This window comes from Plectropomus leopardus, chromosome 6 (genome assembly GCF_008729295.1).
Source record: "Plectropomus leopardus isolate mb chromosome 6, YSFRI_Pleo_2.0, whole genome shotgun sequence".
NCBI classification, from domain to species: Eukaryota; Metazoa; Chordata; class Actinopteri; order Perciformes; family Serranidae; genus Plectropomus; species Plectropomus leopardus.
In genome coordinates, this window is record NC_056468.1 from 7,245,506 (window position 1) to 7,317,594 (window position 72,089).

The 72,089-nt window shown below is 42.1% G+C and overlaps 3 protein-coding genes across 12 annotated transcripts in view; all 3 read right to left on the reverse strand.

Moving 5' to 3' along the window:
- Positions 1-2,445: 2,445 nt before the first annotated feature.
- ap3m2 (adaptor related protein complex 3 subunit mu 2) lies at positions 2,446-12,582 on the reverse strand. Its single transcript, XM_042488747.1, has 9 exons — positions 12,483-12,582; positions 10,135-10,427; positions 9,857-10,028; positions 8,373-8,510; positions 8,184-8,269; positions 7,467-7,600; positions 6,541-6,748; positions 6,238-6,382; positions 2,446-4,285 (listed from the first exon to the last, which is right to left on the reverse strand). Exons 2-9 carry the CDS (start codon positions 10,405-10,407, stop codon positions 4,185-4,187), a joined length of 1,257 nt encoding a protein of 418 aa, XP_042344681.1. The 5' UTR covers positions 10,408-10,427; positions 12,483-12,582; the 3' UTR covers positions 2,446-4,184.
- Positions 12,583-15,652: 3,070 nt separating this feature from the next.
- On the reverse strand, positions 15,653-55,091 carry kat6a (K(lysine) acetyltransferase 6A). Of its 2 annotated transcripts, none has more exons than XM_042488952.1 (17): positions 54,940-55,091; positions 52,027-53,488; positions 39,627-39,735; positions 37,140-37,255; positions 35,380-35,461; positions 34,995-35,109; positions 34,452-34,762; positions 32,404-32,516; positions 30,685-30,800; positions 29,523-29,664; positions 27,657-27,818; positions 26,356-26,449; positions 25,957-26,188; positions 24,010-24,211; positions 23,206-23,907; positions 21,970-22,228; positions 15,653-21,356 (listed from the first exon to the last, which is right to left on the reverse strand). In XM_042488952.1, exons 2-17 carry the CDS (start codon positions 52,702-52,704, stop codon positions 17,995-17,997), a joined length of 6,795 nt encoding a protein of 2,264 aa, XP_042344886.1. In that variant the 5' UTR covers positions 52,705-53,488; positions 54,940-55,091; the 3' UTR covers positions 15,653-17,994. The 2 variants fall into 2 exon arrangements, with proteins under 2 accessions (XP_042344886.1, XP_042344885.1); XM_042488951.1 differs by having other exon boundaries at positions 21,970-22,231; positions 54,940-55,090.
- Positions 55,092-71,489: 16,398 nt separating this feature from the next.
- Positions 71,490-72,089, reverse strand: part of cdca2 (cell division cycle associated 2) — a 19,746-nt gene continuing 19,146 nt past the window's right edge. For 6 of the 9 annotated variants that reach the window (XM_042488753.1, XM_042488756.1, XM_042488754.1 and 3 more), the window contains exon 15: positions 71,493-72,089. This exon is cut by the window's right edge and continues 3,351 nt beyond it. The gene's annotated coding sequence lies outside the window, so the exon portion shown is untranslated. The other 3 variants (XM_042488757.1, XM_042488755.1, XM_042488759.1) reach the window with 2 other exon arrangements.

Sequence of the window (72,089 nt, forward strand, 5' to 3'; positions counted from 1 at the left end):
ATGATTGTCTTTAAAAGCGTCGATATTCCCCTTGACTTCAGCCTTTAAAACGCGTTTGCAAAAATGAAAAGAAATCAGACAAAATTCTGAAGTGGTTAAAAGGTGTGATTTAAAAAAGAGAGCTAAAACTGAGACTTCAAAAACTTTCCCACTTGTGAAAATACTCGTGCACAAAGGAGGAGAGGGTTAAAAGTTGTAGCCTTATGACATAACACTGACTTTAAGGCGATCAGCCTGGTCGATGGTGCAAGAGGTGAAAACAGAGAGAGAGAGAGAGAGAGAGAGAGAGAGAGCGAGAGAGAGGTTGTATCTTTTGGAAAGGGTTAAAGTCATCAGCAAATTATGGAGTGGAGTCCCGCCAGCTGGAGCAAAGGGGGGACAGTGACGTCATGCTACGGGGATAAGTGGGTTAAAACTTGCCCTGTGTAATACTGAGTTGAAGTGGTATTTCTTGAGGTCATAAGATGATGTGAAACCACCCTTATGACGCTGTAACGGCATTTAAATTGTGTCCTTGAATGTCAAGAAGTGGGTTATAACCAGATTGTGGTGATGTCATGCGTGGGTTTAAACCAGATGTTATGACATCATGAGGGGAGCAGGATCAGGACCTTTTTGGTCTGAAGCCCTGTCTTGAGTGCTGCACTAATGCAGCAGTGACCCCGACTGACACAGTTTAGGTATCTCAGCTGCCTTACATCTCAAGTAAGTCTTGTGATCGGCATCATCCTCAGCTGCAGAAAAATGGATGGAAGTTTAAATAAAGACATGATTAAAATCCCCTTATGGAAACAAAGCAAAACAGTTCCTGAGCATTACACAGTGAAGCTCAAGAGATAGAAAACAGACAGCAAAATTGTCATATCAATTTGTGACCAACCTTTGGTCAAAAAATAGTTAAGAATTAATAAACAATATTTAAAGATTATCTAACAAAAGACTGTATTTGGTTGTGATTGGGTGCTCCATTATACATCTGCTTGAATACAATTTTTTTTAATTCATATTATTCAAGTGAGGATCTGGGAAAAACTGACGTGGATTACACGATCTCAAAATGATGGCATCACAGAGTATTCAATAGGAGTCTTTCCCTCAAGTTGGCACAAACATGACTGGTGCTTATTAAATTTAAATTCCTCTGAGCAAAAAGTATCATCAGCCAGTGCTCCACAAATCACTGCATATAAGCATCTTTGGAAGTTATGGAAGCAAATCTTATCAAATGCAGGAACTCCCAGGAGTTCACACATAATAACATTTGCTGCTGGTTCAGTTGAGAACAGCACCTACTGCAATTTAGAGTAAATAAGGTTAAGAATAAGATAGAGGCTACTTTTGTTGTTTTAATCGTCCCATAATTATGGTTGCACATACAGTTACATGCTGCTGTATTAAATCAATGTTGTCAGATGCAGGTCCATAAACCATGAGGTTATCTATCTGAGGTTTGGAACCTGCTACGCATCTATCTGCAGTTCTTTACATGAAAACGTTTTTAGTATTTATCTTACCACATACTTATACATAAAGTACTAATAAAATACACAACACGCCTAAAAAACATACACTTAAAAAACTACACTATAAAAGGAAATAATTTATTTTAACTTAAAAAAAAAAAGTTTGTGTCTTGGCTGCTATAATCTTTTAAGTTGACCGAATTTGAGAAGACAAGTTAAATCATTATAAAATTACCTCAACTTGTCCTCTTAAATTTAGTCAAATTAAAAGTTTACGGCAGCTCACACACTAACCTTTTTAAAGTTAAGACTTTCTTTTTTTTTTTTTTACAGTGTATTACAAATATTCATAAAAATGTTTAAAATCTGTTTAAAGGAGTACTTCACCTAGTAAATGAGCATTTGTATAATCAACAGTCATGCTGTTACTTTGAATTTGTGAAAAAAACTTCACTCCATGGAAAATGGCAAATATGCTATTTTTTTTATTAATTGGGCACCACAGCAGCAAAACTATATCAAAACATCTGTTTACAAACTCTACTCTAAAATCTTACTCCTGAAATCTGGACTAAAAGTGAAATCTATGCTCTCTTCAAAGCCAGACTCCAATATGAAGGTTTTTAGTAAAAATGCGTGTGTTTGGGAAGTACCGAGCATAAGACTGGGTAAATGAGAGTTTGAGTATACTGCACGAGTTGTGTGACAGTTTTGATATAGTTTTGCTATTGTTGAGTGGACCCGAATCAGTCAAAGAATCAATATGTTTACCGTTTTCCATGAATGCTTACGAGAAACAAAGTTTTCTCCACAAATTCAAGATAACAGGGTGAATAATCAATATACAAATAGTCATTCTGTGGGTGAAGTATTCCTTTAACACTGAACAATGAAGTGAATTGAGGCAGGAATTTCCAAAGTACCATAATATCCAAATTCACGGTACCATACACATTCAATAACGAGTGTTATCACTCAGTTATAACACATCAACTCTTTATTTCTTTACACCATTGTAACACTCCATTGGAGGCTGTTTAACAAACACACAAACAAAATGCTGTAAACACAAAATGCAAACCTTCAACATTTCTTCTGAGGTACCTGACCATTATTCCATAACATATAGTTTAATATATTGATGAATTTTAAGTTATTTAGTGGATAACAAAATGCACATTCTGATGCACCAAGAGTTTGGTTTTTGATCATGTGGACCACAGTTTTGAGCACCAAATTGACGGAATCAAAAACATTGGCCGCGCTTCTGTGTGTTGAGAACAAAACCTGATACTGTTTGGTCTAAATATGGTGAAATTATATGCTCCTGTAGATTAAAAAGTCTAATCGGAATTTAATAACAGTATTGCAGAAATGGGAGACGCTGTACATTAGACACTGCTTTAGCAAATGGATCCTTTGTTTCTTTTAATAAATAATAGTTAAAAAAAAAAGCAGGTGAACATGTACCTGAAATTCTCCCAGAAATCTTCTCGGTAATAAATAACTCAAAACAGCTTTAGTCACTCTACATCCATGTCACCTGCATTAAAAGGAAATGTTAGTACCAGCAGCCGGGAAAGTGCATGACTGAGGACGGCTCCATGTGTTACGTTCTCATGTGTCAGTTTTCTGACTCCAGTGCTACAGACAAAATCACCAAATAATTGCAACCAGGAGAAGCCAGAACAGAACAAACAGGAAAGCAAACAGAGAACAGATGAACGCTGGAAAAAGAGTCAGAAAAAATAGACAGGAGAGGACGGATGATAAGAAATACAGAGATATCAACTTTCATTGGTAGGCTGCAACCAGGGCTCCTCAATAAGGATCAGAGAGAAGAAACGCAAGACCAGGGGACCATGTAAGAGCAATTTTTGTTGTTTTTTTTTTAAAAAAAGGTTTTACTTTTTTCTCTAAAGAAAAAGCTGAACTGTCTTACTGATTTATAGAAAAAACTTACAGTACAGGCTGTTACGGCATATTCACCTGATCAACTGCTACCAGTTTCTTGACTCAGTTTGATGAGCTAATGTTCTGTCAAACAACGCTTTTGTTTTATCTCACATAGATCCTTTGGCAGGGGAACATTTCTGCCACATTATACAGCTCCATGCTATGTCGACTTATTAATGGGGACGCTCTGTTTTAAACTGGTCTAATATCCAACAAATCTGGTTTGTAGAGTGGAAAAAAACACAGACAAACATGCCAGAGACAATGAAATACTAAGTTCAAATGTGGACGGCAGACTCCTTTCAGTCCTGATACCTACAGCTGAAACAGTGCGGTATCAGATTTTAGCCTGTTGTTTGTTTGAAGTGTTTGAACTTGATGGAGCATTTCTATAAGCAAACTGAGACAAAAGTCTGATGTAACTGCTTGAGTTTGGACTTGTGGTTAAATTAATCATTGAAAAATGACCTTAAAAGCAAATATAAAGCAGAATGAGTTGGGTTTGGCCTGGGTTTGGCTTAGACAGAGATGGAGGTGTTTTATCTGTCCGGACTCAGAGCTCTAACCAGGTTACAGGACATTTTTAACTTTTGCTTCGACAGAGGTTTCTATGTGCAATGGTCCATTCTTAACTGCTACATGGAGCCTCCAATTGGTTAAATCCAGAAATGCATATACATAGGGAATGTACCAACTCCCCATCCCACGTCACGTCACCCCTCAGTCTCGTGGTGGTTTGGTCCAGTAGTCATAAAGCAGTAGTCTTTATGTCCGCACCTGGAACTTGCCAGCCTTCGTCATGTACTTGATGCCTTTGAAAGGTTTATATTTCTCCCCATACATGTCCAGTCGATTCACCTTCAGCCCTGTTGGAGGACAAAAATACCTTTTTTTCCCCATTCACATTTCTCAGTACAGTCTGATCTGCACGTAAAGTCCCCATGAAATGAAAAATACATTTTTCCACTTTTAATCCTCTGTCTTCTGTTGACTGGTCAGCTATGTGCCAAATATGTAAAAAAAAAAAAAAAAACAAAAAAAAAAAACAGTATCAGAGTATTTTTACATCAACATCTCTGCCTTTTCTCTTTTTGTTAAACCAGGTAAAACAATATCAAAAGTTTGAAGACTCATCCTGCACTCAGAGCTGCTTACAAAAGTGCATCTAATCACAATGCACGCTGGTCACTGTTTGTGCGCTGATGTGGCTAACAGAGCAAAATGGACAGAGATAGGAAGAGATGCGAGTTTGGATATCAGAGGGCAAAACCTTTGTTTTAGTTTCCAAACTTATGGAGTCCGCTGCTGCTGCTCCACGTGCAGCAGCAGCGGACTCCGCTGTAGCTCCATATCACATTAAACTCTAAGCCTGCCTACTTTTTAGCAGTCATTTAAATCCCTCTTGTACAAGTACACCACTAAAATATTCAGTTTCACGGGGAAATATGTCAAAGTACCGAAGCGAAAGACACTCTAACTTTCGTTTCAACACCAACACAAATGCAGCTTGAATGTTTAGTGGCTCATTAATGAAGCTTCCAGACAGATTCGATTACCCTACAACAATGACAGAGACGTCTGCATGAGGTTTCTACACCACCTCACTCTTTATCCACTCTCAGCTCAGCGTTAACATCACAGTGCAAAGCATGTGATTTTCCTAAAAAGATATACCATTTGAAGACCCAGATGGATGTTTAACACTTTTGACTGTTCCAGAATCCTTAAAGACTCTTGATACCATCTGGATGAAAAAAATATTTTGTCCACCGCACCATAAAAAAGAACCTGTTTTTCAGATCCTGCTTGTTTTTCCTAATGTACAGAAGAATAATGTCAATAAACCATAAATATTTTGCTTGTGCGGGAACATGCAAGTTATTTAATGCCACCTGGATTATGAAATACATTTCAACTTAAGAAACAGGTCAAAAAGTGATGTGTTATGCAACTGATGGAATATTTTTTCATCCAGATGAAGAGTGATGAAGAGTCTTTGAGGATTCTGAGAATATCATCAAAACAGTGACTATTGTTTTTAAAATTTTACAAAACTTAGATGCTTAGCACTGTTTACATTTAATGGTAATACATGAAAGGCGCAAACTGAGAATCACACCTGTGCTTCCCTAAATTGTAGCTTAAAAAAAAAAAAGTAATACCCTTAATGCATTACACCAAAGTTGGTAATATTCCTGCCCGTCCATATTGGGAAATAAAGGTTTTCAGCAAAGAATGTCTGGCAATATTGCTCTACATATTACCTAAAATCCTGTATAGAATGAATCATGTCAAATGAACATATATCTATATCTATATCTATAGATATATATATATATTTAACGGTGCAAACTAAGCCACATCACTATATTGCTGGAGATTAATATTAAAGCAAATCCTATAATATCTGATGTAAATACTTTAAAAAAAAGTTAAAAACAATGAATAAAACGTGCACATGCGTGTATTAAACCACTTATTGAGCACTGTGAGGATGTGTATTTATTGCATTTGGCACCATCTAGTGGTCACTGTGTCACTGTGTGTCACAGCACGCGGCAGTCAGGTGGTGATCAGCTGAGCAGGCTGTGTGATGAAAGCCTCTCTTATGAGTGGGGGTTTAAGTCCAAACATTCCCAAAGCAAAATACAAACTGGGAATGATATTCATTTAAAAATGATAAAATATGTGTCTAACTTGCTGAATCAGCCTGAGTGTGAGAGTTGAGCAGAATTGTAAACTAGTTGTAATGTCACAGAGAATATCAGTAATGAAAGTAGGAACGTGTGTGTGTGTGTGTGTGTGTGTGTGTGTGTACCTGAGATGGCCATCTGTTGGATCTTGAACTGGATGTTGATGGTGGGGTTCTCATCAGGTTTGGAGGCCCCGGCCTGCAGGCTCATGGTGCCTTTCAGGCTGGGAAGCTTCTGTGGGTTGATCTTGCCGACATCCCATGTCAACATCTAGACAAAACATCAAAATGGCAATATGAGATCACTGCCACCACTTTGGAAAAAAAAAAGTTTTAACCTGGAAAGTATTTGTGTAAACGAGCATAATTTAAGGCTTTCTAAGTCTTCTTTTAGGCATTTAAACACGCTCAGACACAGTGTCTAAGTACCTTTGTGACTGGGTCAAAGGTGTATGTTCCCTGTGAGGGGTTGAGGTTGGCGTTCAGGACGCCCCGGGGCAGCTGGCTGCTGACTAGGACTGACTCCACGGCCTTGCCCATAGTCTGCTTGGGTCCCAGAGTCAAGTCAAAGCGTCCTTGGGAGCTTCCCTCTCTGAAGGTGATGTTGTGCTTGACATATACCGGGATCGCCACCAGACTGGAGAAGAAAAACAAACAACAAACAGCAGGAATAAGCGCCATACGAGGCAACGGAATAACAGTTAAGCAGGAAAGCAAAAGTGTTGTTGTATTGATTATTCTATATATTTAAATTATTTAGATTAGTTTTTGATTGTGATTTTTTTTTGTTAGTTATTTGTTTAGTTTAATTATCATTGTTTTGTTAGCATATTTAGTTTCTGCATAACTAGTTTCTGTTTTTGGGGGTTTTTTTGTAGTGAATTGGGAAATATAGGGCACCCGTGCTTATAAAGATAGGTACGCAGGTAGGACCAGCCTAAAATGTTTTTTTACCAGAGCAAGAGAGGCAGCGAGAGCCATGGTGTCTTTGTTCCTTTGTTTGCTTGCTTGTTTGTTTTCTTTGGATAAATAAATCAAGAAGAACCTCAATAACTATGAATGGACACTGGACTGCTTCTGCCTGCGTACATGAATGCCCATGGTGTATCAGTGGCCCTTCGACTGATTTAAGTTTGATTTTGATTTTTTTTGACAAACGACAAATGACAAAACACTAATATTTTGTGATTGTGATTTTGAACTCTATTATTAGGAGTAAATGCTTGGGAGAAAATCCCTCTGAAACTACCGGAGCAAAAACCCACGGATAACATGCTGAGGGGTGTTTCAGTGTTATATGTCTTTGCCATAAAGTGACCCCAACAGATCCTGACTGAAAAAAACAAAACACTGACTTCTGGGAGCTGACGTGGTAGGACAGCAACCGGAAGTTTCCATCAGGTGGGATGAAGGAGAGGATCCGCTCGGCTTCCCAGCGCTTGAACCGAACACACGGGTGGAAACTGACATCATCCAGCAGCCGGGGATTCTGGGATGGAGAGGCAGAGTTAGTTTCAGGGCAAGTAAAATAAAAATGTGCATACTTAAACAGTAAAGATCATTAAATTGCTTTTGCTGATGCAGGGTTCCTACATCTTAAGGGAATATAGATTTAAGGCTTTTTTAACGCCACTCAGAGTGCAATTTAAGACAAATATTACAAAACCAAAAATTGAAGAAAAAAAAAAACCATTAACTGGCATCAATCACTTTAGGTTGGGGGCAATTTTGCCCAAATGTTTACTTAAACATAAAACATGACTTTTTGGTCAAGATGATTTACCTCAAATGCTGAAAAGTTTTTAAACTTGACACACAGAAAACAATGAACATATTTGATCCTATAAGTAACCAGTCCTTGATAAAAGCTTGTTCATTTATTGTACGTTGTAAATGTGTATGAGTGTTGTTAGTTCCTCTATCCTGTTCTTCTATCTCTCAAAAAAAAAGGAAGAAGATATTACCAATTATTTTTGAGATTCTACAATGAAATGTCAGGGGGGAAAAGCAATTCTAGTGATCCTACTTTCAATGTCTAAGCATTTTTAAGACCTCTGACAGACTGAACTCACCATAAATGAGAGAGTGAGGTCGGGCATGCCTGTCAGTTTTACACAGGCGTCAATAACTCCCTGGATTTCTGCTGTGATTGTAGAGCCTGAAGAGGAGGAGAGTTGCAGGTTACTGTGAGAAATTAAAACACAAAAATTGACTGGAAAATAAAGTCAAGAGTTTGACCAGCAGGCTGTTCGGAGAATTACCTGATTTATCGATGATAGCATCAATCTCTTCTACAACGTCAAAATAGGCCTCATTGTTGGTGTATTTGACTCCGGTGCGTCGCCATGGCACCACTGACAGCTGGCCTGTAGGGAGCTGCTCACCAACGTTGGTGCTGCCTGAAATACAGACATGAACATGGAAGATAATGAGCACATTTACACAGCAGACAGGAATCGGTTACTGCTACAGTTCCTGCTGTAATACAGACTGATGGCTGATTTTGTGCGTTTGTGACTTTGACCACACATTATCCTTTTATCTGAAAGGGGTCTCAGCTTGCTGTCAATGGACGAAACATTTGAGTACTTGGTTTGAATGGATTTGTTGTGCGATTTAGTAGTGATGGGTGAAAATGAACAAATAAACCTTTTTGAACGCCTCTTTTTAGTGTCAGGTATGTACCTGGAAAATCCAACTGCAGTAATGTGCCGTAATGTGGTGCAGCAACAGCACTGAATCAACGAGTGAGGACCGATTAAATCGGGCTTAAGTCTAGCGCTCTGCCAGCCCAGGCCAGTGTTGCATTCAGGTGCTCCTTGGATGATCATTCTTTCGACTTGAGTGTGTTCATGAGCTTTAAGATGTAATGTGAAAACAACATACACGCTACAAAGTCTATGCGTTTTATTTTATCGCTCTGAGCATTTTTAAAAAACAGGCTGGTAGCAAAAAGTAAAGGAAACAGATCAGGTGAGCCATGAAATTTGATCAGAAACTTATTTTTCAGATTACTACGACACCACGTGAATGCAGCTCAAGGCTGCAGAGATGACTGGGACGTCTGTCACTTCCCCCTTAAAGAATGACAGTTGGTCAGCGACATTTCTGTTGCATCATACTGAGCTAACATAGTCTACCTCCATAAAGCAGGATGCTGAATCAATGGATTTAAATGATGTTTTTATATTTATGAATGTAAACGCATACATGATGACTGGTGATGCATTGAAAAGATGTTGTGTGGAGTGGGCAGCACTAGCTGTCAAACATGCATGTACTGTAACGCAGAAGAAACTGACGCTGTATTTTGCAAAAAGTATCAAAACTTGAGGGGTTTGTTAAAATAACTTGCATCAACTCGAAGAAAGATACTGTGAAGGGAATCAGTCAAGCCATCACTAAGATTTACCTCCGAAGTATAAACAGCACATCACAGTAACGGCAGTCCATGTAAAACTTAAAGACTGAAAACACTTTTTTTAAGCCGAGTGACAGCTGCATGAACTTACTGCATACAAGAAGCTAATGGGAAATTAACGCGTAGCTCTTTAACACCACCACAACAAAATAAACATGAACCGTATAAATGGGACCTCTAATGTTTTAAACAGCAGCTACCTGGACTAAAACATCAAAGATCTGACATCATGTTCTAAATATGAAGTTGTCCTTTAAGCAGTAAAATATTCCAATTTAATTTTGGTTTTTACAGACACTGTGGTTAACATGTACATGACTGTACCTGTGATGGTGTTGACCATTGTGCGGAGGATGGTGGGAGGCTTAATGAGCTCTTTGAGGATGTTGGACTCTGTGGCCAGCGGGAAGCCGTTGTCCAGCATTTCCTCCAGCAGTTCATACACCACTACAACATTGTCTTTAATAGCAGCCTCTGTACACACGCCAAAATAGTCCTGAGAACAAAGAGCACATACAGTGGATATGAGTATTTGAAGTCAGATTCTTATCATTATTTCAGCTAAATTAAAAGTGGACCGAAAAACGCAAGGGAGCCAGAACCTGGAACGTGTCAACGACTCTGTGCAGAAACTCGATGACAAACAGCGGCGGGACCTCGCTTTGGATGACGGCAACAAAGTAGATGCGGTGGCGGAGCACACTTATAAGGTAGTGATGCGGCGTGGGGATCACTGGTGGGACATTCTCCGGCTCAGTGGCACGCTCCTGCGCCTCGAAGAAGTAGTCACACACGGAGCGGCTGACCACGCTCTTCCAGTGCTTCTCCAGGAAAATGTCTCCTGAGGAGTTAACTAGGAACAGGCTGTGGATCATGTTGGCTGGAGGCTGAGAGGCTGACGGCAACAAGAGAAAACCAGAGGCGCTCCAATGAGAATTTGTGGAAGAAACATACATGGATAATTTAAATCAAACTGAGCTGTTCACACACAAACATGTGACATAATAAATATATACCTGCAGTATATTTCAGAGACAAAAACTAAAAAAATAGCCATTTCTGTATTCTTTGCTCCTGTGAGCTGTAAGTAAACATCTACCCAGAAGTATGAGCTCGCTAGTTTACACATGGTATGTGTATCTGAAGAGTAATGCAATACAGTAAAATGCTTTTTATACAAAATACTGAGTGTGTAGTTACTAATTAAGAGCAGGAAAAGCTATTTAAACAAACAACATACTGGAAATTCTGTCAGTAAATTCTTGACTAAAATAAAACTGAAAAACACTCACAAAGAATCACAGTTAATTTTTGATGTATAAGCCTTAATCACAGCAGACATTTTTACTTATCATTATGGAAAAAGCGTAGGTGTTAGCGTTGTCAAAAACGTTGATTATCAATACATGTAGATCCTGAATATTTGAAACTGTTTCAGTACTTTTCAGCAGTATCCATACACTGGTAACAGCTGCACTTTCTCGTTTTCTGGTATTGTTAATGTTTACTATCGTCATTCTGCTGTTCTCTGCTACTAAACATAAGTACACTTTTAATTGTATGCCCTCAATTTTCCAATTTTCCATGAAGTGGTATCAAATATCAATATTTTTCAAGGTATTTCATTGAAGTTAGAAATTTCAGTATTGTCACAACACGAAAACATTAAGCCATAAAAGTATGACAACGAGCCAACATGCACAATACCAAGGCCCTGAAACTGGAGCAGCTAAACAATATTCAGCCATCACAGATTTTATTATGAACATCTGTGCTTTTCCTACTGAAAGATGTCTGTGTTTTACACAATAAGTTATGAGTAATAACCCAATCATTTAACAGTATATGTAGGTATTTTGTAAATCCTTTGCATGCAGTTATTTGGTCATTTCAGAAAGAAATCTGTGACATTTACGGACGTTTATTAATAAGTCTCTAAGCAACAGCGTATGAATGAAGTCTGAGCGTCTAATAATGAAAGCAGTAAGTCCATGCCCACCACTTTAAAAAAAACAGCCCTTCCTCCTCTCACATGACACAGTTCTTGGTGGAAAAAAAATAGGTTTTACTCTCTGGAGAGCCCACAAACACTGGTCATACAAAGTGCTTCATTTAGTAGCAAAGTATGTGTCTCTGTTTGCTGCATATATAAATATTTATTATACAGATACAATGTAATTTCATATATTGTTTTTTAAATGTGTGTAAGAGCAAGATTTTTTTAAAATTTTTAAATTTTTAAATTAAACAAATTTTTTTTTTTTTTAATTTTTGGAATATGGACCCTTTTTTAATCCGCAAGGATTTGCGGATTAAAAAAGGGTCCATATTCCACTTTACACAGCCACAGAAATAACAAAAATTATAATTTAAACCAAAAACCCACGGGCTGTGCAAACTTTATTAAAGCAAAACGTGAATAAATAGCTCAACTATTAAATATTACTGTAAATTAAATGAATTAAATGTGATTTTTAAACAGGGGCTATGCGCACTGTTCTCTCCATACAGAGCAGTTAGCTACATATCAGAATTTCTCTCAATACAGAAACATTTAATAAAGTCTTCTTTGGTTAGTGTTCGCAAAGGTGGCTGGGAAACATGACACCGGAATATTCATTAAATATGCCACAACGCTATCGAGTTCACGCCGGATACAACCCGACGCCACGATAACCTGAATACATTGCAGCACCACATAAATCTACTTTATCAGAGATGAAACGTTAAACGGAGCAGCTAGCTAGCTTTCTTTCCCACACAGCAGCGCGGGCCTGTGTGTGTCTGCAGGATGCTACAGTCCCTCCTCCTGCCCCTCACGGTCTCATGACTGAGGAAAAGCCCCGTCACCCGGTGCCCGGGATTAAAACACTTCAAAATAACGATGCTGCTCTGACTGAAAAAAATACCACTGTACGCTGGGGCCATTCTTGATTTTTAAGTGACTTACCGAAGACAAATTTTTCCGTTTTCGTCTCGCCTTTCACCCTTTTTCCCAATGAAAGATTAAGCTGCCGTCGTTGCTTCCCGTAAGGTGGAGCAGCTCTTGATGCGAGGCAGGATGGACAGTGCTGCGAGCCAATCAGACTCTAGGTAGACTGTTAAGTCCCGCCTACTCAAAAGAGTCATAGGTCAATAATACGGAAGCTGGTGGCTCGTGACTTGGCTGTGATTGGAAGATGGCGGGAGGCTCCACAGTAAACAGCAGTGAAACAGCCCGCTGATTGGCCCTGAGATGGAGCTGGTCTGACATTTTGTTTCCAGTATCAGATTTCATCTTGTGGAGTTTCTCTCCATTCAATCAAACACACACAGAGACATTTAAAACAGCACTCAGAATAAAACTGAAATGCTTAGAGTAAAAAAAAAAAAAAAACACATCCCCAGCACGTCTGCACGACTTCTTATTTTCTTATGTGAATAGCAAATCAAATATGATAGCTTTTCCCAAAAAGGCTGTGGTGAAATTAAGTAGATGACATCTACAATAAAATTGCATAATTTATTTAATATACTTCAAATGTGTAATAGGGTTTTTAAGATGCAACTGGGCAATATTTCAGTAACAGCAATCCTCTGTGCAATTTAAATGTGCAATATTCCTCCAGATCTTGAATACAGGCTATATTTAACATGTGACACTATATTGTTTTTATTCTTACTGTATTCTCACTTATGTGTATCTCTGTTGCTCATTGTAGCATTGCACATACAATTATATTTTTTATACTTTGAACTTACACACTAGTTTTTATACATTGTATTGTAGTATAAGGCACAGTTTTATATTTTACACACTTTTAGATTTTGAAAACTTAACTCAAACATTTAGCACATTATCCATACTGTAATTTAAATAGTCACATATTAGTGCTAATGGTCTATTATTGTTTTTCTTTACATTTATATTTTTACACACTTACATACTCTGCATAGTATACATAAAATTTTTTTAATATTCAAATATTTGCATATTGTACTATTACTGTAATTTTGTTTTTCCATTTATATTTTTACATACTTGTGCTCGTATATATTTCTACTTGCTATAATTCTCTTTGCTGGCATCAGAGCGACTGTAATGAACAACAATCCCCCCAGGAATCAATGAAGTATTTCAGATTCTGATATTTGAAAACAAATAGCAAATAATGATAACAACTTCACTATAGTTTGAATGTACTTTATACCGTGTTTAAGGGGCTATACTTCATATACTTTATTTATTAGACTTGGGGGGTGGCTGCAGTGTGACTTCATTTTTTATTTTTATTTTCTGAAGTCCTGACTCTCCCTGCAGCTACAGATGTTTTTCCTTGAGCCTCCCTGAGTGACTGGAGGAAAATGCATGACCCTTTCTTTATCAGAAATAACTGTATTTTACAGTTTCTGGCTGTGATAAATGATTTTGAAGATTTTTGCCCACTTGTGGGTTTTGGGGTTCTGAGGGTATTTAAAATAAATAAAAAAATACAACAATTTAAAGTTGAATTTCCCTCCCTTAAGCCAAACTGAAAAGCAGAATTCCCTTCCCAGAGCCTAAAAATGATTTGCAGTGGTTCACCTGTTTCACACTGCCTCTTCCCCTCTCATAAATAATGAACAGTCCCTGAGAGTTCAGTCTGCACTTCCACCGTCATTTCAGGTGCAGCTCACGCCCTTAAGACAAATTTAACCACGCTTGCAAACAATAAGGCCGTGAGATCCTGCCCTCAGTGTCAACAAGGGACATTTTTACAGTAAACATTAGTGGAACAGAAGAGTTACAGACATCAGAGAAAACTACAGAGCAAAGATAGCTGAGATCATACACGAAAAAGCAAAATTCAAGTTCAAGTTCAAGGTTAAAAGTCTGTGTTTGTATTTTGTTTGAGAGTGAAGTGGGCTAGGAGTCATTAGTGCGTTTGGACATGACATGCGGACACTCTACGGGGACATCTAGTGGACACAAGTGGCCAAAGCGACTGAGCTGATGCCTGTAAATCCATCCGAAATGCTCAACAAATATGGGGTTCAAATTGATCAATTAATTACTGGAAGCGTGAAGCTTGTAAAACTTAATATCTTAAAATTAAATGGACCCTTATCTATAATCAGAATGAATAACACCCTGGGCCCTTTATAACAAGCTCTGGTGGGACTAGTGGACACTCTAATCCTCAATTTGAGAGGGTACCTATTAGGGTTTGTGTAACTCGGTGATTTCAACCATGATTTTATTTTATTTTTTATTGTGTTTATATGTATAAATGTATATATTTCTATATATTGTTATGTTTTAATTTTTTAGCAACCTTGCATGTAAAGCACTTTATGTATTATGGGTGATATACTAACAAAGATTATTATTGTAGTATTATCTACACACAAATTTACTTAACTTAGAAAAAAAATGTGGAAAACACTGGTATTTAAAGGAACACTACCCTGTAGGAGAAAACATGTTATATACTTATGTGCACCAATCACATTTTTATTTATTTATATTTATTATTTATTATATTTTAAAAATCAATTAAAAAGAAAAGTGGTGTCTGTACTAGTAATGTAAATGCACTAATTATATTATTCATTTTTATATTTATCAATATTTCTATGTTTGTGTATATACTAAAACTGTGTGTAAATTGACCCCTCTTAATAAAAATGCTTTAAATGTGCACCGATCAGTTAAGCAGCACGTGGATCATAATGTCTGACGAAACAAATGAACAGACCTTTCCAGTTTTAACTCTTAATAAATATTACATAAGTAATATAATAAGTACGTTGATTTTTCCAGATTTTGTTGCTTATTTAGTCACCAGTATCAATATTAATACAATATAAATGCACATTATTTGGAATGATAATTTAGAATAATTGACATTATTAACTTCTCTCGTCCTCTGTATGTATGGTTGTCAAAATTTGTCCTTCATCTGGTGTACAAAACCCCTTACTTGTGCTTAAAATTTAAAGTTCCAAATACAAAATATTCTGTTTATATAAGAGAGTTCATTATTTTTGGTAAATGTGTATGGAATTAAGCATAATTTAAAGCATTTTTGTCCCTCTGGGATAAATCTCAGACAGGACTGAAGTGTGTCAGATGAAACTTTAAAAAGCTCAAGGAAAACATGAATGGCTCAACATAATTTATTTTCATTTTATGTTAAAATGTACAGAGTTCTTTGAAAGTACTTGCTAAGAAAGAAAGAAAAAAAAACAGAATAAATGGAAATACATACAGGGACAGAGTCGAGAGTTGAGGCCGCTGAGCGTAAATCAACCTTCACTGTGTGCCCAGCCGTCCCTCCTCTCTCTTTATTTTGCGCTCTCTCTTAGCATACAACGCAACATGTACAATTACAAAGGATACAAAAAGGGAAGCGATATAAACAGACAGAAATATACTGAGCTCCTTTTTACATGCCTCTTAAATGTAAGGAAGTCATCCTATACACACACAAGTAAAAAAACAAACAAAAAGAAAAGAATGCCAAGTGACCTTTAGATATTTGTAGTCCTTTTGTTTAAAATAGCATTAATATACTACACAAAGATAGAAAAACTCTAGAGATGAGATGGAATGGAGAGGTTAAAGGCATCTTAAAGTCACTAAAAGTGAGTGGTAATTTTTTTAAATTTTGAATTTCTTAGTAATTATTACCCAAGAGGCGAGCTAAAAAATATGTATTGTTTTTTTTTTCCTGAAACAGAAGTGAAAAAAATGACAGTACCAATATCAATGTCAGAGTTTCCTTTTATATTATAGAAAAAACATTTTCTCTACAATAGGTTTTCTAAAGTCAAAAAGAGTCAGCTTGTGTCATAAAAGAAAGCTGCCCAGTCTGATAAAATTCAGAAACGAAACGAAACACAAAAGAAGTACAGAACAGAACGATACACACAAAGAAAGTATGCAATGTCAGGTCTGTAAGAAAATTAAAACTCCTCTTTTGACTTTGAATACTGGTACATGGAGCGACAAAGTCGACCGGTTCAACCCTGCCGGTTGAACGCCGACAGAACATCCAACGCTTGACTCACCTCTGACCCTGCTTTTATAATAGTGTGCCTCTAAGTGAGGGCCAAACCATGCACTAGATCAGGCATTTAGGCACACCTTTCCTAAAAGGCTAACTGTCTACTGCCTTATGTCCAGCCAATGGGAGTGCAGAATTTTGCAGAAAAATCAAGGACAAAAAAAATACAGTTTGAACAGAATACACTATTCAAAAGCGACTCCTGGACCTCTTTGGGTCACTAACACTTAAGGAGGAGAGATCAGCAATAGGTAACTGACTTTCCTTAAAGCAGTTACATGGAAATCCCACCCTTTGTTCTGCATTCCCTAAACTGCTAAAAAAAAAGGCTGACATAGTACACTGTCTGTCAGTGGAGTGTGGACAAGAACATCTCAATGTTTCCTGAGCTAGCCACCAATTGGTGACAGCTAGCCATCATGTGTGTGTGTGTGTGTGTGTGTTTGTGTGTGTGCTGGATATTGGGAAGTACCAGAATATTTACATCTAAACGTTTCAGAGTGGCGGCAAACTGGAAAATAATGCTACTTGTTTATGGACATTTAGTCGACAGTAACGCGCTCAAATCTTCTGTGTCTTTGCTGTTTTTTGTCTTTTTTTTTTTTTTGGTAAAACAAGGTCCATCCAGGGAAGACAGAGACTCTGGAAAACAGCTCGACACCTCAAACACCGGAGGCCCCGCTCCTAATGCGTTTTTTTTTCTGGAACTGGGGTGAAAAGCCGTCTGACAGAGTGGCCACAGAGATGTTCCGGTTATATTATCTGAGAGAGCGAGAGGGGTGGATCATCGTTTCAGAATGCCACACATATAAAGACCAAAGCATATAAGAGGTCGGACCGCACACGAGTATTTCAAAAAACAGTCAACGAAAACAACAACAACGAAAATAAGATTCAACATTATGTTTAACAAAACAAAAGTCCGCCTACATTGTCTCTTTTTTCATGGTAAGGCTTCCTATATCAATTAAAAGATTGTGTGCATGGTTGAATATATTCAGTTAACCACTGTTTTTCAGTCTGACAGAGCAAGGTGCTCCTGCATTGTCTTTCTCTGTGTTTCCTCCTTGTCCTCCCCTGCTCTCCTCCTGCACATCACGAGGAGGAGGCGACTCTTGGGCCTGTGTGAAACCACATGAAGGACTGTGTAGGCCTGGCCTGAAGCAGCGCGGCACGGCAGAGGTCCATGTACACGCCCCAACCCAGACTTGCTCCCATACGCAGCCAGCTGGGAGGGGAGGGGGAACCGCGCCCAAAAAAAAAGGGACAAAATGACAACATAGAAAAAAACAGGAAACCCAAAGACGCTCTCTGTCTCCAATCACCTTCTCTCCGTGGTGCCCGCCGCGGCACAGGAGAGGGTGAACAGGAGTAGTGGACATTTAGAGTACAGCAAATATCCGCCTCATGTCTCCTTTTTCAGTTCTTCGCCGCTCATCTGCTCATGTACGGTGACTGTTTTGGGACGCCGGCATAGCTGTGATGGGAGGGGCCTGTGTACATCATGTTGCCGTGGTGATTGGGCTGCATAGGCTGCTGCGGGTAACCCTGGCCTCCCATCATGCCCATCTGCATCTGCATGGGGTACTGAGCTGGCTGATTCATGTAAGGGGGGTTGCCGTGGTAACCACTGTTCATCATGGGCTGGGGCATTCGGTAGCCGGCCGACATGGCGTTCAGGGGAGTCATGTTCATGGAATTGTACGGTGCCGGCGTGGGCATGAGGTTCGGCATCATGCCGCGCTGCACGGCCAAGGTGCGCGGCGTGCCCTGCATGGCCACGGCTCCCGAGCTGCGGCCGTAGAGCTGCTGCTGGTGAGGGGCCGGGGCCAGCTGCTGAGTGGCTTTGGAGCGGATGGAGATATGGCCTTTGACTGTCGCCATCTGGCCCTGTAGCCGCTGCGTATGCGGCGGCGGTCCCAGGCCAATGTTGGTGGTGGGCATGTTGCATTGCAGCTGCAGGGAGCCCAGGTTCATGGAGCCGGAGCTCAGGTTAGGAGGCGGGGTCATGGTGGGCTGGCCCTGAGGGAGGGGAGTGTGGGGTGAAGGAGCCAGCCCCGGGTTGGAGAGAGAAACACTGGTGGCGTAGGATGTGACGGAGGCTGAGTGGGAGTAGGGCATGGCGTGGGGGTCCATGATGGTGTTGGTGAGCTGCTGGAGTTTGGCCAGGCTGAAGGTGGCCGAGGGCTGGGGGTAGCCCCCGGTGCCAAAGTCCTGACCCATGCGCTCATACAGCGTGCGGCCCCCTCCTCCGCCTCCGCTCTCAGGGATCTCCATGATCATGGGTGTAGAGGCGAAGCCGTTGCCCATGCTACACTGGGAAAGCGCCTGCTGTTGCTGCTGCGGCGGCGGCGGGGGTGCTGATGGTGGAGGCTGAGGGTTGGGGGCTTGTTGCTGCTGAGGAGGCTGCTGAGGAACCTTTTTTTGGGACTGCTGCTGCTGCTGGTTGGTGCTGGGGGGCCTCTCGATCACACCGCAGCTCTGAGGAGACTTAATGCCACAGCTGGGCGTGTTGGACGGCGGTGGGGGTGGCGGCGGCTGTGGCACAGCACTGCCTACGTTACTGGCGCCTGGTCCGCTGTTGGGTCCTGGTCCTGTTTGCTGGATGAGGCTGCAGCTGCCCATCGGATGCTGGGATCCTCCCGTTCCTGTTGACGATGTGAGGCTGGGTGCCGGCGCAAAGGAGCAGCTGTTGGACTGGGAGGAGGACGGGGTGGCCGAGCTTGAAGAAGACGAGGCTGACGATGAGGAAGCTGTGGACGCTCCTGCAACTACAGCGGCTGACATCCCGCCTCCGTTCCCCCCGTTCCCGGTTCCGTTCCCCCCTCCGCCCATGGTGGAGTCGTAGCTGCTGGGGTTGTCGTAGTTCTCTGTAGTGCTTTCTATGCTGCCGAGGTCGCTGAAGCCGCTGTCCACCACCTGCTGCGAGTGGTCCGACACAGACGGGACGTCCATCATTGGCGACGTTTCCATATTCTGCTGGGAGGGGGCAGACAGAGAGCTGGGATGCTCTGGTGTGATCTGAGTGTACCCCCCTCCAGCACCTCCACCGCTGCCCCCTGCTCCGGTGGGGCCGGGCGTCCCTCCTCTCTGCCCTGCTGGCGTCGTGTCCATGATGCCCGAGGGTAACCCCGGACTGTTCACCGAGCGCACAGATTGACTGGGAAGGGGCGGCACTGGCGGGTTAGGAAGGGGGCTGCTGTGTTGGGAGGCCCCGCATTCCTCCACCAAAGCCAGCGCCTCCTCCTCGGCCTCCCCTGTGTGGCTGTAGCTCTGCAGGGTCCGGCAGGCAGCTAGGGTCTCCTCACAGTCCTGGTAGGCCCCGTGGTGTGGCTGGGGCTCCGTCTCTTCGTCCTGGGCTTCCCCCTGTGTCAGGGACTGGACGGCCTGCATAGTCTCCAGGTCCAGCTCATTGGAGTGATGGTGGGGGTGGTGCGGGTGATGGTGGCTCAGCTCCTCCTTGAAGTCAGAGTGCTGGTGAGGGTGGGAGTGTGTGTGTGTGTGTTGCGGTTCCATCAACAGCGTGACGTCCTTGTCGTCCGGGTGCAGCGACTGCAGCTCCATGGGTTCAGAGGGAACAGACATGGCCGTGACAGTTTCTACCGCCGCGGCTGCTGCAGCGGACTCCTCCTGCTCTCTGCGCCGCCTCTCCTCCTGCTGAGGGTCGGCAGAGGAGGGCCGACACTTGGCCTCCTGCGCCTCCTCCTCAGCCTCCTCCTCCTCCTCTTCTTCCTCCTCCTGCTTGCTGACGTAGTCCCGGGCCACGCTGTTCTCCATGTCTAAAAAAGCCTCTCCACCTTGGGGTTCTTCTTTGACCGGAGGAGAACTTGCACGGGATGCAGGCTCCTCCTCCTCGTCTTCGTCCTCGTCTTCGTCCTCAGAGTCCTGGCCTTTTCGCTTCTTGCTGCTGTTGTTGCTGCCATTGCTCTTGTCCTCCAAGTGTCCGTCGCCTTCGTCGTCTGCGTCGTGGTCTTCGCTACGCCTGCTTCCTGAGCCCGGTGTAGCTGCTGCTCGTCTGTTGATGCTCCCGCCACCGCTTCCCATGCTGCCGCATTCCTCTTCCTCCCTCTCCTCATCGTCGTCGTCCTCTTCTCTGTCGCCCATATCTGCGTCCTGCGGTCGTGACTGCGGCGCCCTGGGTCCTGAGGTGGAAGACGACGAGGAAGGGGAAAGAAGGGGACGGGACGGTGGACGGCTGGGTTTGTCTTCTTCCCAAGTTCTTTCAGTCTCTTCCTCCTCGTCCTCTTCCTCCTCTTGCTCGGAGGTGGGGGGTGGTTTCGGGGCGGGCTGCGGTGACTGGTTGACGGAGCGGTTCTTAGGCGGTCTTCCTCGCCTCCTGGGCGCCTTCTGCTGGGCAGGCTTCGGGAGGTAGTCGTCTTCTTCGTCAGAGTCTTTCTGTTTGCTGTCAGTGCTGGTTCTGGAGACTCGCTTGCTGTTACGGTCGTCTGTCTGGGGCAGCTGAGGGTCTTTGTCCAGCTGCTGCTCCAACAGCCTTTGCCTCTCCTGCTCCTGCCTCTCTGCCTCCTCCTGGGCCCGCTGCAGGTACCAGCTCCGGGGCTTGCGGCCAGGCTTCATCTTGATTTTGGGAGCTGGTGGATCCCCGCTTTGGGGCTGGCTGTCTGCGGGCCCGCTGCCTGGTGGTTTTCCAGGGCCTCTTTTCTTCCAGTGCAGTGGTTTGCGGCTCTTTCCCTTGGGCCAGCCTTTCTTCTTCTTGACTGGGACCTCGGGGTTGGCCGCCGGAGTCTCTGATGGAGTTGCTGGCAGAGCGGCTGCAGGCTTCAGAACAGGTGTTAGCTCTGAGAGGAGACAACAAGATAAGCCAGTGTTAGATAAAGCTGCACACATACCTCTCAGGGCTCCTGCAGCCTAAAGCAAGGTAGCGTTAAGACTTTTTTAAAACTTGGAATTGTGTGTAAGACCAATTTTCTAATAATCAAAGCTGAGACAATTTTATTTTGCCCAACTGTTCATTAAAACACAAAACATGACATTTTTGTCGAGTGAGAAAAGTTAGATTATGTTTGTCAAATGTTGAAAAAAAAAAAGTTTTTAGAGTGGAAAACATGAAGACAATTAGCATATTATAAAATGATCTATTTGGTTTACCAACAGAATTAGGAAATATCTGGCATTTTGTTTTTTTGTGTTTCTCAATCTGCATGTGAGATTCCACGTCTCGGATTCCCATCACACCCAGTTTTAAAAAAAGCCTTCATTAAATTATTTAAAAAAAATAGTAACTAATTATTTTAAGATTTTACAACATAACTTCAAAAAACAAGAGGCTATTTTTTGGACAGATTTTTAGATCAATGAATGTGATGTCTTTTAAGACTTTCGGAGGATCCTTGGGAACCCTGTCTCTGTATATAAACAAACCATTCATCACCAAAAGCCCTGTCTGCTCACCGTCTTCCTCTGAATCTGTGAGGTTGGAGTGCCGGCCCCTTTTAGGTGCTGGGTCAGACAGTCTCAGAGCGGAGCGGGCTGGCGGGTAGCGGTGCAGTGGGTGGCCCAGGGGCGTCTCCTCCTCCAGTCTGGGCATCGGCCTCTCTGAGTCGGAGTCTACAAAGGGCTCATCCAACACCTCGGTGGTCTCAGAAATCGTCTCTGTCACGACGCTGCTGTGAGGGTGGCTGCGCTGGCGAAAACGACGCTTCCTCAGTGGCTTCTAGGAAAAAAACAGGATACATCATTAGGGGTGCCTTTAAAATTTAGCTTAATATTGTAACTACAGACTTAAAGGGATAGTTCAGATTTATTTGTAGCAGGGTTGTATGGGGTACTTATCCACAGACTGTTTATTATACACAGTAGATGCCAGTCAGAACAATCCCAATGAGACAAAATAGGCTGGAGACCAATATGGAAGCTAAATAATGTACTGCTGTGAATGGAGCCCAGTAACAAAATGTATTTTAGCTACCTAAAAAACTTTATATCAGTCCACATTACATTAATGTCAGACAGTGATTTCCAAATGGAAAAATAAGCAGTTATATCACTCTCTTCAAAGCCAGACTCCACTGAGAGAAACAGTGATTTAACATCGCTGAACACAGGAGCTGCTGGTTTACCATTGCCTCAGTCATTTATGTTGATTTTGTTATTGTGTGACTTTGGCATTTTTAAAAGGTAAGTTCTGATTTACCAAAATCACACAACACCACCAAAAAACTAACCGATCGAAGCAGCAGTTGACCAGCAGCTCCCATGTTCAGCGAGCTAAAATCACTGTTTTTCTCAACGGAGTCCGGTGGCTTTAACGCGAGCATATGTGGGGAACTGAATGGTTTCCCCTTCAGAGCAGGCAGGAAAGGTCAGTTTTTTGGGTTTTTTTTGTTGCTGAACCTCGCAACACCGGTACATTGTTTAGCTTTCATGTCTGCTTCTCAAAACTGGCACCAACAAACAATCTACTGTGTGTAATACACTTACCATGGATGAGTACAACTGCCCACTCAAAAAAATCCAAACTATGACTTAAAAAGACCATGACTGAAAGGATCAAGCGGATCATAGTAAATTGCATGGACATAAATCAAGTTCAAAAAACAACCAAATGCAACTTTTTTATCATTAATTAGACAATGTCTCAATCTTATTTGAACATTCTTGGCGAACAGGACAGTGCTGGTGTGGTACCTTGCATTTGAGCCCCATGGCAGGCTTGGTGAGGATGGGTGGCGAGCATGCCCTCCTCTCTTCATCGTCTTCGTCATCGTCATCCTCCTCTTCCTCGCTGCTTTCACTGAAGCAGCTCTTTCTGACGGGCGGAGACTCGTTCAACCTGGAGACCACAGGAAGCTGTGTCAGCCCCTCTCCGGGCCCTTCCATCATTCTGGGTTTAGGGCCTCTCTTTTTCCTCGGGGGCCGGCCTCTCCGTGTGGGGGTTATGGAGGGGTGCCTGGCCATGTCCAGCGAGTGAAAGGCTGTGGATTCTGCTTGTCTGTCCAGGGAGAAAAGGGAAGGGGGACTGCAGGCGGAGCCTGGGATTTTTCCTCCCTCTGTTCTCTCCTCCTCTTCATCGTCCTCGTCCTCCGCTGGGCGCATCTTAGTTGCCCGTCCCGCTCGTGTGCTGTCTTTCACCTTGCCCCAAGGCCAGTTTTTGGGCGGGCGCCCCCTTGGTCTGCGTTCTCCATTTGTTGGGGGAGAGGGACGTGGTGGCTCAGGGACAGAGGGTGGACAGCGATTGGGAGGAGAAGTTGGAGAGCTTTGGCCTATGGGAAACCCCAGGAAGCCTTTTCTTTCCTCTTCCTCCTCCTCATCATCCTCCTCTTCTTCCCTCTTCTTCCCTTGGCGCATGTGCCAGGAGGACACTGGTAGGACCTTGTGACTTGGTTTGACCTATTTACAGATAAAATAAAACAAAATCAATAATTAATCAGTAAGAATGTACATCAATCTATTACTTCCACCTAAAGCAAATCCAAATTCAATGTCATTTACCTCCTTGCGGTTTTCTTCCTCTGGCTCCTCATCCTCCTCATCGTCATCGTCATCGTCTCCGTCGGCATCAGAGACCACAGTGTTGGTTACAATGACGGGCGTCCAGCGGAGACACTCTGGGTCCACATCCAGCTGCCGTGGCCGGGCCTTGAGACGAGTCATGTGGTTGGACACCAGCTTCTCCCTTCGCACCAGCACCAGCCTGAAAAAACCACAGCAACAACAAAAAAAGACCATTACAACTCTGTGTGCACGTTTTTCTACACAGAAACACAGAGAAATTGTGCATGAAGATGTAGTTTGGGTTTAAACCAAGGAAATCACCATGTGCCACTCTTTTCTGGTGATGCCACTGACTCCTGTCTTTGTTCACATCATAGTGACCCAAAAACCCAGTTTTGTAGGTCAATACAGTCAGACGGCGACAGTACATTAATCACAGGCGTAAACTGAAACTGTGCTAATTACACCAAACTAAGAGCCCATCATTCTTCCCCCTCAGTCCTACTGCTGCTGAAATTTGGCTGAACATTAGGAGGAGTCAAATGGCTTGGCAGCATGTCGGTGTCACCTGCAGTGCATTACAGACACAGTGGGCTACCTCAGCAAGATGTTTTGGCTGCTCAGGACACGATCCAGCATTTCACTTCACCGAAACTAAGAATTATATTTCAAAACAGTGTTACCAGGGATATAAACTGATCTAAAAGTTATGTTAGATAAAACCTCTGTCAGAAAGTTAAACAAGATTAACTGAGGAGTAGAGATCACGTTTGCTGTCCCTCTATTGAACAGAGAGGGTGGTAAAAGTCAGTTACCGTTTAAAGTCATTTAAACTTGGGATGCATGATAATATCAGCATGTCATCGGTATCTAATGTTGGCTTTTAAATGAAAAATCAGGATCGACTAACATACTTATTTCTGCCAACATGACGAAACCAGTATATATATTTATCTAATTAAATAAATCTAATTAATCTAATAATTATCTATCTAATTATTATCTAATTCTAATTATCTAATTAAAAGCAAACTTGTGCAAGACACAAACCCCAAGTTTAAGTATTTTGTCTAATTTTGCAGAATGAATAATTATTACATACAGTGAAAAGCATTGTATTTTATGTCCCCATCACAATAAGGGCATGCATAATATGTTGCTAATTCCACTACATAAGAGACTTGATGAACATTAATATTAAAGAAAAAAAGTGTATATATCGTTACCTGTTATTAGCCAAATGAGTAATATATATGGGCATATCAGATATTGGCAAAAAAATCCAATATCATGCATCCCTAATATAAATGATCATTTTTTAATCATAAGATATTAAGGAGCATTTAATTTTGATTTATTTTCAACTAATATACAGAAGCTTATGCATTCATAAGTGGCAAGATTAAAATGTAACTAGAACTATAAAATGTCCGCGAGATCAAAACTAAGACTAGACAACAACTGCTTCATATGCACACACCACATATTGGACTGGAGTTTGAATTATTTTAAGTTACTGTTGATCGCTCTCAGTGTTTTAATATTTCAAAATGACGGACAGCCTTTAGATTTTTCCGTCATGGTTAAAATAATAATATGACTCCTAACGTATGTTGACAGTCAGTTGATTTAAATACATGAAGCTTCATCGATGTATTATTATGAGGACAGTGCGTGCAATGATCTCACTTAAGTATACTCTAAAGGCTGAATTTGTTTACATGCAGGGTTTAACCTGGCCACAAGCCATATTCTGCTTGGTTTGGGATGAGCTTTATAAGAGCCTTTAATAGTTTGTGACTGAGTACTGTCTCCCCTCCAGATCCTCCCTCTGTCTCTTGCTGCTCTATAGTAAGTTATATAACATGCTAATGCAGGGCAACAATTACTGTGGCACTAAATAATGTGGAGCATTTCTGAGAGAGTGCAGGTCTTGTCTCTGACCTCTCTCCTCGCTGCTCCAGCATGTTGAGGCTGTGCAGGGTGGTGGTGATGTCCTGCGGGCAGATCCCCGTCAGTTTGCTGAGTTGTCGTATGGTGATCTGCCGATCGCGGACTTCGTGAAGACACTCCAGCACCACGCTGCGCCAGTAGGCCATGTAGGACAGTCGACCGAGGTCCGACAGAGGCTTCTCTGGAGACCCTGGCTGGCCCTCACGTTTGGACAATAAGTAGCCTGCAAGCGAGGGAGGGCAAACCACACAGACATCTTGAGCCAAAATAGATGTACAACTGCAGTATTTTTTGATTATCTGAATGTGTTAATTTTGCATAAAAAGACGTATTTCTTAGTTGCTTAGTAGTTATAGTGTTGTCACTTTTATTTTATTTTTCGTTGCTTACTGAAGTCGATGAGAAAGCGCCCGTAGCCCCTGCGCTGGTACTGTGGAAGAATCATGATGCATGACACGTTGTATTTCTGTTGACAGTGCTTCTCCTGGAGAGGAAGGAAAGACATATTCCACCATTAGAAAAATATATTTAATGGGCACCACATCACAGAGCAGGCCTGTGTGGGTGTACTGCAGGGTGTTGATGGTGCTGCGTCCGCTCACTAACTGCTGCGTTTTGGCAACGAGGTGGCATGTTAATGGGAGCACCTGCAACTCCACAGAGGGGTGACAGAGCTCACAGCGCCCAGTGTTTATCTGAGACTCAACATGAACATTTGTATGTTTGTAGGAATGCACCTGTGTGTGTGTGTGTGTGCGTGTGTGTGTGTGTGTGTGTGTGTGTGTGTGTGTGTGTGTGGTGGGGGGGGTTGCCAATGCAAATTAATTTCATTTCATTTGAATATATTTTCACTTTGTTTTGAATAATGTATCTGTTCTGGTAAGTTTATGCAGGGTGGTTACAATTTGCAGAGGTGTGTATTCTTTGAAAATGAATGGTGGTGCTGTGGACACTGAAAATACAAAACTTAAACTATTTTTTTTTTTTTACAGAGATCGCGCTATAGAGCCACTACCAAGTCATTTTTTTTTTTTCACACCACCTTTACCTTCTTATTCAGAACTAAACAATGGCAGCATCATGGCGTTCCTGTGTGATTTTAGATAGCATGCCGGCATCATGGAATCAAAAGAGGTGTGATGGGCGTGACATGTAAAACAACAGCGTCAACCTCTAGTGCGACGTATATGGACATGGCATTTTCATGACCCATTATGTGTGCGCCCAGCAGGTGATAGCAGTTAGCAGCTAACTCAAAGAAGAAGCGCAGTGGCTGTAAATGTCCACAAATTGGGAAACCATCTTACCCTCCGAGCAGAGGAGGGGGTCAGCCGACATAACAGAGACGGTAAATGATTGTTATTGTTTATAAAGAGCTGCCGATGTGTTGTTTGTCAGACTAGAAGCTGACATTGTTGTGTTAACATCACGACTGTCATGTTTCGTTTGATTCCCCAATACCGGCATGCTATTTTAAATGACACGCAGGAGCAGAATGATGCTGCCGTTTTAGGTTCTGTGTAATAAGGCAAAGGAGGAATAAAGAAGGGACTTAGTAGGGGTCCTGTAGTGCGATCTCTGAGTCTAAAGAGCTAACGTAACAGGGGTGTCAGACTAAATGCAGCTTGGCTGAGAAGCTGTAACTAACTGGGACTGAAATCCAGCACAGGCTGGGAGCATCATAATCGTACCTTGGAGAAGTAGCCGACGAGATGACAACCTTTGCTGTCGTTCTGGGTCAGGACGTAAAAAAGGAAGGGCTCCACATCGTAGTAGAGGGTCTTGTGGTCCAGGAACAGTTTGGCCAGCAGACACAGGTTCTGACAGTAGATTGTGCTCACATTCCCATCAACCTGTTGTGGGATTAACGAAGAAATACATCAGCGATGGGAAGTTGACTACCGCTCAGTCCCAGAAACACTACAGTGGAGAAGTACTTTTTTAAGCTGCTGTTGGAGAGCTGTAACAAAGTGAAGGTGAAAGGAGTAGAAGTCGGTGTCAGGCAATGATCTCAGCTGTGTCTCTGGAGACCCTGACAGATAGAGAGGGTGGAGGAGAGAAACAAAGAGCTGTGAAGAGAAAGAGAAGGAGGGAGGTTCGGGTTGGCAGCTCGCCAGTTATCTCTGCTCGCCTCCGAGCGAGGATGGACTGCTGAGCGGGGGAAACAGGAGCTGCAGTGGCCATGGCCTGCAGACAACAACCCACTGAATTAATCTGCCGCGGCACTTAGAGACCCAGAAGAAGAGCTCAACTGTAAATTGCTAATTAGGAACTCTTCTAATAATAACAGTGACTTTCCCTGATGACACCAACAAAAGAATACTTCACCGCAGTGGGTTGGGATGTCAATGAATCACCATTAGGAACTGGACTGATCAACACACTGTGTATTCATAAAGCTGGTGGGAAAGAAGTGGTGTGCCACGCATAAGATTAATCTCTGACCCTGCAGATACTCCCACAGTCTTCAATAAAAATGAGTGGTTCTTTGTAAGGGTCTACAGAAAGCATGGAGTACATTTTTAAGAAAGCTTCCATTGGTTTGTGCTGTGAGTATACCGAACGAGCAGTGTAGTCCGAGGCGATTTTCAGGGCTACGGTTAGAACAGCAGGAGCAAATCTGAGGTAAAAAGAGAAGAAAAGCGTCTTTAATAAAGGATGTGGATGTGGCTGTAGCAGAAATGTGGTTTACAAGTTTCTCTCCATTACACTTGTCTTCCACCGTCACTTCCACCTGTTTCTTCATGTCATTAGTTATCACCCTTTAGAGAATTAGGGGGAAGTATCGATAAAACTAATTTTTAAATAATGTTAGATTACTTTTTAAAATCAATTTTCAGCACTTTTTGGGTCATTTTTGTGATTGTTTTTGTTTCTACTTTTTTTAGTATTAATTTTCAGGTACTGGAACTTTTAACTAATTTTTTGCAAATTTTCGGGCCATGTCTTGTTAAGTTGCTCACTGCCTTCTCCCCATGTCACTGAAAGTTAGCAATTTAATTTGCTCAAGTTTCAAAGGGTTATATTCACACTAATACTCCAGTATTCTCAATTTGATGAGGATCATGTAAACAGCATATTCCTTTCAAAATGAGGCCTTTTTCCAGATGAAGCATTTTCCAATTAAGACGTGGGATATGCCGATATTATTCATGTTTCAATAGCATTCTTTGGGCCTTGTATTCAGCACATTCGGAACATGCATCACAATTGCATTCCCAAAAGAAAAGCCCACATTTCCTTTTACAAGGAGAAACACACCTACTTAAAAATAAAAAAAAAAAAAAAAACTTGTATTTTAACACAAAGAAGCAAAATGGCACAAGAGGCTCCCACTGTCTGTTTTTAAATAATTTTCATAATAAACTAAATTTAAGGGAATGTTAATAATATAATAATAGCTGCATGTAAACAGGAATATTAGTGGAATCTTCACTTTTATTATCCACGAAAACAGCTTAGTAGAAATATTTTGAAATTAAAAGGGAAAAAAACAGAATACTATGTGTATATTAATGTAGTTATTCAGTCAATCTTTCTGAGAAGTTCATCCTCACCTCGTATACAGAGACATCGTCCTTCCTGTAGATCTCGTTCGCAGGGGGGTGGAACCAGCTGCACTTCTTCATGTGCTGGTAGAGGATGCTGCGGCTCTTCATGTAGCGCAGGCAGAACTCACACAAGTAGAGCTTGGGTAGTCTGGACAGGGAAAGGGAAGGTTAGTACAGCGAAAGACGGAAAAATGAGGAATGATTGTAAGATGTTACAGCCGGAGCTGAAATCAGTGGTTGAGTAGCTGATCTGTTGATTGACAGAACTTTTATCTGCAACTATTTTGACAATCAAGAAATTCATGGTGTTTTTTTAAGCAAAAATACCAAACATTTCCTGTGGATATTTGCTGGTATTTTGAGTTTTCTATGTTAGTTAACTGAATATCTTAAGCTTCTCGACTTTTGGTCTGATGAATTAAACTATATAAATAACTAGGCTTTGGACAATTTTGATGGGGCATTTTTATTTATTTATTTTTACATTTTATGGACTGAGTGATTCATTGATTGAGTAAATAATTGGCAGATTAATCAATAATGACCATAACTGCCAACTGACACAAGTTTAATAACTCTTGCTTTAAAAGAGGCAAATAAATCTGCAATGCCTGTAGAACCAGTAGGATGTGAAAAGCAATTTAAGAGCTGATAGATAGATATTTTTGCTCTGAAGGGGTCAGTAAGATTTTTTTTTTTATTCTTTAAAAGATGGGTTTTTTTTCCTTTATTTGATAAGACAGCAGTTTGAGAGTGAAAGGGGGAGAGAGAAGGGATGGAATCAAACCCACAGCCGCTGCAGCAAAGACATAGCTTTTGTACATGGGGCGCCCGCATAACTCCTGGGCATCCCCAGTCAGTAAGCATTTATTCTATACGGATATTCTTTCATGTTTACAATTTTCAAATCCCTAATCAAAGCAGATTAGGTAAGAATAGAGGGCCAGATTTTATTCAGCGGTTACACACATGAAAATAATTCACACACCCCTGTTATTTACAATCAAATGGCCTCCCTGGCTTTAACTGGTTACCTGCCAAAATAGGTGCTACTCTAAACAAGCCTCTCATTGAGCCGCATTACTCTGGTGGTGGTTGTGCTGCCTACACACAGGACTGTGAGCTAAGTGCATTATGCTGTTGTGTTTCATTATCGTCATCAGCTTACCTGCTGTACTCCTGGGGGTAGGGAGATGAATACCACGTCTGGATTTCAAACTTGCCGAATTCGATGACTGACGGACAGCGCATCTGAGGGTCTGGCGGACCCGTCACCCCGACTTTCTGTTTGGGTGAGGAACAAAGATGAAGGAGGAAAGAGAGAAAGAGATGCGGAAGGTCAAGTCCATGTTTACTGCTGGAGAGACTGAGGGATCATAGAGCAAGTAGGCTGTTTACACACAGCACGGCCTTCTGACTTAGGATGTTACACTGAAGCATGAGAGGTCTGCAGGACACTGGGTGGCATCAGTTACACGTCAGTAACACACACAAACTAGTGGGGCCCAACAAGCTACCTGCTAGCATGATGGAGCTGTAAGCGCTTTAATTTAAATGTAACAAGACCAGTTTAAACCTCCCTGCTTGTCCTTTATGGTGATCATGTGCTCTACTCCGCTGCTACTCAGCCTGCATAATCACATCGGCCCTTTTCACACGTCATTAATGTTTACTACTCCCTGCATCAAACACTTAAACACTGATGTGAATACTATAAGCGGGATCAGAGATGGTGTTTTAATATGACTCCCGTGACGCTGGCCAAACACCCGCTCTCTGGTCAATCTACTGCCGTGCTGCATGAAAAGAGTTTTTAATGCTGACATGCATTCCCTCTCTGTAACTACACTAGTACTGACACTGATATTAAAGCTGCATTATTCACTCCACCAAACATGTTCTGACACCAACACTGACTTTCTGTGCCCAACTGAGACATGGCAGAGGCGAAGCATGAGCAGTGTCATGGTATCACAGTATACCAGGGTATTAAGAAATCCCAACAGTATGACTTTAAATACCATCAAAAATACAGACCCTCTTTCTATGAATTTATACTGGAGAGGCTGTAAGTTTTGCACAGTGTGCTCATCATGTGCCACTGGGGAGATCAGTGAAATGCAACAGGCAGCTGAGCTAACCGTGAGTGTTGAAGTGAACAAGACGGTAAGCAGCCCAGACAACAAAACCAAACCAGAGTTGCTGATTGTTAAAAGAGTGGAATAACTAAACGACTAACAAGACTAATCAACGCGGTTTTGGTGAGATTTGCTTTGTTTCTGTTGAGTTTGAATGAAGTGTGTTTTACTTCGACACTCTGAGGGTGTGATCACACCAACCAGCCCAGACTGAAAATTCAAGCAAATTTCCTAAGACAACTCTACTCTTAAACTATCTCATAGAGAAGCTCGTTATTTGCATGGATTGGTCATTTAAAGCCAAACCTTTGATCTGCACTGTACGCTCAACTCATCACACTGCTCTGCCCCATGCGCCCTGACATGATTTTAATAAACATGCTGAATCTGGCAGCTGTTTTAATTAATTTATTAATACAATACAATGCTCTCGCAGCTCATTGACTTTTCCACCCACAAACGTGCCTAAGTCCACTGGACCTCGCCTGAGCCGGCGACTTCCTCTTTTACGACCTGGCTGTTGTTGACTCTGCTCTTTCTGACCACATTATCATCACCATTGACATCCTGCTCCCCCGCTGCACACCGTGGGTTTACATAATATGCCGTCCAATGACTGGCAGCCTTGGTCACATCCTCACAGGTCTGTGACTCCCCTGCTGATGCTACCAGGTCCTCCCTTTTCATTATCACATCTCTGTTCATTTGAAAAAAATTCAAGACATTTCATAGTTTATCTCTCGGTGTACCTGTAGTGCCAGCTCCTGGATGTGTCTGAACAGCTCAATGTCTTTTTCCGTCAAGTTCTCGTGGCCGGGCAGTTTCTCATCTTCGTCACGCCAGTCGCTGCCTTCCTGATTGTCTGGGGAATGAAATATAGAGTCCACATTAATGCAGATCTAGTGAGAAGACTTTGAGACTGAGTGCCAAGATGTTTGCTGGCTGAGTTTTATAACTGTGTTACTGCCAGAGCGGACAGGCACTGAGGCATTTATTCAAAGTTAACAGATCTCCAGAGGCAGCAGTAGCCCAGTCTGTGGGGAGGTGGCATGGGAACCGGAGGGTCGCCGATTCAAGTCCCTGCACGGACAAAGTATGGCGTGTGGACTGGTAGCTGGAGAGGTGCCAGTACACCTCTGGGCATGTTATTACTCTTAAATCCTGATAATAAAACAATATATTCTTTCTAAAGCGGAAGACATTTTTGCTAGCAAAGCTCTGTCGTTGGTGCACTCTCATCTCTGCTTTCACTGAGCAATTTGTGCTGTAATGCACAGGCAAACTACATCACAGGTGGCTTTATTTAAGCCATGTCACCATAGATGCACACAATATCAGCAATAAATCTACCAGTGTGATTGATGTGGCTTAATTCATATGTAGAGTAAAGAGGTTTTGAATTATCACTTATCTTTTGAAAAACGCTTGATTTGTCTCAAAACCGATTTCTTACAGGTTGTGTAATCCACTGTACATCAAAATCTTCAAAGTGGGTCAAAACACAGACATAGTTGGCTGCGAAACTTGAAGAGAATGCTCCTAATGTGTCTGCTCTGTCACATTTATTTTCCCTTTACGTTGCTGTACTTAAGACTCTGTGTGTGTGTGTGTGTGTGTGTGTGTGTGTGTGTGTGTGTGTGTGTGTGTGTGTGCGTGTTTAGCCTGGGAAAGTTCTGTAGAAAGAGAACTGCTGGTGGCCACTTCATGTAACAAAGCAATTTCTTCAGAAAATGACAAATCTACTCTACACAGTTAATGGCATCGGTCTACGATTCCCAAATAAGTCACATCAGAGCTGGGTCATTTTTTAAAACGGGCAGAACGTTGAGGCAGAGTGTATGCATCACAATAACAGCTGGTACTACAAAGTCTGTTTGTTAGTTAACCATTGAGCTCAAAACCACTTAGAGTCTGATAAAAGTTCTGGGAAAAGATGCATGGAGATAAAGCACGTCTTTTAATGCCATGATGCTGATAGCTCGTTAAAGTGCGTCTATCAGCAGTTTATGCTGTGAAAGTTTTTGAGATGTGAAAATACATAGCCTGCTTTAATGTTTTACAGTCACTGGATGAATCAATTTCTTTCTGCACTGTTGCACATTTGCTTTGTGCCTCATTCACTTGATAACTTATCACTAACAATGCAATCCCAAAGCTATTTATCATATCCATGTCAACTGCATGAACCCTACAAACGTATTTTTGGTCACTTTATAATAAAAGATTGATTATTGTCAGTTGGAACTGTAAAAATGTGATATTTTACCATGATACTTATGTTAAGTTACAATATTATTGAGAATTTAAATGTTTTGTGATATTGCAATAACATATACTGCCATATATTGTAAATTAATTAATTTAAAAAAAAAAATTTTTAGCTGCAAATTATTCCCCGTCATACGTATCCAAAGAGAAATTAATTTCAATATCTGTTTTTCTAACAATAAATTTTCATTCTGTTAATCTCACTTCAATAATCTTAATTGCAGCAAAATGTACCTAATGGACTAAAAAAAATAATCAAGATTTTTTAAAAAAATCTTGTAGGCTATGGCCGGTTTAACTTGTATTTGCAATATTTCATTATTAATATTAACTTTGTTTTAAAAAAATCAATATTTTATTTTTATTATTATCAATATTAATAATTCACAAAATCATAAAATCAATATTGCGATATGATGCTGAATCCATTTTCCCCCACACCTTCACGCAGAGATGCTTATCTACAGACTAAAAGTCATCCTGCGATGCTGCTGGTGTTTGTGTACAAGCAGAAAAAGCTAATCCTCACCTCTGTCGTCTCCTTCTCCTTTGCGATTCGCTTTCTTTCGAATGCGGCACTGCTGTGAATAGTCCACCACTTCCTGCCGTGCCTTGCGGCCCTCGGGCGACGGTGTGAAGAACTTTGTGAGGGCGTCGATGAGGCCCTTGGTCTTGTTGTTGAAGCGCAGGCTGCCCTGCGACAGGTCGTCGTCCCGCATCGAAAAAAGCAGCCTGTCGTCACCGGGGTAACCCTCGCAGGATGAACTGGAGGATGAGTTGGCCGAGGCCGAGCGCTTCCGCCGACCGCGCCCGCCCAGCTTCTTGAAGGGCCGCCCCGGCCTGCGGAGGAGAGAGACGAGTCTTTAACACTGTGTCAGGAGGTAATACAGCTTAGTGGGTCCAGAGTCTGCTTATGGGACCACACATGTACAAACTGGAAAGACAACACACTGTGTTTATGTATATATAACGTTTAAAACTCTCTGGTGAAGCAGAAAACACGGCATCTTGCTGCAGCTCTCCACTGGGTTAACACTAAAGATGACGCCATTCACTGAAGGCATTTCTTTACCTGTTCTTGGGCCGTCCCAGCGGCGCGTTGTAGCGCCGTTTGATTTGTGCTGCCTTTTCATGTAAAAGCTTCTTTCCCTTTTTCCTCGGTTGGCAGATTTGACAAATCCACATGCCTGGGAGAGAGAGAGTAACAGCACAGGTTCACATACCCAGAGGTGGATTAGACAAGACGGGCCTCAGCGCAGATACCAGCACGCTCTGGGACATATCCAACACATTAGCACTTAATGGTGAAGCATTAGGTGTTTCATAAGAGACAACTCAAGAAAGTGTGACTATAATGATCGAGCAGAGTGCGTGAGCTTTGTGTATTCTTTCAGCTGAATTCATGGAAGAGTGTAAACATGCAATGAAGAGGTTAGTGATGTTTGAAGTTTGCTTACCTTTTGGCATCCGCGTAAGGGGAGGATCACAGCACTCCATGTGAAAGCCCCGGTCACAGGAGTCACAGAACAACATGTTGTCCTGTGCAGTCAATATATACATATACACACACACACACACACACACACACACACACACACACACACACAGTGATGATTATCAAACTCTTTAGATGTGTCTCAGTAACCCAATTCAATAATGAGGTATTTAACAAGATAAACATACATGAGAGCTAGAACAACATATTGGAGCAAAACTGCATTTTTATTAAGTGAAGCATGTGTCACCTGTCCAATAAGATGGATATGATGAACTGTGTTTGATGGCAAAGCTCCTGAGATTATTCTAGTGTCAAATTTTGATGACATATTTACATAATTATGCACAAAAGTGCATTAAAAATACTTTAATTAATTAATGTGAATTTGCCACTTAACCTCTTCCACTCTGCTAGGACAAATGCATCCTCGGTTGAGAGATGCTTTCAGTATTACATGAAACTAGACATCCTATATTGTCAGGAAGGGAGATAAATAAAGCTCCAAGGTTAGGCTACAGGCCATTTTCAAGATATCTGAATGAAAATGGATTTAACAGGTGCCGACGAGTCTCCTCTTTACAGACCTGCAATATGCTAATCCCATGTAGTTTGAGGTAAAAAAATCATGCAGTTTTTCTAATGCAGTTCAAATGTGTTAATTTCGACAATTGCAATTGAATATTTCTGCATACTGGGGTCCCTAAACAAAACCTAAATTGGGTATGACCAGAAAGCTGAGATTTCTGTGAATTCAATGGGCCTGATTTCATTCATGTATGATGATGTTCATACCTATAGTAGCCATCTCACTGTAGTGAGACCGTTTTTGAAACATGATCTCACTGTGTAAAATGACCTATAGTGACCTCTAGGATAATCACAGTGAGTACAGTTTAAGCATAGTCAATGGATTTTTCCATGGTGTCCCCATTAGGTCGGAATGACTTAATGTGATATTTTAGATGGTTTTTTGATCATTGTTATCAATTCTCGAGTGGTCGAAAAGGTTTAATCTTAGCCCTAAATCTGTGTGACAAATAAGTGTCACAAAAAACAACTTATGAAACATAATTGAGAATTGTAATGCTCATATATACTTTCATCATGATGTTCAAAGCCATTATACACTCGAAACTTTCAAAGTCTGAACAGGCGCCTAAACACAATGTTTATATATTCATTATAACTAGAAAAACTTAACATAGAGCTGCGCTGCATCTCAAATTAATCTTTGGGTTTGTTTCAGATGATGTAATACTACTGACAACCTGCTATCCCTCCCAAAGATCCCCTGTTCCCCAAAAAAAAGACAAAACATTGGTCTTTGATAGGGAGTTGAAGCAGTTGAAATACTTTTTATTCAACCGCTATGAATCTGCCACTTATAGTTGGTCAATACTATCAATATCCATCGTGACTGCTTTAAGACACTTCTTTGTTCCCATCTTATTCTCTGTCCTCAAAGCTGTATTTTATCACCGTGCATCTCGGCAGTATGTTGTGCATTTTGTCTCACTGTCAAACCTCTCTACAAACATTTGAATAACAATGATGCCTCACTTGACAAGCAAGAGAAATCATGCCGATGCTGACTAAAATAGCTCAATCCCAGGACCACAGATATGTCTATCAGCATCTCTATCTGGCACTTAAGCAGAGAAGAGAGCGTTAACAGGCACCATCAGGCTGCCAGTCCGCCATATTCGCTCATCTACTCACCGCATTCTTTCCTTGATCCTGACAGCTGCTGCAAGTCTTGCATTCGATGCACTGCCACCACAGAGCCTTGACTCGCGCTGTGAGCTCTGGGGAGAACTTGAGACAGGACGGGTGGCCTGCAGGTAGACAGACACGCATACACAAACAAGTGCATCAACGTCACTGGCTTTTTTTTTTTTTTTTTTTTTTTTGGTGTGGCAGCTGACTGACAGCCGTGACCCACTTGCATCATTGTCGGAAGGGAAAAAAAAAAAAAGATCCTTTTGGAACTCAAAGCCCTCACTGAATCAAACCTGGCTGCAAAGAATGCGTTCAAACATAAATGACAATCTGTCAGAGCTGTGCTTTTGCTGTTTGAAGAGTAGCAAACAAGATGGTCTTGTCTGGGACAGAAACCCACTGAGGGAAGAGGAGGAACAAAATCTCTCCCGTGCTTTAACTAAGCAGCAGGAAAACCATAATCATATCCCAGTTTCTCTGAAAACACAGACCAGCGCCAGTATCTGTCAATTATTGTCTTCGTCTTACTCAAAGTTTAAGCATGGCATGCTGGTGCAGATAAAAGAAAAATAACCAAAATAATACAAAAGAAGAAGGAACTAGAAAGGACTACATTTCCTGAAGAACATTTTCACTGTGCTTACAGTTAAAAAAAAAAAAACATTAGAAAAAAATGAAAGAAATAGCAATGACAGCCTAAATTTGCTAAGTTAAAGATGGTGAAACGGACATTAACATGGAAGTTTTAGGCTGCATCTACACTAATATGTTTTCGTTTCCAAATGTATGCCTGTTGCTCAGTTTATGCTATCATAGTACTTTGACGTATTGAAACCCTTAAAACAGAGATGTTTGAAAACACTGCTGACCCTGTTTAGGTTTGAAAACTCCATTGTCGCATTTCGTCTGGATGGGCGTAACCAGACTTTTGAAAACAATAATGCAGACACTCAAGTTTGTTTCCTGACTGGTACTTATCAGTCACAGCATGTCAAAGCCAAAACATTAAAGCTGGGCTCACAAACCTTTTGTGATTTCATCCTCTCTGTGAGGGTAAAGTTACTCCTCTCCCATTGCCAAGGCTTCCTCTGGTGATAGAGTAAGCTCTAACAAGTTGCTGTTTTTGCTTTTTAACAACTCACAATCTGTTTTGTTTCCTTGACCATCTTATAACGTTACTCTTACTTTCAGTGACACTTCCACCTCGTCATTAGTCCAAACAAAGAAACCTGTGATCTTAAGTCTTGAACATACTTTACACATTAAACGCCTGCCAACATCTGCAGTCACGCGTGTAGTTTTATTCATGGTACAATTGAGGGTCCACATCTGCCACCAGCAGTAAACAGGAGGGCCGGTTGGTGAGCTTTCCGTCCTCCTACTGCCAACATTGTGTGAAACTGAAACTATGAAGACGCTGCTGGGTCTCGAGTCAATGTCTCTCAAAAAATCCAACTTCACCATGGTGCAGTGGGTGCAACTGGCTTGCCCGCAGTGTTTTGGAATGGACTTTGGAGTTTGGAACAAGAGACAGGAGTTAGCACAGTCTGAGTGCCTGCTATGCCTACAGTCTGCATGGTCACAAAACATGGGTGACATGAATGATGACATTCACATTACATGGACCAAAGGATACCCTAGCACACTTGTGAACGCACAAACTATGAACTGGAACTTACTTTTTGCCATCTACGTAGTAGGAAGACGAAAGTTGTTGAAATTTCAGTTGAAGAAAATGCACCAGAAATAGTTGAAGTGAGCAGCTTCCTTAAAATTACACACAGTATTTTTTGACAGCTCCGATACCTGAGCTTAGCATCATCATTGTATTCGTTTTTAAAGTGCAAATACCTTTTAACTGGGGGTCGACAGATTATCAGCCTGGCCGATTATCAGGAACAATATTTGGCATTTTGCTCTTTATCTGTATCAGAATTTTATTTTAACGATTACCAATAAAATTAATTAATTTAAAGGGCAAATGAATTGTCAGCATGGTAGGAAGTGTTACTTTGTAAAACTTTAGGAAGCTATTTTAATTGATTCTTTTTTTTTTAATTTTCAATTGACTTGATTTAAAAAAAAAAACCTGACAAAAGCAGGAACTCGCTGTATATGATGTTGAACATTTTAGTTTTGATTAAACATTTGCCAAAGTTTTGTGTTGGAGTTCTGTTATATTCCAAATTCTAAATATTGACAGAAAGATTTTCATTTTTATTGTGCATATCAGTTCCAAATATCGGTTACTGGTCTCACTTACTACTAATAATCACTATTGGCCCTGAAAAAGAAAGCAATATTGACGACGACCCCTACTTTTTACAAAAAGTTTTCAGAGAACCACAGATCCGTATACTAACCAACCACATGTAAACTTTGCGGTGAGCTGATTGGATCGTCTTCTTCTGTGGTTGCTTCTACCACAAATCAAAAAAAGTCAAACCAAGTCACAGCCTGAATCTCTGTACACAAAGCAGCACTTACCACTATTGCCACAGTCGGCGCAGGAGATGAGCTCCTCCGGCCTCTTATCGCGATTCTGCTCCTTGGTCCCCAAACAGAAGCTGCAGATGGGGATGGGCTCTGCCACCGGCTGCCAGAGGGACAGAAGAAAAAAAAGAGGAGGGGGGTGCAGAGACCGTCAGTCAACTTAACAGCTTAATTGTACAAATGAAAACAACAAAGTGGCCTTGTGTGTGCTGCCACAGTGGATGACTGTTGCTGTGTGCATTAGCGAGCCAGCAGCGGACTGAGAACTACAATGACACCACAGAGCATGTGGCTCTGTGAACACAGAGTTTAGGATAATGAAGAGCATGAGAGTTTCTCTGTGATGAGCGAGCTTGTATTATTCATGCGACATGTCATGTTAGAGGCTGCCATCGTGTGTCAGTGTCTCTGCTGACTCCCGTGTTGTTTGATCTGAAGCTGGATCTAAGTTCCTGTGGCCGTGCTGGCTGAGGAGTTTTAATTCCACTGTCCCATTTTGACACTTTAAAACACGCCATCAGACATTCATCTCTGGTGTCGCATCAATCTTTTAGCGTGTCCCCGAAAACACAAACCATGTGAGCAGGTGTGCACTCACACACAGCGCAAACACATTATCTGCTATGTACACAAACCTAAGCCAGGATTGAGTCCAGGAAAACACGAGGCAGGATAATACTTAACATGTTGTTAGACATCAAATAGGACTTGTGTGTCCAATAAAGCTGAAAAATCACATCCCTGAAGCACTGCAGGTGCACTTCACAGGCACAAACACAGGAGGGGGAGGGGCCGCAGGGTGACTCTCCTTGAAAGTTTCTGGAGCCTGGGAGCCCTGAGGGGAAGCGGTGGCTTACTGCTACCTCAGAGTACACCACAAGTCATTTTCAGCAACACACCATTTACTGCTGAGTTATCAAAGAAATAAAAGCAAGTAAAAAAAAAAAAGTGTATTACTTTCATAATTTAACCATAAAAATCTGCATAATCTGGCTGTGATATTTATAATTCACATAAATGTCTTGTATACAAATGCCAGAGCAACTTGTATTGTGTTTTTAAAATGCTGTAATAGGGTTGTAGTGTGATTTAAGGTGCCTATAAAACTCCTTCTGACCTTTTCATGTTCTAGTGTTCAACAACACTGAAAACCAGGGGGTGTAATTAGGAATTTCTGACTGTGATCAAACTAAAAAGCAAAACCAAATGTCTTCAAAGTGATAAATGCACAAATTAAAAACACAATACGATCTAAAGCCTTGGTCTTCAACAAGGGGTTTGTGACTCCTCAGGGGTCCTTACTCAGTTACTGCAGAGGGGGATTACTGTTTGATAATTAAATTTAGGTTGCTTCATTTCAATTGTTGTTTTCAAAAATTAAAATGTGTCTAAAATACACATTAACGTAAATTACACATGTTAAATTGCCCTTTTCATTTAAAAAAACCCTTAGTTTACAGTTCATAACATTAAGTTAACTGTTACACATAAATCCTTGTCCTCAGAAACCATCGACAAAAGCCCAGAGGCTGAGGCTAACGCACCTGGCCATGCTAAAACTGCTGCTGACTTAGCAGTTTCTGGTAAGCACAATCACGAGAAGACCCAAAAATATTCAGAGAATTATCTTAAGTCAATGTTAATTAAGTGCAGCTAACTGTTATATAATATATAAAGTAAGAGGGCCCCTGCTTCATCTCTCTTGGACATTAAAAACGTTGATCTTGTGCAAACAGCCACTTATATCATCACTCGTACAACCAGTTGTTTTAGAAGTCATATACTTGGTTGAATGCAGATCGTGTGTGTGTGATCAAGCTGTGAGCGTCTGAGCGTGAGAGGGGCACAAGTGATGGACACTCTGACGGAGCTACGGGCACTATGGGGGACGATGTGCATATGGCATCTGTTGCCAGACTGCCTCCGCGTTTTTAGCAAAGAGGAAGCCACTGTTGGAAACAACTCACATGACATCTGGGCTGGTGTTTGCCAGCAGGCATGTGGGAGACTGGGAGACAATTTTGCAGAGGGTTTTGTGATCTGATGACGCCAAAGTTTGGCCATCATACTAAACTCTCGTGTGTCAGCACAAACACTGCATGGTAGCATCAGAGAAGACACACGCCCACAACATAAAGCCAAAGCCTTCCAACAAGTCAGAATCCAAACCCCAATCTAATTCAGAACTTCTGCAGCATGAGAAAATTGCTGTTCAATCCACATCCTTTTGAAACTCGGCAGAAATTGTACACAGCTCTCACAGTTCATCTTAAAACTGACATCAAGTGGATAAATACAGAGCACTTTTTGTGTTTCACATCTAATTCAGATCAACCTTCAGAGACTTTTTTTCACTGACTCTCTTGTGTTAATCAGTGTCAAAAAAGCCTAATTATCAAACTAATTATTCAAAGTTGTAACACCATAAAAAGCCCGAGGCAGATGAGCACTTTTACAGACATAAAAGACAAATCTTTTGGTGCTATGAAACAAGACATACTTAAGACACTTCATAATGAAACGCAAGGAGCCTCTAACATTGCCAGGTTCAAGTATCCGAGCAACAGAATGAGTCTTCACACTCATAGGATGCGCTTTTAATATTAAAGCAACTTCAGGGAATACCTCACCCCTCAAATGACCTTCTTTTAAATTAATTACTCACTCAGTGTTATACTGAATTGTGGAAGAACACTGTGTCTATCGCGCATGCCTCCATGGCGAATGACAAATCCAAAAACGGAGAAAATTCTTGATGGATTGAAGGAAAAGAGGGCAGGCATGCTACTCCCCCCTGCCTGGGGCTGCGTATGCTGAAGTCTTTCAAATAGTAGATTTTAAGCAAAAATGTATAGTACTGTGCATACGACTGGATTAATGAAATGTGGATTATACTGCACAATTTGTGTCTTTGTAAACAGATGTTTTGATATCGTTTTTCTGTTGTTGTTTTAAACATTATCCCCAAATACTTTAATTCATCAAGACACTTTTCTGGTTTGGGATTCTTTGTTCAACGTAAAGTGCCAAATGTGGATTTTCAGATTGGGGAGTATATCTGGGAAGGCTATCTGCCACACTGGTGGGTTTATGCTTGTACAAAACAGTCATGTAATATGCTGATTCCCTACCACGTTTTAGTGTCATTTAGGGGCGAGCTGCTGTGCTGCTCCTCTGCTGTCAGCGTTGGAGTTAGACACACAAACACAGATACACTGAAGCTGCCCCTTGAAAGTTGGAGATTTTGAATCATCAGTTGGACCTCAGTCGACTTAGACTGCTTCAAGTGGAGCAGTCTTTTCTTTTTGTACGTTTGTTTTTTTGCTAGTCAGTGTGCTTTTTTTGTGGCGAGTGATTGCTCTTGATTTTCACACTTCTCTTTGGTACAAGCAGCTGCAGGCAGCCGCACAAAGGCAGAGGGAATGTAAAGAAGCGGTGAGTTTACAGCTCACAGCAAGTTAATACAATACAGTCTCCGGCTTATGTTTGATGTCTAGTATCTGCAAAAAAATGTTTTTGCAAATGTGCAAACTGTCATTGGCGCCATTAACATGTTTACTATACTACCTGAACGCGCTGTCGCACTGAACGTCCTGCTGTTCACACGTTAAAAATTTTGTATGGAAAACCTAACAACTCGTCAAGTATTCGTATTGAACAGCCAAATCCAATTCAACTGGCATAATTCAGAATCCGGCAGGTACTATAATCACATGGCAAAACACTAATATACAAATCAAGTTAATTTTTGGGAGAGCTGCAAATTATTTTCTCTCAAATGCCCTTATACTCAAATCAGCTATCACCGAGGAAATCTATTCTCAAGCACATCTCCAGTGACCACAGTAAATACACAGTGCAAATGCATCAATCTGTAAGTTTTACACCATCTTGAAATTTGAAAATCATGAAAAAAAACTTTGTAGGACACACACACAAGGTCATAACATGCATTTCATCCCACAGGGGACAAATCCAATCATTTATTTAAATGGGGAAAACAACAACATGACATTCACTGAAGAGGGTGTTACAAGGTTTTCTACAGGACAACCGTGTAAATGCACATAGCCGCAGAGAGCCGGGTAGGCAGCAGGTCCTGGCAGGGAGGAGACAGGGACAAGAGCGTGATTTATTGGGTTCATTTCCTTCTGACTCAGGCTCCTTCCAACACCCCCGCTACACTCCTCTACCCACCCACATAACAGCGCAGGGACAGAGAGAGCAAGAGAAACAAAAAAAGGAAGGGAGTGAGGGAAGAAAGAGGTAGAGAGCGAGAGGAGGGTTGTAAAGAATGAGTAGTAAGGAGAGATAAGCACAGACACGCAGGGTGCAAAGAGGAAGATAGAGACATACTCGAGGATAAATGTATAAGCTCTCTGTTTCTGAGACCATTTCACATTCTCTCAGGTAAAAGTATGTGAAATGGTGATCACGCACTGGATTATACGGGAGGTTTCCAAAAACAAATGCATGATGAAAATAGCTTAACTGCTCTGCAAAACAACCCAACAAAGTCAATGAAGAGGAATGGAAGTCAGCAGCGAGAAGAAAGGAAAGAGGAGTGTGAAAAAAAAATAAAGAGAGAGAACAAGGACAAAAATAAGAATCCAAGAGGGCAGGAGAGTGAAGGAAATGGAAAGTGTAAAGAAAGAGAGAAAATCTGCAACAGCAGTCCTCTGAGCAGCCTGCGTGCGACCAACACCTCAATCATTCCTGACGCTTAACCCCTTCGCCGCTGGAGGAGGTCCACTGCTCCCACTCGCCCCTGTGAGCGCTCGAGTAAACACGAGAGCGAGCCAGCGTCGCCTTTCAAACACAGACACCCTGCACGTTACAGTGAGGCTTCAGTTACTGGCTGCCACTGTAAATTAATCCCCAACAGATACTAAAAAATGAAAAGCTAATCCTCCCTCCATGACAGGGATATTGGAACAGTGAAACACAATTCCTCCTGAGAGCTGTTTTTCCTTCCCTGTTTCAGCCTTTTTCTACCTCAGCCAGCATCAGCTGCCAGGACTGCTCTTACACCACAACATCACTCTAGAAATTTCTCACATCCACCGACTGTTTGAGTTAAGTGTCATGGCGGACTTTTGACTTGAGATGTGTGTGTGTGTGTGGGTGTCTATTTTAAGCCTGTGTGTTCATGCTGTGGCATGTGCTCTCCTTTTTTTCCTTTTTCCAAGGTAAGGAGAGCTCAGGAACAAAACATTGTTGTGAGCCAAAAAGACACGCCTTGTGGCAACCATTAGCAACTAGCTGCATCGACTGGGTGGACTAGAAATGCCATTACAAACATGTCTTACAAGTTACTGGTTCCTCTATGAATACACGCCCACACATCAACGGACAGGTACCCAAGTCTGACCCATGCTTTGTCATCACTGTCTAAATTGTCTATATCTGTGGTGATAGAATGTTAGCCTAGTTCTGCATTTTGTTTTCAAATGGTCGAAATAACATAGATTTGTTGTTTTATCAAAGATGTAATGAGGATAGATACTACTGAGATATAAAGCATGCATTAAAATACCAAAAAAAATGACTCCTCCTGAATTAAAACAAATATTTAGTGTGAAATATGGAATTGTACAAAAATAACAAAAGGAGCTTTAGACATGTTTTGAACTTGGTGTAAAAACATCAGATTAGCATTGTAAATCTCATATTGTCTGCATGCTAAGTGGAAAGTGAGGTCACACTTCAAACTTGCTACTTTAGCCTGTTGAAGTTGTTTTATTCTGGAATATTTGCGTTTTCAATACTGTACCCATTCCATGCATGTTCTGGTTGTATTTTAGTAAAGATACAACAGAAAGAAAAAGTATGATCATTATAACCTTGCTAAAATAACAAAAGTTTAAGGTGGCCTCAGACTTTTGCACAGTACCGTATACTTGAGGCAACACGCAGCACTGTCTGAGACTTTGCACAGAGCGATAATAGGTCATGGAAAACAACTATCGGTGGCCTGGTTTCGCCTTTATAAACTGGCTTCTGTTACCTAAAGACAGAGAACAGGAGAGTGAGACAGGAAGAAAAGAACAATGGAGGAAGGACGAAAGGAGAGGGAGAAATGGAGGAGGGGAGGAGGAAGGATAAAAGGCAATGGGAGAAAAGAGAAAGAGGGAAAAGCGTTGCTGTTGTCCTTGTCTCGTCTCAAGTCAAGGATCTCATTAACATGGGAGCCCAATCTCAGCAACCCCCACCACCGCCACACTTCTCTTATGGCCGCCCCCACCTCGAACACAAACTCATTGATCACTGTTACAGGACACACCATGCAAGCAGAGACAACACACAAACACTTTTGCACCTGGAGTCATTCCATGCATGAAGCAATCACTCCGTCGTCACTTTTTCATATGAGCGCGCACAAACATGTACGCATGGATGTTCAAGTGACAGAAAAGTAAGCATGACATTTTCAAATCTGAAATCTCTGTTGCCACGCTGCAATGAAAACGACTTGAAAGTAACTGGTCTAATTTTCATGTGACGTCAAAAACAGCCCGAGGTGTCTTGTGCCAACGCGGCCTCCCCTTCAGCCAAGCATCACCCTCCATTAACGTCGAGGTTAGCCAGGGAGCACAAAGCTAAATCACAGCATCAAACGGAGCGGGGCTGGCCCTGCTCCAGCCGTCACTTCCACAGCTGCTCAACACATTGGCCCTATTTGCAGGGTGGTGAGGTTAGCCATACGCAAGGCCTCACACGCAGCTACACTTCCCGTGCCAAATGCCATTCACATCACAGTCACTGGTGAGCTGGAGGTAACTGCTCCCCCTGGGTGCTGACACCGCTGCTAATGCTGTTTCTATAGACTCGTGGCTCGCAGCGGCTGTTCCTGGTTGTTCTTCTGCAGCCAACAGGATCAAATTGAAACACCTTAGAAAAGATAAATGATGGCCAGTGCAAAGGCTGCACACCAGCAAAGCGCTGACGCGGTCTAGCATACATTGTGCATATGACAAACCAGACACAGACCTAACTCTGAGCGGTTTTCATCATAATCATTTTGCAAAGACATAGTACAGACGCACACTGTTGACAATGAGGTCTGTGGGTTATCTTAAAGGTATAATATGCGGGAATTGTGGGTTACTGTTCAAACTTGGCTCTTCCTTTCTACACTGCTTGTACATACAGTGCAAGCTACCACTATAAGAATGTTACATTAGTTGTGTGGAAAAGCCAATAATTTGGTAAGCTAACAGGTGGCACCTACATGTCCAACAGAAAACAGGCCAACTCTGCATCACGCTTCATCCCCATCTTCTCTTTCTCTGCTCGCCAGCAAAAGTGCAAGCCAACCCCAGATTCTCTCTCGTTTTGCGGGTCTGTGAACGCAGCACAGCTAATGGAGTTTCCATGACTTCTGTAACTCCTCCTCTGCAGCAGTTGACCCACTCTCTGGCTGGATAATTGATCTGTAGATCTCTTCAAAGCTGATCAGATTATATCAATGGATGAGAGGAGCTGTTTATAGATGTTTGGAGGTGAAAGCAAACCTTTAGACAATGCAGAATGAACCGTTTAGTTTCACTTTCAATGCGCCTGATATTCTAGTGAACTATAAATAACCAAACAGTACATATATTCCAAAGTGCTCCTAATTAACAGTGCAGCTCCAAAATACTTTTTGTGGCAGCAGTTTATTTAGTTAGTTTTATCTAAAACAGATAAATGTGGATTTTTTTGGGAGAATCCAGCATAGTATACCTTTTAGTAACTAGGGGATACCATTTCTGGAAAAAAAAAAACCGCATAGATTGTTGCACTATTGTCAACAGGTGATCTTAAATGTCATTTTTTTTCTCCACTTTGAGCACCTTAAATTAAACTCCATTCCACACAATCGTATATGGGGTGTCAGCAGAGCACTGACAGGCAGATATCTCAAAAACATTGTCACATAAAGGTCCAGAAACACCAAACAGACCTCAAAGAACCAGTGGCGACGAAGGCCGACCGTTGCGTCGCCTCATGTCACCTGTGTCTCAGCCAATAAGTTGCACATGAACTCACCACAGATACAAAAACCAACAGCCAGTGTTCTGCTCTGGCGTGAGAGGAAATAACTCCATACCAGCAGACCTCAGTAGTCTGTATTTGTCATTCAAAAAATGGAAACCAGGAACCCAACAAGACAGATTCAAGATGGTAGTTCGTCGATTAGCGTATTAACAACACTACCCAACAACACAAATAACTACGAACCGTTTCTGTCGAAGAGCTCAATGGCTAAAAAAAATAATCAGAGTACTGAGCTGAAGTGCAATTCAGAATGATTTTACTCACTGACAGGCTTCGCTATCTCTATAGCTGTATCACTGTGCTGAATCAGCTGAAAAAAAGCTGACAAGGGCCATCTAGTGTCAACAGTGCGGGACAGAGCGTCAAAACTAGGGTGAAAGATACACACAGACCGGCCGACATTTACTAAAGACCACCAGTAGGCTTGGTGTGTCAGGGTCCTAACACAAGTGGGCAAATTGACACTTACAGCAAATAGGAAAACATGTTCATTACAATTTGTGTGAACTGACCCTTTAACTGAATGAACGCTCTACAGTTTTTCCATTCCACTGTTGGTGTGCAGCGCTAAATGTCAAACAAGAACTGGGTCTGTGGTAGCAGCGCTGTGTGAGGTTAAACCTGGTGCCATCAGAGACTGGAACAAGATGTTTTAAATTTAGGCACTAATAACGGGTCAACTGAGTCCAGAGCTGTAGCAGAATGGAAAAAACAGATACATGTAAAAGAAATAGCAGGCAGAAATGAAGACTACACGTTTCACCTCCTCCTGGAAAAATGGATGAGTCCTACATCTGAGACTCGAGTTGACAATAGAGCCAAGGGAGGCTATTCCTCGCACCCAATTAGATAATTTTCCCAGCATTCCTGTGGTGCGGTGCTAATCCTGAGAATGTTTCCATCCATCCAGCAAACACACAAAACCCTCTCCTCTGACTACACAACATCATGTAGCACCAACGGGGGGATGGGGAAAAAGGAGCAAGTTGCACCCGCGGCATATAATCGATGTCTGAGGGCATTTTGTATTCACGCTCTTCCAAGCGACGATACATGATGTCTTCACCTTGAGCCAACACAAGCAGAGGCAATGTGCGTGATGGCAGAGAGAAGACAGGTGGGGGTCGATCCAGCACTCGAGCAGTGAAATTACAGTGGATAAATACATCCGTTATGCTTCATAATAAGTGTTGTCTAATGTAGCAGCTCTACAAGCACTACCAGCAGAGGAACCATTAGCTGCAGGACGCTAGTCTGTTAAGGGGTCAGTGGGACGTTTTGGAGGGAAATCGCGTCAAAGACGTGCACATAATGTGACTGTGTGTGGATGTTGTTCACAGGCCGCTTTTTTTCACACGTCCTCGTCGTGACACTGCACGTCCACATCGAGAACTCTGGTTCACCCCGCTCCAGCTGTTGAGGAGAGGGCAACCGCAGGGCAGAGAGATCGCTCTTGCCTATTATGACAGAATGAACATCATACACACATCTATATACCCACACGGATATACACACAAAGGCTCAGCGTCAAGCCCATCCCACCTAATGGCCGTAGCCTCATACTGCTAACGGGCGCTCAGGGAGGCAATGAGGTTTGCCATCTATATATCCGTGACCCCTGGTTGACTTCTCTCCCACATTCACCTCCCCCTTCATGACCTGGCAATGGCACCCTATTAGGGTGAGAAGGGGGGAGACAGAAATAGGGTCTGGGATCCCGTTTGAATGGAGCGCTCCGATACAAACATCAGCGTGTTGAGTACACAAATCTCCCCGCAAATGGGGTCAAAGCCAGTGCTTCGCCATTTGTTTTGATTTTCCTCCTCCCCTCTCTGCCTTCACTCACACACTCTCTCTCTCTCTCTGACTCCCCCTTTCCTTGGGAAATCATAACTGTTAGCAATCATGCGGGGCAATATGGCAATGATGCACCGGTGGAAGAGCAGGCGGACAGAGGAGAGTGATCATGCGACGCCGACTCTGTCTTGGGCGTGCGGTTTCTATCTCTTTGACGCATATGCCATCGCACGGGCACAGACTAACATATACATCAAGAACACGCCAGTAGTCACTCGCAAAACACACATGATTGAGCAGCAATAAGGTTGCATCCTCAGGAGAGATATATGAAAGGAACATCACAAGAAGACGCAGGGAGGAAGAGTAAACAGGCTTGTGTGAATGCCAGACACAAATGTCAATTTCCTCAGTGCTGCAGCGGCGTCTCCATGCCCTATCCAGCCTTAAGATGAGCATCACAAACAAACAAGAAAACCTCCACGCGCTTAAATCTAAATCTTTGATGAATAATTTGATGCAACAGGGTGGGCATTTTCTCTTTTTCTTCAAGCAAAATAACTTGTGCTAAAATTCACTTTCTGACAACATTTCGTTTACATTAACAGAATTCAATACATACAGGTGCAGTATGAAGTTACATATTCCTAACTTACCTGTGCACTAACATTATTTTTGTGTTTTCATGTGGCTCTCTGAAGCAAAGTAACAGGCCGATCAGTAGCTGAGTCACAGAGGAAGAGAAGGTTGATCTCTGTTCATCTTAAGAGCGGGCCATCTGCAGCCAAGCAGGTCACTGTGTTAGGCAGACCCCATGTGACTCCAGCCTGCTCTCTAGGCTAATCCAACTCTGTGTGTGTGTATGTGTAAGGCCGTCCTTACCAGGAGCTTCGTAGCTGCACAGACTTGTACACACGCACACCCACACAGGGGCCAGATAAAGCCAGGAGCCAGTCAAAACAGTGTTTAGAGCTGATCTGGTATCCTCCAGATCTACTGACTGTCTGATAACCTGAGCGACACATGACCCGATGATAGGCCGCCAGGCTGGCTGATAGTAGTGTGTAGCTGTAACAGGTTTATTTACACGCCGGTTGTGAGAGTGCATGTTTGCACGTCTGTAAGCATCTGAAGTGATACACAAACGTGTGCAGCCTCGTGTCAAAATGCACTCAGTTTATGTGTCTATGTGTGCCATTTCTCTCTTTGCTTGCAGTTGTATGGTTTTATATACAAGTGTGTGTACACATGTCCCTGGCCCTTAGAAGCAGAGGTTAGCAGCCGCTGCTCTCTCTGATCAGGTTACAAAAGTGGGTGTGTTCCTTCTCTCCTCTGTCGCCTGCATGTCTGCCTCTCCCTCTCTTGCTCTCTCTCTCTAACTCATTCTGTCTCTCTCGCTTTCTTCTCCCTCTCTGCCTCTCTCTCCCTTTCTGGTTACAGAGGCCTGAAGCTTGCGTCATCCAGGCCTCTTCCTTTGGCACCACTACAGACCACCTCTCTCTCTCTCCCTTGTCTGAGTTCCTCTCCTTCCCTTTCTTCCTTTCTTCCACTCATCTCCTGACAGGGAGCAGCCCTGCAGCTGGTCCACACTCCCTGCAGGAGGCTGGGAGCCATGTGACTCTCTCCCCCTGACCTCCTCCTCTGCTAAAACTGGCCCACCAGCCGCCCACCCAGCATCACTCCAGTATTGCTCGCCTGAACCACGGAGCACACACCTGAGATTCTGTCCTTCATACATTCACCCACAACTGGTTTCAAAGAGATCTTTTTATCATGTATTCTGACTCGATACATTTGATCTTAAACACAATGATGTACACTCCAGTTTGTGCAAAGCTCCTCACTCTCGCATCTGTCTGATGTTGCTCAACCCTTCTAAGTCACTTCCAAAATAACTTTGCAGCGCTCTATCTGTTGTAAACCACTACAACATATGCTGGATGAAAATTCACAACTCACATTCACACAGTCAAAGAGCATACAGTGCAGGAGTGAAATACAGCTTTGTAGGAAATAACCAATTTGAACAAGCGGAGAAAATGCAGTGCCAACGTCTCAAATAATGCCAGCTGATAGATCGGGACAAATCTGTATGTGCAGCAGCTATTATGTAAGTAGACTGAGTGTTGTGTGGATTGCAAAAAGACCCAGAGAGGGGGGGGGGTTCGTTTCTTTCACAGAACACTCCTTCTGTTGCCCCAAAAGGCTTTTACTGAGGACAACACCGGATTTCTTGTCACAATTGCCTCAACTACAGTTGCTTTTTTGTTTTTCAACAGGATGTCCATGATCTTATCAGACATGAGATACCAAACAATCTGAATGCTTTATACCCATTTATCTTTTGACATGTGTAAATGTTTGTTTGCAAAAACTTTTGCTATGAAACAAATTAGCAACATCCAAACGGTAACTGTTGCTACTGGTTGTGCCAATAATGTCTGTAATGAATGTGACGAGGTGTATCTGTTTAATGTACTTTATCAATGTATGTAAGTTTGCAGTACATGCACACAGCTCTACATGTTTGTTTGTGACGTACATGCAGAGACATTACCTTGTCCTTCTCATGGGGCAACAACCGGACAGGTGGCAGTGATTCCAGAGACACAGTCCCGGTCCCGTCATCCACGGAGCTGCTGCGGCTGACGAGCTGAAACAGAGGACCTTGCTTGACCACGCGTCCATGGGCCACTGCTCTCTTCAGGGCCACCCTCAGCTGCTGGTGGAAGAGGCCGGGCCCCATGGAGCCACTGCCTGACAGGTAGGCCGCCACATCAGCCTGGCACTTGAGAAAGCGCTCAATGTTTTTTAAGCTGGAACCACCAGGCTCATGGAGTCCCTCAAGTGACCGCTTGATCAACTTGTTCCAGTCGAGTCCCGGTTTCTTTGAATGGGAGTGAGAGCTTCCACCGCCACTGCTGCTGCCACCTCCTCCCCCTCCACCGCCCCCACCTCCTCCAGAGCTGCCACTACCTTTGGGCTTGGGCAGAGCCAAGCGCCCTGGGTTGTCAGGGTCCTTGTAGGAGTTGAGACCTTTGTTGGTGACCTTAAGGATAGTGCCATCCTTGACGCTAAGCTCTAACTGCTCCAGAACCGTTTTGCGGTCCAGACCATGGGACATGGAGACTGCATTGCAAATGCGCTCCTCTGACGGTCGCTGCTTCTGCTTTTTCACCTTCTTGATGGCCTCTAGGATCCATTGGGTGTACATCGGGTTGGCCAGTTTCACCATGGCTGCGGTCTGGGTGGGTGCGGGGGCCCTGAGGCCTTACCGCAATGACCACGCACAAAAAAAGGTACTGTAAGCCAAGTACACACCTGGCCTGCGCCGTAGCGCCGCCGCCTCCTCTTCTTCTTCGCCCTCTGCCTGCGTACTATCCCTTGTCCTGGGGTCGCACAGAGAGTCCCTCAGAAACTGAGTGTGAGCAGCACGGTAATGAGCAGCTGACCATAGCACAAACCCCCTGAGCCAACCGTCCACCCGGTAAAATGCAGCCCACCCACCACCCACTCCCAGCCAGGTGAAGGTCCCTGGCGAGAAGCAGGGGGAGCAGAAGAAGTAGCAGCTCTATTAACAACTTAAACTTTCCACAGCACAGAAAGTAGGGTAGACTAGATCTTGAGGATAAGAGGGGCTTTCAAACAATAAGGTGTTTACCACTTTGCCTGTTGCAAATACACAGACAATAAAACCTGTTCAGTCAGTTTCCTGACACTGGCAAACTAGCTGCTCCTCAGTGCAAGCTGTGGAAGATGATCATGGTCTCCAAGATAAAAAAAAAATTAGTGTTTCAATGATAAAGGTGAGGGCGATACAGTAAATAAGTTTTCTGTGGATTAAAACATTCCAAAAGATAGACTTCCACTACATCCACGTTTCCTTATTCTCTCTTGCTGTCTTTTACTCCTCCAGCAGTCTGGGCGTCTCAGCTCTGGGACGGAACAGATATCTCACCCCAGGGAGCAGCCAGGACTGATCACCTTCATACCTACTGCACTCTGGGTGCTGACGAACCCTGCACAGAAATACAAGAAAATAACACAGAGAGACGGGGGTTAGTGAAACCTTGAAGAAAATGTGGCACCTTTTGAAAAATAAGAAATAATATGATAACAAAGTTAAGTCTTTAAATGATGATGAGCTTGGATATGATGCAGATAATCTTAGAGAGGGAACAGCTCTATAGACAGCACTGGCACACCATGCTGTGCCCTCACTCACATGTATAAACAAAGCCATGCATGCCCAGAGAGCACCCTGAGATTTAGCACTACAAGCACTACAAACATACTGATAATTACGAAGAGGAAAAGTCACATAAATAAAACATGTTACTTCCTAACAGCTTGCGAATCAATTCTGTGAATAAACAAGCAGTTTCTCATGTTACATGAAGTAACCACAGTCAGTCTAGCACAAGAACCAAAACATACAGGCACAACCACAACCTCCAACAATCTCTAGAAATTGCACAAATATGTCATATAATGATGGAAACGATGAGGTACAAAGGGGTAAACGACATGATCCTAAAAACTACACTAGCAAGTTGACCACTGGGCTAGTTGGGTTGCTAAGGTAAACATGATGCAGTCAAAACACAGACTGTTAGCAAACATTAGCCGAGAGGCTAGCTAAAAATCAAAGCTATACAAATTGCCGCAATGCCAAACTATTTCCTGCGGTGTTGTTTGGGCTCACTGATACGATATAATGTCGCTAAGTATCTAACAACAACCCTTCCCGCTAACTGCTGTTGTTTGGGAAGCTAACGTTTGAAGCTAGCCCACGAGCTAACGTTACGATTATGTTACTAACGTAAGTCGCTAACACGAAACGTAAACAGCATGAAACGAGCGGTTAGCCAGCGCTCCGGCTCAAAAACACAACGTTTCCCTCTTCGGCAGATGTTTCAGACAGCACTTACCATCACACCGCAGCAAACACAGCGAATAATCTCATTTTGAATGTCATTCAGATATTAACGTAAGATCGCGGCCTTGTAAAAGGCACAATGCAACTTGCAGACGGCCATCTCGGCTAGCGGGCAAGTGCAAATAATAAGATATGATAGCCGCGGATTCTGCAGCATTACATGCTCCACGGCCTCCTGCTCAGCCTGCGGTATGGGCGAGGAGCCTCTGCCCGCTTAGACGCGTCCTCACCAGCGGTCTCCACCTCGCTGACTTCCTCCCTCCACCAACCGCCCTCCCACGTAACGCTACAGCCTGCGGTGCGGTGAAGACAAGGCCGCTGGAGCGAAGTAGCTAGGCCTCGGCTCCCCCCTCCGTACCCCCCACCCACCTCCGCGATCATCATCCCTCCGTACCCCTCTCTCCCTCTACCTCTCGCGGTTCCCCAGAAAGCCCGTGCTGGTCCGGTTCTGGTTTCCGAGGGAAGCTCGGGTAAAGCAGACCGTGTAAAAAAAAGCTCACGTTCCCCCATCCGGTTTCCGCTGCTACTCACCGGAATTTCGTGTCGAGCCGCCGAGGAGAAGGTGCCAAAACCGTGCGAAACGGAGACAACAACAAGCCTAAAAATGCAGCCACAGACCAGGGGTTCTAGAGCCGACGCCATCTTTGAGTGAAACAGGAGCACGGCTGGTGGGGGAGGGGGGAACACTGAGCCGTCAGGCAGGGCCAAGGGACCGTCTGCATGGTGCGAGGCGAAGATCCAGGGGAAGAAAAATTCACTGCAAGGCGCGGGGGGCGGCGGCGGTGAGCTGTTGCTATGAGAGGGGTGTGGATATTGCTTGAGCACATGAAATGGAAGAAAGGGACAGATGGTGGTGGTGTTGGAGGAGGAGAAAAAATAAAAAGAGAGGATAGGTGTTCTCGCATTCTCTGCTGTGCTACAGCTACATAGGGAGAGATTCAAGGGAGCGTCTGCATTTTGCCCAGCAGTTGTAAAAAAAAAAAAAAAAAGAAAATCAAAGCCAATGAGCGTGCCTTAACGTTAGAGGGTATTTAAAGATCAAAGTGAGACACCCCACCACACTGCAGTCTATTGTAGCAGCTGTGTGCTTTTTAAGCTAAAGATGGGAAGAGAGCCACACAGAACCAGTCCCCCCAGAGATGATCAGATGTTGCAGAGTGGAGTATTACAGTACATGATAAAGCATGTTATTATCTGTCTATGCACAGTAGTCTTCTAATGCATTGCTCGTCAGACTGTGAAACACGGTATTATCTCTTTCCAGCAAAGAAAATTATTATGTAAACTGTCTGCAGCCGATCCACTTTGTTACATTGCATTAAATGACAGCTGAGCCTAACACCTTTTTCTTCTAATTTATGTTTGGAGAAAGGAGGGTTTTTTTTTTTTTTTTACAGCTCCCAGTGCAATATAAATTACAGCATCTGGTGACAGATGGAGGCAACATAATGTGAAGGTATCACATTTTAATCTACAGTGAGCTCAATTTGAAAGTAATTTGCACTTTAATATATGCAAGTTATGGCTACTTTTAAGCCTAATACACTGTAAAATGTAAGATAATTTTACTTTACTATTGTCATAATTTGTTTATGTCATATTGAATTGTTCAGTTTACCTGATATTTAGTCATAATTACTTAATTTTGTGAAGTTTTTGCAACTTAAATTTGAAACATTTAAATGACTCAATCTCTTCAAGATTTAGCAACTTAAGTAAACCAAGTTTAATGTGCTATATATCTGTATCCTCATATTGTGTATTCTTAAACATGTTAACAGAAGTCACAGATCTCGTAACTTCTTCACTGGTGAAATCGTCTTTGTCATGATCAAGTTAAGTCAGACTAACTTGGTTTACTGAAGTTGCTAATGCCTAGTAAAAAACTTTATAATTTCATTTGTCATTTTTAAGTTGCAACAACTTCACAAAATTAAGAAACTCTGACTACATTCTAAGTAAACTTAACAATTAGATATAAAGTGAACATAAATTGAGCTCAATAGTTTTATTTACTTTCCTTTTTCATGGCAATCGGTTTTCAAGATTAATTTTTAAAATCAACCTGTCAGATTTTGCAACATTGAAAATTAAAAACTACAACATTAAAAATTATTAATTAATTAACACACAGATTTCTGCACAGGGATTGATAAAACCCCAGCTCCATAATTTTTGAATCTGCCTTGGGGAAACTTGAACAACTTAAGTACAGCCCTCTTATTCGGAGGAAAAACAATCAATAAAGGAAAACTGATTTTGCAGCTTCAATTTCATGATCATAGTGATACAGAGGCACTTGTGTTGGAAATCTGGCAGCAATCTTCCTTTTCTATTACAGGCTAACGCTGAAAGCTCCCTGGGTGGAAATTAAATTATCTGCAGCTTTGTGTAAAATGATGTGTACGGCAGTCCTCAGAGACGGATTATAGAGTGTCTTATAGGGAGCAATTAGACCTGAGGTTTTCCCATGTTAGAGGTGTCTTGTGAGAGGGTGAACTGCTGTCAGCGCAGTGGTGATCAAATAAAACCGGTAAGGTCACACTTTACTCGCTGTTTGTCTTGCACTTCTTCAGGGACAGATAAATCACATTCCAACGACAAGGCACTAATTATAATTAACGGTAGTGTTATTACACAGATAAATAGTGTGAAGCGTTTACACATGATCGGCTATTAGTACGCCTCCTGAGGACTCACATATTACATTAGTGTGTGTACAGTAGGCCGGCTAACAGATGGACAATACTCAGGAGGAGCCTGAACCGCATCTATGGTTCCCAGCCATGAATAAATAATGTTGTGTGTGCCATGATCTACAGCAGAGGCCATGTTCACTAACACACTGCAACAGAAACAAACTCACCCAGGTGAAGCGTTGAGGAGCAAGGAGTCATTTCACTGTAATTGTGATAAGATCGTATTGAATTTCAGTCAGAAAAATTGGCGGCAAAGACACAACTAGGAGACTTTTACTTATTCCAAATGAGTGCTGTCAACTTCTACACAGTAATTGGGGGAGTGAGGGCAATGGGCAACAGCTCTGTTAACTGATTAATCATTTATAATAATAGTTTGCAATTTTGGAGATAAGTGTCAGACCTAACACAATTTTACCTCGTCTGTTGCATTCTCATAAGTATGGTATCTCCAGAACGCCTTGAGGAAATTTCTTAATATTTGGCACAAACATCCACTTGGACAAAATGAACTGATTAGAGTTGGGTGGTCAAATTTCACTGTGACCTCACAAAACATAATTACAATTATAACATAACTGTCAAATAGGGTAAATGCTGTAGTGATGAGAGTTTATATCCAAAAGGTCAAAGTTCAACTTCTGGTGACATCATCATGTTCTGCTAAAACAGGATTTAGGGTCAACTTTAATTTAATTTCTTATTTAACCAACTTAAGAAGAATCACAAAAAAAATCTACCTTGTAAATGCAACTTGAGGTGTTTGTGTTTGTTTGTTTTTCCCTTTTTTTTGCTCTTGGTCCCAGTCAGCTTTTGCCTTTTAATTTTCTTTATGTCCAATACCAAAGGACAAGACCCCTGACCATTTGCACTTGTTTGTTGTTTTTTTGATAACAGTTGAACGTTTGTACAGTAGACTAAAACTAAAGCTACAACCGGTTGGCATAGCTTATCATGAAGCATAAGCATATCTCCTAAAATGTTGATTTATTGAGAAAAAATGTCAGCAACTGCCAAGTTTCATACTCGGTGCATTCTGCCTATGCTTGCTTTGACAAAAAAATCAATTTTGAAGATGTCACTTTTTGCTGTGGGAAATTGTGACAAACATTTTAGATTTTTTTTGACATTTTATCACTGAAACAAAAGATAGATTGATCTAAAAAATGCATTTTAAAGTAATTGATAATAACATCATAGTTATTTGCATCCCTAAAACAGACATTTATATTTAAAATGTAACAGTTTTGGGTAAGACTAATCACTTACCACTGCTGCTCCATAATCTTACCGCATATAAACTACTGTATTAATATAACAGTTTCCCAGATATGAACAGTTTCTGATCATCTATGTAGTTAAAAAAGAAAATTAGCATTGGGTAATACGGTTTGCCCTCACTCACCCCCAACTGGATGTTTTGGTATGAGACCCTTGGCTTGTACTCTATCTTTGGTGGAGAAAAGGAGACAAGTAATCCTCAGCTTCCTTTCATCCCCTTAATCCCTCCTCTTTTAATTTCTATTCGCCGAGCATCCACCTGCTAGGGGCCCCGAGCCCCCAGCACCAGTGTCCACCTGCCTCCCCTGCAGCCCTCCCCTCTCCGACACACACACACACACACACACACACACACACACACACACACACACACACACACACACACACACACCTCCTGCTCTCTGGGCCTGCTGTCGGGCCTGCTGGCTCCTGCTCTGCTCCACTTCTTCCTGCCTCCGGTTTAAAAGCTGGACCTTGGCCAAGCCAAATAAACTTATGGCACCCCTTTAAAAAATGCCACAATTACCATGCATGTTTGGTTGTTGTTTTTTTTTTGTTACATTTTTAGTTGTGAGCTGGCCAGTTTCCACACAGACTAAAAATAGGCTTTGGATCCTCTATTGTCAAATGTACTTAAAATAGGATCTGACTGATTGCCTGTTTAGGTTCAGTAAATGAGGATGTTTACATATTGAGTCCAGCTGAGGGGACATTTTCCAAACAAAAAAAAGTGTCTTGACACATAACTTATTCGATATTAACCCACAGTGACTCCTTGGCAGTGTTTGTATTGTGGTAAAGGCAGGTGTATATAGGGTGAATTGATGACAGCTGAAAATAAGACATTGTCTAATGGAGGTCTGGAAGTGACTCAGCTGAAAGGAAAAAGGGAAGTACATCCTCTCTTGCTGATGCCTTTTACTTTATCAACAAAATATGAAAGTTGAGTGCAGCTGTGAGTAAGTAGCAGTCAATCTGTGCCACCACCCGTGCAAACTACATTTCTGAGTTCCTTTTTTCGGGTGATGACTGGAGTGCTGCACTCAGATAGCCAGGCAGTGTCCAGGACTGCTTTTTTTGTCCGTGTGAAACTAGCAAGCTTCCTGCTGTGGCTGGCTGGCTGCCAAGTCCCCAAAACACCAACCCAGACCCCCCCACCCCCCAAACTCCAAACCCCTCCCATCCTGAAAAGCGCTGAAACATACAACGGAAATTTCCAGGGCCTGTCCGCCCAAGAGCGTGCCCCCACCCTTTCAGTGACCCCCCCCACCATCCAAACCCCTCCTCCCACCCTCCCTCCCTGTGGCCCCTGCACCCTCCCCTGCCTTGGATCCAAAGGGACAGAGAGCAGCTGGAAGGTGAAGTGCAGCTTGTCGGCGCTGAGCTGAAAGTCCACCCAGACACCTTCTTGTGCTCCCTCCGACTCCTCCTGTTTGAAATCTCCCTGAATACACCACCTCCTTCAGTTGAACTCAGGAGTGCTTCAGAGTGCCGCAGAGTACACTTGTACGCTAGACATGAGCAGTGGAGAGACAGGGAGGGAAATGTGGAGAACTACTCTGTTTGACAAATCAATTGTCCTGCTGTGGTTAACAGTCGTTTTAAGTGTACGTACATTTCAAGCGCCAGCCTCTGACAAGCCATTAAGATGCACAAATAGCTCTGACTTTAACACTATTAAGCACAGCAGAGGAGGCACATGGTAATCAATAGTGCTGAAGCGGGAAAACCCCTGACACATCTGTTTCTTAGTTTTCTCTGTTTTAAAGGCAGAATTCATAAGGTGGCTGTATTTAATTGGGTAGTCTCATTTCAAGAGAGACCCGAGAGCAAGAATCTTTCATGGGCAGACGTTCAAACAAAAACAGCAAAAACAAACAATCAAGCAACAAAATATCAAAAGTCAATCATTAGAGTCAAAAACATTAGATTAAATCTGTTTTGATGGCAGTTCATTCAATTTAAAGGGTGCAGTTCTGCAGAAAGTGTACATATGACATATTTAATGTTGCGTGGTTACTGGATCGTGTATTGTAGTTTCAAGATTTATATGAGAGAAGAAATGTGATGTAGTTTGGAAGCTTTAACAGTCAAGCTTTATAGATGAATGTGATTAGAATATTTCTTTGTGATACAGAAAGCAGTGTTGTGTATGAATTTTTTCATTTGTGTTGAAGCGCAGCATGCTGTGATAAACATGCTGTGATAAACAGGGTTTAACTGTGTGAGTGATGATTGTGAGGCAGGACAGCAGAAAATGTCTCTATAATCAAGTAAACAAAAATTGACTCAACAGTAGTTTTACAATTTAAAGGTCTAGTTTGTTAGATTTTCTGGCATCTAGTGGTGAGGTTGTGGAACTGAAACTTTTCTTGTGTACCAAGCATGTCGGAGAAACATGATGGACTCTGTGGAAGTAGACCTGCCCCAAATGTAGATATAAAGACTTCATTCTGGCCTAATGAAAACACAATTTTTATTTTCAGGTGATTATAAACTAGTGAAAACATAATTATGAATATTATACTCCATTTCTGCCAATAGATGCCCCGACCTTTTAAAAAGGAGGACTAGTTCATTATTTTGATGAGTGCACTTATTTTCTTTCTTACTGAGAGTACAGTTAATATGTAGCTGGGGCCAGGAGAGAGTTAGCTTAGCATCAACCAACTGACCAACCAACCAACCAACCAGCCAACTCACAGACCAACCAACCAACCAACCAACCAACCAACCAACTCACAGACCAACCAACCAACCAACCAACTGACCAACCAACCAACCAACCAACCAACCAACCAACTGACCAACCAACCAACCAACCAACCAACCAACCAACTCACAGACCAACCAACCAACCAACCAACCAACCAACCAACTGACCAACCAACCAGCCAACTCACAGACCAACCAACCAACCAACCAACCAACCAACCAACTCACAGACCAACCAACCAACCAACTGACCAACCAACCAACCAACCAACCAACCAACCAACCAACTGACCAACCAACCAACCAACCTACCAACCAACCAACTGACCAACCAACCAACCAACCAACCAACCAACCAACCAACCAACTGACCAACCAACCAACCAACCAACCAACCAACCAACTGACCAACCAACCAGCCAACTCACAGACCAACCAACCAACCAACTGACCAACCAACCAACTGACCAACCAACCAATCAACCAACCAGCCAACTCACAGACCAACCAACTGGCCAACCAACCAACCAACCATTTGTCACAGGATGTAATTTAAGGTTCAACTTCAGTGAAATGTAATCCCGTCACTTTCTTTAATATGTGCACTAAAATGAAGTCTTTTTTCGCACTGTATATATTGTAAGCTGCTGCTTTATGACGGTTAGTAACAGGAAACATGCCACCTGGTTCTGTTCAAAGGTGAAAACGTTAATCAATCAGCACTTTCACAGCTCACTAATTACCATGTTATATCTCGTATAGAATCCACATACAAGCTGAAGTGGAAAAACAACAACTCGCTGTCTTACAGAGGACTGTGTGCTGTACTATTTTTTGGCTGGCACCAATAACTTCCTGGAGTCTATCCCTGGTTGCCTGGCAACTGGCCCCGGTCAAGAATAGTTTGACACATAAAGCTGACACTAAAGCTTGAAATGTTTGCGTTTGCTATGATGTAACAACTCTGATCTCTTTTTCTTTAAGTGTTCTTGAATGTACAGAGAGTGTACCCAGCATGCCATTCATCTGTGAAAAAATGAATAGGGGATAGACTTAAGACTTGATTTGACAAAATTTTAAATTATTCGACTTGGACTCTAACACCAATGACTCATGGCTTCACTTCAACTTGAGCCTTTTGACCTGAAATTACATTATACTTTTCCCCAAGCCCTGAGATGAAAAGTGTGCTACAAATCAATTCATTTGCCCTCATTTCTTGAAATAAACTAGCATTATTGCTTTTCACTCTCTGCAAGTTGACACTTAATTCCCCAGATCCACTCTGTTTAAATCAATATAACAACATCCAGTGAAGGAGAGAACAATTAACATTAAATTACCGAGCGCCTGTTGGAAAAAATGATACCAAAGGTAATTGCACACAACTAATAAATATGTCCCACAGATGTCAAGAGCTCGCACTCAACACCTCCCTTGCTTGGGCCCTCGGCAACACACCTGCTGAGTGTAAAGTTCGACAGACATAAATGCAGACAGAGACTCCTTCCATGTTAAATGCTGTTTATGGCGGCCTTTTCTTCTGCTAATACTGTCTATGGTTGCTACCAGCAGCAACTATAGGCAGAAAACCACCTAACCAAACAAACCAGACAAGTTGAGACAGTGAAGAGGAAAGCAGGGAATGTACACTCACAAAATACTGCGCTCGGTACAATGAAAGTGGAAACAACAGAGATGAGAAGTTGGATAATTAAAAGACACTGACAGCTTTGGCCTTGCCTTTTTAAATTCAGTTTCTACTAGAGATTTGTTGTACTTAAACACCATCAAAGTACTTTTTCTTACAAGTGAAAAAGTTAATCTATGACTACACAACTACACAACTACACCACAGTAACCATATCACATGACGGCTTGTTTGTCTGTTTGGTTTCCAGACCTCCCACATTACAGGCTCCTTCCCAAGTCCAAGCCTCAGAGTCTTGGAGTTGAGCAGCTCTGCAGTGTTTGCAGAGCAGGATGCACCACAGACAACAATGCAGCCTCCAGGACTCTCTCGCATACACATTCCTGTGGGCCTGGTGGTGGTGGTGGGGGACTTAACCTCTGGAGCTCAGCAGGCTTTGTCTACTTCTCCCCCACCCCTCCACCTCCAGCTCTCCCAACTACAGGCTACCCCCACCTTTTTCCCCCCTTTTTTTTTTTTTTTTAAACCAAGTGTTCCCTTACACAACAAGCTTTCCCCACACCAGAAACAGAACATGAAGACCTCCTTAATCAGTTCCATTAAGAGTCAGCAGCGAGATTTATGTCAGGAAGGATATGTTGGTTAATGGTCGAGTGAACGCAAATGATGTGATTCTTTGATTTCATCAATATGAGCCATGCAATATATATTAAAAGCCGCTCAGTGCGCAGTCATTTATATTAATGGTAGCACTTTCAGATTACGGCAGGGTAATGGGGGCAAAAAGTGTACATTCCCATGAATGATGAGCCCTTCACAGCCATCGTAAATTGCATTACAGAGGCAGTAATGATCTGTGTTGTTATTATGTAAACTGTGGCGAATCAGTTATTCATTCAATACGGACCCTAATTGAATAATTAGATTCTTGTCTGTGTAAAGATATGCATGTTTGTCTCCCCACCGCGCTACCAAGAGGCAACAGATGGAGCATGTTATGTAATCATATTGATGGAAATTAAAATCACAGATTATCCTGAGACGTGTAACAAAGTGACATGCTTATACATATCACACTCAGGGCGATAAATACCTTCTTTCCCCTGGGGTAACAGTATCTAGCCCAGGTGACAATGACAAAGGACTCGCTGTGTTTTTCATATGGAGAAAGACAACAGAAACTGCTGCTGAGAGTGATGATAATATCACGACTCATCCATCCAGGTTTCCCATGCACACATTTCCTGCCTGGAAACAAGGATGGAGTGGATTTGTGGCAAATTGGCTATTAGCCTTTTTAAATGCTGGATACATTTCAATCACTTTATTGGCTGATATAAATCTTTAAGGGGATATATAACAAATTTTTATTGATGGTTGTTTGCCTTATGGTTTCCCTTAAAACTGAGACATATAAGTGCATTTTTAATTTTTTATATACTGAAACATATTGGTCCCCACAACTGGGTCGATATACACATTATTCTTTAAATATATTACATATTTTATAATTTTTCATCTTTGAATATATAGCTCTAGAGATAGGAATGAATACCTTCAATACTAATTCCCATAATCTTTGGCTGTACTTTGTGTTTAATGCAAAGTAGCTCAATTGGTTGACTAATGCTGCATTAACATGGAATCAGTGAGACGGTAAGTGGCAAACTGGATATCATTTAAATTAATGACAGAATGACAATAAGATCAGGTCGAGCCAGAAATACTGGCAACCATAATGGTGGATGGCTAGATTGTTCACAATAAAAATATTTTAACTTTTTGCCGTCCTTTGCGACAAAATCTACAACCGGATATCACGTAGCGTAGCTCCTTCTCCTTCAAGGAGAAAACATGGGCGATCTGGGTAATTTTTGGACATTACTGGAAAAAACAGAGAAAATAATAAACACAAAATCATTCTATTTGATATATTCGGTTAGCTGGACGGCATCTGGCGTGGCAGCATGATACACAGACGGGCGGTGTCAGGTGATAACGCAGCCGGACCAAACCTTTCGCGTCCACATGATAGGCCGATGGACATTGAAACACTGACGGTAATGATGGGTTACAAATCCCGGACTGTCATACGGGGGTCCAGTTCCCGCTTCCTGTCTGAATGTCATGGTTTTTTTTTCGGCGCTGCCTTTGTCTAATCCTAAGCATGTGTTTTTGTTGCATAAACACAACCACATGCTTTTGTAGTGTAATCCCACCATGTGCTTTTGTTGACATCCCTGCGTCGGTAATATCATTAGCAGAGTGTGATATGTAGACGCAAAAGTCCTGTGAAAGTGACAATATGTGATGACCTGGGATGATAACAACGTGTTGCGTGAACGCAGCATTAAATGGTGCCTATGGTAAACATTATACCTGTTAAACATAAGCATACTAACACTGTCATCCTCAAAATCCTAAAAGTCCTCAAACTCATATGACCACAGGAGCGTTTCCTAGAGCTCGCTGCAAAAATGTAAATATGGATTGTAATAAACTGCTTGTACAAACAACCTTTGAGGCCAGTTTTTGGGAGAGGAATGCGACAAATCAGAACTGAATGAAATGACTCCAATCAGCAAAGTGATTCATAACTTTCAATCCCTAAGTCCTGCCTCAAAAAGCAGCAGTTTGGCTATTGACAATTTTGTTTAGTCTTATATTTCTTTTTCTAATTTTTATTCTAATGATCATTCCTATTGCACACTAGCCTTTTTAGCAAAGCCCTTAGATAAGTCATCCTGTGTTTCCCTGCACATATTGTATTAATCTTTTCACCACTGCTTCACAATTTATTCGGTAAGACTTTACAATAAGGCAAACAAAAATGAATAAAAAAGTGAAAATGTAAAAGTATGAATGTAACTTCCAGCTCTAACCATCATGACAGGAGCAAGTGGTCTACACAGAGGCTGCCACAGAGCTCCAGTGCCACTGAACTTCCCTCTTTGAGGTCATCAGTCCAAGTAACTCAACTTAACCCCGCCATGGCAGACGCTCCAGCCTGCCGGCCCCCGAGGCGGTGAGTCCTTCTCTGACCCACAGAATCACAACATCTCCTTTTACTGCAGCGGGTGCCTGGAAGTCATCACTGATACTGGCAACACACAGGGAGCTCTGAGGTCATCAATAATGACTCCATTTACTTAACACCGACCCAAACACCTGCTCATTTATCATGGCTGACACATGTCAGCCTGGCCCATTGCTCACACAGGAGCCCGCCAGCTACCGCAGATCCTGATCAGGTCACCTCCAGCTCTGAGAGAGCTTTAGTGAGTAGATTGATACACAGAAAACACACAGGGTTAAGTGCAAATAGTTACACAGTCATGCTTGGACCATGACTGACTTTTATGCAAAAAACCTAAACGCTGCCAAAGCGTGTGCATGGATGTTAGAAATTAAACTTCCAGATTGTATTTGGTAGATGAAGTATGACTGATTCTAGTTGCATTTAGTGAGCAATTGGTGCTGATTATTTAAACATTGGTAGGATGCTGTCCTACAAAAACATCAGCCTGTGCCACAGTTTGTGTAAAAGTCTGTCTTGATAGCAGCCTCACACTACACAACCGTTTCTGTTTTTTACTATAACATCTGGGCTGACAAATTAAGGGTTAGGGTTAGGGGAAAAAACCTGAGTGAATACGGGCTGAAACATAATGAATGCAGATGATTCTGAACAAGGAACAAGGGCTCCATGCATGGTTTGATGATCATGGCAATGATATGAATCACGTCTTTCTAGTTACCAGATCTCAACCACATTGAAGATCGTTTTGACCTCCACCACCATAACCACAATAAGGAATAAGGGAACAGCCAATTAAGTTTCACAGACTTGGGAGAGTTTTTGACAAGCAGCAGTGAAGCTGTTCTGGAGGCTCGTGGTGTCAACATAAAAGGTCCACTGTGTGAGATTTAGGGGGATAGATTGACATAAAAGGACTATTATACAATAAGAATAATTATGTTTTCGTTACCTCAAATGAGCCGTTTCCATCTATGTAAGGAGTGTGGTCCTCGTCTACAGAGTCTGCCACGTCTCTGAAGTAGCCTGGAATGGGGAAAAAAAACACAAAACCTTGGTTCTAGATAGGGTCAGACACATTTTTGCATCGGAAAACTTAGTCTGAAACCCCTTCACCGGAAGAGCATCAGGAAATACACTGTTTTTTTAAAATGTGAAACTGCTTTATCAGTGTTTTTACTGGTTTAAATCACCGGGTCCATTTGTTTTGGAGAGGAAGAGAACTCCTAGAATTCAGCACGTTCTCATCCCAAGTCGTCACAGATTGCTGCTTTATCAGTGAACTTTGGCGTCAACATATTACGCTCTATAGATATCCTTCTGTGTCTGCTGTTGACGTTCCAGGATGGTGCTAACAATGCTGGGATGTCAACAAAAGCACATGGTTAGGATAAGGCATCAAGAGCATGAGGTTATGTTTAGGCAACAAAATCATATGGCAACCAATGGTGGAACGTCAACAGCACATGGTTACAAAGGCAGGGGTGGTAAGGTTTAGGCAATAGAAGCACTTGGTTCGAGTTAGGAAAACGCATCATAATTTGGCTTTACATTCAGACAGGAGGCAAACATTGGACTCCCAGGTGAAAGTCCAGGGTTTGTTGGACCCATCCCCATCCGTCCTATAAGCACCCTTGCAATCCATATATTACGTTGTTATCAGCAGTGTATCATATGGCTGCCATAGTTTCTATCAGGCCATATTATAAACTGATGCCGCCCGTCCGTGCTTCATACGGCTGCACCAGGTGCCGTCTGGCTGACCGACAGCTTATCATAACACTGTGAAAGGTGGCTTTTGGTATCTCACACCAAAATCACAGTCAAAGTAAAATTTATATGACGACTTAAAAATGAGAAGAGACTGGATAATTTTACCCACAGTAGTCAAGCAACAGCCTCTGTTTGGTAACAGCAACACCACTTGCACAAACCACATGCAGAACTGAAGTGCACCATAATACTCGAACCAGCAGTCATAATAATGGCTGTCTGTCAAGTTTATTATGATATGCTCAGATTTGCTGACGATTATTTCAAATGTCACAATGCATAGTTGCTTTTCGTAGCATAGTAATTTTATATATTGATATTATCAATCAATACATTGGGAGGAAATCATTGGGATTAGTCCTCTGAGGACCCTGAATATCTATACAAAGTTTAAAAGAAATCTGTCCAACAATTGTTGAGATATTTCAGTTAGGACCGTGGACAAGCTGTGGACGGACCTAGAGACATTTTTAGCTGCTAGCATGACCAAAACATATTCAGCACATTGATTATTAGTATGTGCTTTATTCATACCAGCCTCTGTTTTTCTGTATCAGAGCTGAGTTTATCGCCCTTCTTAAGTGAAATCTCTGAGGCCCCTTTGCAGAACAAGTAGCAGCTGCCTTCAGTGCCCTTCAGCTCGATGCTCACACAGTTGAACACAGAGTTGAAGATGGAGCTTCCCTTCTGGGATTTTCTTCAAGAAACAGCAATAGTTCTTGTCTTCCAGTTGCAAAGGCAGACTGACTCCTTCCTCTGGAGACACCACTGATGATGTGTTGGCTCAGTTGACTCCAGCACTGGTGTGTCTCAGATGGACAAGATTTCGATATCATTGAGCATTTATGTTTTAGGCCCACAGACTAGCGCTTTGTTCTTTTTTCCCCTGATTCCTGCAACTACTTTGTTCAGGGAGGGAGTGGGCCTGGAACCTTTCCCAGCATGCAACAGGCAGAGGGGAGGCAAACACCCTGGACAGGTCACCAGTCTAGTTACACAACACGCAGACAAAAAAGGATAGCTCACATCCACACCCAGAGGGGAAGCCTGTTTTTGGAAATGGGAAGAAGCTCATGAACATGGAAAAGAAATGAATTCATGGAGAGAAATTTAAACTCTGTGGATGTAAAACGGATAGAAATTGATGATACAATTGGTCAAAAAAATACACATTCTTAACAAGCAATTGTGACCACATACAGATACTTGTTAAAGGTCCAGTGTCGAGGATTTGGGGGGATATGCTGACAGAAATGGGATTTAATAAAGTAAGTATGTTTTCTTCAGTGCTCCACTCAGGGCGTCAGCGCGCTGTCGTCTCTTCTCCTTTGCGCTCTCCACCTTTAGGCTGGTGTCTTCCCTTCCCTCTTCCTCTCCTTCTCCTTCTCCTCCTCACACACCTGACCTGCATTTGTTAATAAGACCACGGGAAACAGGTGGGAGAGGAACCCCCACAGAAACCAGTGCACCAGTCATGGCATGAAACCCAGAGGACGCCCAGAGAGCCCCCACCCAAAACAGCCCCACCACCAGGACAAGTAATCAAATACAATCCCTCACACATACACACACGCCATCACCCTGTGACAAGGAGAGCTCTGCGGACAATTCGGCTCCCGTTAAAAAAAAACCGCCTGAATAATGAACACTGAAGGAATCCTAACTGGGAGAAGTTTCAGCTGGTTACAGTCTGCAATCCTCACCACTAGATGCCACTAAAGTCCCCTAAATCTCACAACCTGGACCTTAAAATGTTTCAGAGGACTCAGTAATTCCATATTTTTCTCAATATTCTGGAGTCCCCCCCCCCAAAAAAGCCTATTTTAGGGGGGTATGCAGAATTTAGCACATGTATCAAAAAAGTTGCACCCTTACCTACTAGCATAATTGGAAACTCTTTATCAAGTTGATCACTTTTTAACACCTTTTTATATATTTTTTTTAACTGCATTTAAAATGGAATTTTAGACAAATCATCTTTTTCTCGATCAAACATTGCAAAAAGTTATAAAGGTAAGTACTTATGGGGTCTGGTGCAGGTTTTTATATCAGAATAAGATTATTAAAATGAGTTAGGTTAGGTTTTTTTTACTTTGAACTTGCACATATCATTAGCCAAAATGTAGATTGAGACCTTAAAAATTTCAATTTAAAACTATTTAATGACTCTAAAGGCCCAATATTTATATAATTATAATTATTTAGATAATTACATAGATAAATGTAATTATCTATTATAATTAATAGACACACCCTGATTCATATACATTTCGGACTTTTCCTGAAAAGATGACTTTTATTGAAAAGTCTTTGCATCTTTAAGAAACCACCAAACCTTTTAGATAAATTCCAAGTTTCCTACAAAGCTGGGATATGGATCAAATCTCTCCGTATTTTTTCAGTAACGGTAAATATGTTGGGAGAGTTAACTTTCAAGCAGACTCTACTTAAACTAATGTGAAGACACACTTTTCCACCTTGCATCAGTCAAGAGAGAATCCAAGTTAGGACATGCCCAGACATTTTGGAGATTTGTACAGGTATGTCAGTGGGCAGCTCTCTGTGTCCTGTGTAACAAATCACACTTTATTCTGACACTAGCCTCCTGTTTTCAGACACAACCTTACACCATGTGTGCTCAAATCCACCGTGATTCCTACATGTACATGCATTCATCATTATTCTTGTTTTCTATAATGCACCTATTGATGCATGTGTTTGCCAGAATGTTGAATTGTATATAATTGACTGATTAATCATATTGCATGTAAATATATGCACATAATTTCCACATACAAGTCAGACTGTGGTCAAGATAATTGGACGCTTCTTTCCTCTGTGATGTTGTTTAGCCAGAACAGCAACAATGTTGTTAGCACCAGTGTCTCAGAATTTCTGTTTACCATAAATCCTGTTGCTTCTCGACACTAACAGGATGTAAGTTGTCTCCTTCTTCTCCTCCTCTGGCCTTCCTCTGCATGCGTTTACAGATAATGCAGGAACCTGGAGACAGGGACATAAATATATATAAAGCCACTATACATTCACCTGAAGATGCTTCCACACCAAGAGCAGCCTCCTTGTGAATAGCACAATGATGTGTCACTCAATCTGGCTTAATAAGAAGAATACCTTTTGGAAGAATAGGGTTCATCCCGCTGTCAGAGTTCCACAGATGTGAAAATACGCAGGATGACACTGCAGGTAAAAAGACCACCAATAAATGTACCAATGTGAAATGCAAATGTCGTACCATATTTAATAAAGCTTTAAAAGAACAATACAATATGCATTTATTCAAAGCCGAGATGATGAAGGTACGGTATCGGAGGATTGCTGCATTGGAGACCAGTGAAAATTTCCATGAAGCCAACTTTAAAAAGGCAGATTTTTATATCGCGATTGACCCTCAACCTAAAATAAACAGAATCTCTTACTGAAAAACCAACAGTTAAATATTGTACATTGCCTCCTGCTGCTCATTCAATTACTGCCAACACTAAATCTTAATTATGCCAGAAATACCTAACTACCTATTGTGTGGGAATGTAAGGAAGTGCAATGCATTCACTTTTCTTTTCTAAATAAATGAGATAATTATCTTATTATCTCGAGAATTTACAAGAGTAACTCATAAAATAAGAAGAACAAGCTGATTTTTGTCTTTTTAGGAAAAGTTTTCACTATTCTATGATGTTCTTAATTCAGAAACACAAGACTATATTTTTTTTTTCACAAAAACCTTTTCAGAATTCTAAAATACTGTCAATAAATAAAAAAGCATCTTTTTTAATAGACGCTTTGATCATAATTCATAGATTATATTCTCGTCAATTTAATTCCAAAACGAGCAGACTTTTTTTTTTTTTTTTTACATAATCCCAGAATATTTTCTTAATTCAGAAAAACAAGGCAAATATTTTTCATATGAAACCTTTTTTTCATAATTCAGTGATAATGATGTTAGTTTGAACAAGAGCAGACTTCTTATTTCCCTGAAAACTTCTCATAATACTTAATAATGTAGTTAATTTAGAACTTGTCTCATAATTCTGAGACAATGATGTTAATTCATAAAAACGAGTTGAATATATTTCTTCCCAAGTGAATACATTACACTTCTGTATAAATGTGCTTCAGGCATAAACCATGAATGTCAGATTTCTTCCCCAAAGAACTACGTAGCCTTTTCAAATCAAACACTGAACATTTGTAGTACACCTTGTTGTCTGAGTGCTGCGTGTAGAGGCAGCTGTTGGAAGCAGGTCTGAATCAGCCACAGCTGTAGCGTGCACACACTGGGACAGAAAACCAAACTGAGAGTAGCTGGAGGCTCTCTTGTTGTTGTCCTGCCTTTGTTTGTTGCCCTCCTCCTGCTGTCTTTAGCTCCATAGGAGAGCTGCGCAGGGCTTAGAGAGTGCGCCTCTGAGCATCAATAATAGAGGGCTCACAGCATCGAGCACAGAAAGGACCGAGGCGGCGGGACAACTTAATACCATTCAGCTACTAATTAACTAATTGAAAG

Excerpts from the sequence above, each read along its gene's own strand:
- kat6a (XM_042488951.1), bottom strand. The coding sequence starts at position 52,704 with ATGGTGAAACTGGCCAACCCGATGTACACCCAATGGATCCTAGAGGCC. Across the intron at positions 39,736-52,026 it reads TGCCCCATGAGAAGGACAAG|CCGGTGGCAGAGCCCATCCC; the intron begins GTAATGTCTCTG and ends TCCCTCTGGCAG. Across the intron at positions 26,189-26,355 it reads GCGCTTTCTCATCGACTTCA|GCTACTTATTGTCCAAACGT; the intron begins GTAAGCAACGAA and ends CCTCGCTTGCAG.
- ap3m2 (XM_042488747.1), bottom strand. The coding sequence starts at position 10,407 with ATGATCCACAGCCTGTTCCTAGTTAACTCCTCAGGAGACATTTTCCTG. Across the intron at positions 10,029-10,134 it reads GAGTCGTTGACACGTTCCAG|GACTATTTTGGCGTGTGTAC; the intron begins GTTCTGGCTCCC and ends CTTTGTTCTCAG. Across the intron at positions 8,511-9,856 it reads AATGGTCAACACCATCACAG|GCAGCACCAACGTTGGTGAG; the intron begins GTACAGTCATGT and ends TCTGTATTTCAG.